Genomic DNA, 72089 nt, shown 5'->3' on the forward strand with positions numbered 1-72089 from the left:
AGAACATCTCATTTCAGTAGGCCTTTAATTTGAAAGACACACACTCTGCCTGACTACTATCATGATGTGTTGTTTTGGGGACATTGATGCATGTTTTGGTACATCTAATCACTTGTACAAGGCTGAACAATTCACGGCTCTGAATGGAACCTTAAGTTCAAGCTGTCTTCCCTAGCCAAAGAACAGTACAAAGGTCTAAATTGTAAAAAGTAGGACATAGTCTCAGTTGTTCATATTTTTAACTTTGGATCATTTTGATTAGTTGCACAACTTTTTGGCAAAATTCCCCTCATGGATGGAGGTAACAACTCAAGTCTCTACCTCCTCTACATTTATTTTTCCTTGGACTGGCTCCCACCCTTGTGAACACTCGTTGACCATGGACTCTTTGACCCATTGGACTTATCGGCTCTTTTACTATAAGGATTTTCCATCGGGGCTTAGTTTCATTGAAGCTTTCTTGTAGAGGCGCGTTTGTTATGCTAACGGTATCAATATATATCGCGATAGATACGTCATCAACAATAAAAATTAGGTTCAATAAAACTTTTGATATATACATAGATAGATACTGTATATATACTGTATATATATATATACATATATATATATATATTTTTTTTTTTTTCTTGGGCGGACGTTGCAAGGCAAGTTTGGTTGCAGGATGTCTTGCGACCGAGCCACGCAGGAACTGATCACTGGTCAGTGGGAGTGACACAATAACAACCAATCAGGTCAATCAATCAATGTTTATTTATATAGCCCTAAATCACAAGTGTCTCAAAGGGCTGCACAAGCCACAACGACATCCTCGGTTCAGAGCCCACATAAGGGCAAGGAAAAACTCACAACCCAGTGGGACGTCAATGTGAATGACTATGAGAAACCTTGGAGAGGACACCCCACCCCTCCCCCGCTAGGGGAAACCGGATGCAATGGACGTCGAGTGGATCTAGCATAATGTGAAAGTCCAGTCCATAGTGGATCTAACATAATAGTGAGAGTCCAATCCATAGTGGATCTAACATAATAGTGAGAGTCCAGTCCATAGTGGATCTAACATAATAGTGTGAGTCCAGTCCATAGTGGATCTAACATAATAGTGAGAGTCCAGTCCATAGTGGATCTAAAATAATAGTGAGAGTCCAGTCCATTGTGGATCTAACATAATAGTGAGAGTCCAGTCCATTGTGCATCCAACATAATAGTGAGAGTCCAGTCCATAGTGGATCTAACATAATAGTGAGAGTCCAGTCCATAGTGGATCTAACATAATAGTGTGAGTCCAGTCCATAGTGGATCCAACATAATATTGTGAAAGCCCAGTCCATAGTGCCATCCATCCATCCATTTTTCTACCGCTTATTCCCTTTTGGTGTCGCGGGGGGCGCTGGCGCCTATCTCAGCTTCAATCAGGCGGAAGGCAGCGTACACCCTGGACAGTCTCCACCTCATTGCAGGGCCAACACAGATAAACAGACAACATTCACACTCACATTCACACACTAGGGACCATTTAGTGTTGCCAATCAACCTATCCCCAGGTGCATGTCTTTGGAGGTGGGAGGAAGCCGGAGTACCCGGAGGGAACCCACGCATTCACGGGGAGAACATGCAAACTCCACACAGAAAGATCCCGAGCCTGGGATTGAACCCCGGACTACTCAGGACCTTCGTATTGTGAGGCAGATGCACTAACCCCTCTGCCACCGTGAAGCCCAGTCCATAGTGGATCTAACATAATAGTGAGAGTCCAGTCCATAGTGGATCTAACATAATAGTGAGAGTCCAGTCCATAGTGGATCTAACATAATAGTGAGAGTCCTTTTTTTTTTTTTTCTTTGTCATGAAAAAGGGAGTTTTTTGTGGTCGGTGCACTAATTGTGTGTATTGTGTTTTTTATGTTGATTTAATAAAAAAAAAATGTAAAAAAGATGTTAGTTTTTTTTGGTTTGTTTGTTTTTTAATAAAAATTAATTAAAAATACTTCTGCGGCCCGGTACCAATCGGGCCGCGGCCCGGTGGTTGGGGACCACTGCTTTAGAGCACAGCAGTAACTTCCTGGCACTAAACCTGCAGAAATTGATTGATATATTGATTGAAACTTGTATTAGTATATTGCACAGTACAGTACATATTCCGTACAATTGACCACTAAATGGTAACACCCCAATTAGTTTTTCAACTTGTTTAAGTCGGGGTCCACGTTAATGAATTCACGGTTTAAAAAATCGTTCTTCTCTGGTTTCTCTGTTTACATTTTCACCTTTTTAGACTGTTCTTGGTAGAGTCTCGATCAAAACCAAATAGATAAAGTATTGTGTTGATTTTCTGTCCACCAATCAGCGCACTGCCTGTAGCTCCGCCCACTCCAGGTACCCTACAACAACAAGAAGGCGTTACAAAGTTGTGCAGAACTCTTAGAAATCCAAAGTGGATTTGAAACTAGTCATTGGTTGTGTTTGAACTTTGGATCCAAGAAGAAGTGACAAAAATAAAAAAAAACTTTGGTTCGCGTTCTTGCGGCGCACACTGTCCAAGCCACGCCCCCCCTGATTCCCGCCCTCCCTCCCTCCGCGGGTTCTGGGCGGTTCTACAGTCCGGAGTTGCTCGTCTCTGCCATTGTTGTTCCTCTCCGGGACGTCGGCGTGCGTGTGTGTGAGCTTCGTCCGCGTCGTGGCGTTGCGAGCGGCGCTCTGTCTGCTATGACGGGCTCCGCTCCGAGGCTGGGGGTCCTGCTGCTGGTGGCGGTGCTCCTGCAGACGGTGGTGGTCACCATCACCGTGCTGCACTTCTCCACCTCGCTCAACGCGGTGAGGACGACACTTCTTCTCGGCTCGTTTCGTCGCCCGAATTCGATCAGGAAGTTTGTTTTCGTGGTGCGCGTGCGCGCGGCCGTGCACGCCGCCCCAGCGGAAAGTTGACGACAAAGTGAAGATGTCCCCGTTCTTGTCCCTTGCAGATGCGAGAGACGTTCGCCAGGAGCAGCGTGTCCTGCCTGAAAGGCTCCGACCTGCACAGCATGTCTGCCGTGCGAGGGGACCCCTGTTGGAAGGTCTCGCAGCAGCTGCACCTCCTCATCGAGAAGGTAAGACGCGCCGGGACCTCACTTAACAGGTCTGGGCTCTTCAAGGCAAGCCAAGTCGCTTCCCTTTTTAACGGGTGGTGTCATTCATTTTTTTTTTTCATTTCATTTATTAATGCATTTATTTCAAGCAATGGCATTAAATAATAATAATAAAAAAAGGTACAAAGTTGACAACCTGAGGTGGGTAGAGTAGCCAGAAATTGTACTCAAGTAAGAGTACTGTTACTTTAGAGCAGTGGTTCTTAACCTGGGTTCGGTGAGTCGGTCTCAGGGGTTCGGCGGAGGTCAAGACACACCCGACTCATCGTGTAAATAAAAACTTCTCCCGATCGGCGTATTACGGATACGGCAACAGCAGAAGTAATTTTTGGTGAGTTTATGCACCGTGTTGGTTTTGTTCTTTGGACGGCGTGGCGGGTGAGTGGCCGTGCGCAACCCGAGGTTCCCCTGGTTCAAATCCCACCTAGTACCAACCTCGTCACGTCCGTTGTGTCCTGAGCAAGACACTTCACCCTTGCTCCTGATGGGTGCTGGTTAGCGCCTTGCATGGCAGCTCCCTCCATCAGTGTGTGAATGTGTGTGTGAATGGGTAAATGTGGAAGTAGTGTCAAAGCGCTTTGAGTACCTTGAAGGTAGAAAAGCGCTATACAAGTACAACCCATTTATTATTTATTTATTATAATGTTCATGCACGGTTCATTTTGTGCACCAGTAAAAAAAACATGGTAACACTTTAGTATGGGGAACATATTGACCATTAAAGGCCTACTGAAATGAGATTTTCTTATTCAAACGGGGATAGCAGGTCCATTCTATGTGTCATACTTGATCATTTCGCGATATTGCCATATTTTTTGCTGAAAGGATTTAGTAGAGAACATCCACGATGAAGTTTGCAACTAAGAGAAATGCCCTGCTTCTACCGGAAGTTGCAGACGATGACGTCACATGTTGATGGCTCCTCACATATTTACATTGATGTTAATGGGAGCCTGCAAAAAACAGTGCTATTCGGACCGAGAAAACGACAATTTCCCCATTAATTTGAGCGAGGATGAAAGATTCGTGTTTGAGGATATTGATAGCGACGGACTAGAAAAAAAAAAAAAAAACGAGTTAAAAAAAACCGCCATTGCATTGGGAAGGATTTCGATGTTTTTAAACACATTTACTAGAATAATTCTTGGAAATCCCTTATCTTTCTATTGTGTTGCTAGTGTTTTAGTAAGTTTAATATTACCTGATAGTCGGAGAAGTGTGTCCACGGGTGTCTTGACGCACAGTGTCTCTGAGGGAAGTCACGAAGCTGCAGCAGGACGGAAGCTCCGCTGATCTCCGATAAGAAGCGACTTTTTAACCACAATTTTCTCAACAAAACCTGCTGGTTGACATTTGGTCTGGATTCATGTCTGCTTGACCGCGCTCTGATCCATAGTAAAGTTTCACCTCCGGGAATTTTAAACAAGTAATCCCCGTGTGTTTGTGTGGCTAAAGGCTAAAGCTTTCCAACTCCATCTTTCTACTGTGACTTCTCCAATATTAATTGAACAAATTGCAAAAGATTCAGCAACACAGATGTCCAAAATACTGTGTAATTATGCCGTTAAAGCAGGCGACTTTTAGCTGAGTGTGTGTTCACACTTCCTAAACCCTGTGACGTTTTGCGTACACGTCATCATTACACGACGTTTCGAAGACGAAACTCCCGGGAAATTTAAAATTGTAATTGGCATGTGTTGCAATGTTAATATTTCATTATGTCCCTACCCAGGAAAATGGGTAGGGACAGTGGGAATCTCATTCATCCATTCATGCGCATCACTAATTAGATGACGAGGCATTTGGCTACCATAAGAGAGTCATAGTTACTCCCGCCGTTTACTATCAGACTGCGTGGTGGGTAGTAGTGGCTTTCACTAGGCCTTTAATTAGTTTCTTATTAACGTGCAAATTAGTAACATATTGGCTCTTGACTATTCATTATTAAGTACGTATTAATGCCTTATTATAACCCTAACTCTCTAACTCTGGGCCTAACCCCCTAACCAAATAACTCTAAGGCTTTGTTACTTAGAATTAGGGCTGCAACAACTAATCGATTAAATCGATTATAAAAATAGTTGGCGATTAATTTAGTCATTCATTCGTTGGATCTATGCTATGCGCATGCGCAGAGGCTACTTTTTCTATTCATTTAAAAAATATATATATATATATACTTTTTTTTAAAATAAACCTTTATTTATAAACTGCAACATTTACATACAGCTGAAAAACAATAATCAAAATAAGTATGGTGCCAGTATGCTGTTTTTCTATAAAATACCAGAAAGGATAGAAATGTATTGTGTCACTTTTACCTGACGATTAATCGACTAATCGAAGTAATAATCGACAGATTAATCGATTATCAAATTAGTTGTTATTTGCAGCCCTACTTAGAATATTTTTCCCTGGTGTCCAAAGAACTCTAAATTAAGTCTTTGTTACTTAGAATATGTTCCCCATACTAAAGTGTTACCCAAAAGCATATACCATATTTTTCAGACTATAAGTCGTTCCGGAGTATAAGTCGCATTCACGGCCAAACTATGAAAAAAACCTCGTCTTATAGTCTGAAAAATATGGTAACTGTGTCTTGAATTTGAAAAAAAAATTTAAATTGTATTTTTCTCAGAAAAAGGGTTCGGTGAATGCGCATATGAAACTGGTGGGGTTCGATACCTCCAACAAGGTTGAGAAACACTGATTTATTACTCAAGTAAAAGTAAGGAGTAGTCACCCAAATATTTACTTGAGTAAAAGTAAAACGTATGTTGTGAAAAAACTACTGAAGTACTGAGTAACTGATGAGTAACCTGTTCGTTTAATGATGACGGCAATAAGAAATGCACAAAAACATAAAAATAGCAATGAACAAATTCAGAGCCAGGAATATCTCTGAAGCAACTAAAACAATAATATATATTATATAATATATATTTGGCTTTACAATATATTGAAAAAAAAAACTGAAAATGAATTTTACCTTTGCAACCTCATTATACTATTGGCTAAGTTCTATATTAATAAATGTACATTTCTCAATCCCTGACCTGTTTTTGTGCCTTTAAAAAAGTATTACAACTCTACATTAAAACACTCTACCTCTAACAACCAAAAAGCTGTGAAAACAATGATGCTGTGTTCCAAATTTAAGTTATTTACTGAGATTGAGTGACTCTATGGCTTTGCACTTTGTTTATTTTATATATATATATATATATATATATATATATATATATATATACATATATATATATATATATATATATATATATATATATATATATATTTTGCATTTTATGTGAGTTTCAATTTACAACCCCCTAGTACTGTTTTGTACAGTTTTTATACTGGTTTGTACTGTTTTTGTACTTACTTTGATTATTATTTTCAACTGTTTGTAGATGTCGAAATTTATAAATATAGGTTAATAAAAAAAATATAAAAGTGTGCAGTTAATCATGTGACCGCCTGGCTCTGTTTGATTGGTGAAACGTAGTCAAACGTCACCAGTGACTGCATTTGATTGGTGAAACGCAGGCATGTGATAGATCCTACTTATAAGGTCTGTCTGACAAAACAAACAAAGCGTGCATCAGCAGATCAATAAAAATCAGTAGCGAGTAGCAAGCTGAATGTAAATAAATGGAGCGGAGTAAAAGTAGCGTTTCTTCTCTATAAATATAATTAAGTAAAATTATGTTGCATCAAAACTACTCTTAGAAGTACAATTTATCCCAAAAGTTACTCAAGTAGATGTAACGGAGTAAATGTAGCGCGTTACTACCCACCTCTGTTGACAACACATAATAATATAAATTAATACACCGTATTTTTCGGACTATAAATCGCAGTTTTTTTTCATAGCTTATGTGTGAAATTATTAACACGTTGCCGTAAAATATCAAATAATATTATTCCGCCCGATTGTAGCTGAGATAGGCGCCAGAGTCCCCCGCGACCCCAAAAGGGAATAAGCGGTAGAAAATGGATGGATGGATTATTTAGCTCATTCACGTAAGAGACTAGACGTATAAAATTTCATGGGATTTAGCGATTAGGAGTGACAGATTGTTTAGTAAACGTATAGCATGTTCTATATGTTATAGTTATTTGAATGACTCTTAACATAATACCGTATTTCCTTGAATTGCCGCCAGGTATATAGAATGCGCTTGCCTGTAATTACAAACTCGTTTCGCAAAATATTATTTTTATTAGCGTATGTCTAGAATTTCCGCCTGGTCAAACTCGTTTCGCAAAATAATTAGCATACAAGTGACACTTCACCTGTCATCATTTTTGAAATGGAGGAGGCTGATATCAATCATTTGAAAACGCATAAAGTGAAGAAGATTCAGTAGGATTTTAGGTCCAAACTATCAATATGCTAAAAATAACAGTAAGCAGCTATGTTTTATCAATATACTGTAGCTGCGTGTGTCAAATATGAGTCATTAAATGACTCCCGCCTCCTGGTGGTAGAGGGCGCTAGTGATCCTTACGACTACTCGGCTGCAGAAGAAGTGACAACAAGCGGAAAGAGTGAGCAGCGTGTGTTTATTTTTTCCTCTCGCTTGCACTTTTAACCTGGAGGATTACATATCTAAAATAAAACTGTTTTCTAAACTGGACTTTCAATCGAAGCAGGAGGTAATAAAGGAAGATCTCCATCGAGACAGAGAGACTTTTAAAACTGAAGAAAGATAAGGGAGACTTCTATAAACAAGTTATCGATGCTTTTGATCAGAAGGAGCTGGCATGGACTTAATTTATAAGTAAAGGTAAGACCATAAAAATGTTTTTTTTTTTAATTAAATGTGCTTTTCATGATGGTATCCCACATCACACTCAAATTCATAAGCCCGGGCCTAAATTTACCGCATGCCTTTGGTAAACGCCGGACTGAGAAGAGGTTTTAAATTATTAGCGCCCCAGCGGCAATTCAAGGAAATACGTTATTTAATCCCACCACCAGTTCTCCATTCAGTGATTATTCACATGAGTTTCACTCTTACTTTGTTCAAGGATTATAATACAAATGTTATATCTTAGTGGCATTACCACGGGTAACAATAATTATTACACTGTAACAATAATTTGTATCCATAATGTAGGAATAATGAATATACCAACAATGGTAATAGACAACTTGGCAATAATGGTAATAGACAACTTGGCAATAATGGTAATGGTAATAGAATACTTACCAAGAATTGTAATAGACAACTTGGCAATAATGGCAATGGTAATAGAATACTTACCAAGAATGGTAATAGACAACTTGGCAATAATGGTAATGGTAATAGAATTCTTACCAAGAATGGTAATAGACAACTTGGCAATAATGGTAATGGTAATAGAATACTTACCTAGAATGGTAATAGACAACTTGGCAATAATGTTAATGGTAATATAATACTTACCAAGAATGGTAATAGACAACTTGGCAATAATGGTAATGGTAATAGAATACTTACCAAGAATGGTAATAGACAACTTGGCAATAATGGTAATGGTAAACATTGAGCACATGATAACACTTTGAGACAGAGTACAACAGCAAGTCAAATTTAAATTAAAGACCCTCATCTCTATATTTGAACCAGACCCCATGTTTGTATAATAGTTTAAATCGATGAATAGTTTGGCATTGCTTGTGTTGTAAGTCCAGTTTGTTACATAGTTTTACCCCGCATACAGACACCATAAATCGTTTACGAGTGGTTTGAGGTTTCGGCAATTAGAAACATCCAAAGCGTCTCAAGTTATGAGCCTGCACTCGTCTTATAAAAATAAGTTGTAGATTAGGCGGCAATAATTTGTTAAATGCTTTATATAAGTTTATTAATGTATTATATTTAACAAGGTCATTAAATTTGAGCAACTTTGATTACATAAACAGATTATGAACCTGTGAACATTTTTTAATTCAAGTACCCCCTAATCAGAACAAAGCATTTTTGGTTGAAAAAAAGAGATAAAGAAGTAAAATACAGCACTATGTCATCAGCTTCTGATTTATTAAATTGTACAACAGTGCAAAATATTGCTCATTTGTAGTAGTCTTTCTTAAACTATTTGGGAAAAAAATATATAAAATTAAGTAAAAACTTGTTGAAAAATAAACAAGTGTTTCACTTATAAATAAAGATTTCAACACATAGAAGTAATTATTAACTTAAAGTGCCCTCTTTGGGGATTGTAATAGAGATCTCTTCATTCTCTAACACAGTGGTTCTCAACCTTTTTTCAGTGATGTACCCCCTGTGAACATTTTTTTAATTCAAGTACCCCCTAATCAGAGCAAAGCATTTTTGGTTGAAAAAAGAGATAAAGAAGTAAAATACAGCACTATGTCATCATGAATTACCATGAATTGATAAACGTGAAAAACTTTTTTGGGTGTTACCATTTAGTGGTCAATTGTACGGACTATGTACTGTACTATTCAATGTACTAATAAAAGTATCAATCAAATCAGTTTCTGATTTTTTAAATTGTATAACAGTGCAAAATTTTGCTCATTTGTAGTAGTCTTTCTTGAACTATTTGGAAAAAAAAGATATAAAATTAAGTAAAAACTTTTTGAAAAATAAACAAGTGTTTCAATTGTAAATAGAGATTTCTACACATAGAAGTAATCATCAACTTAAAGTGCCCTCTTTGGGGATTGTAATAGAGATCCATCTAGATTCATGAACTTCATTCTAAACATTTCTTCACAAAAAAATAAATCTTTAACCTCAATATTTATGGAACATGTCCACAAAAAAATCTAGCTGTCCACACTGAATATTGCATTGTTGCATTTCTTTTCACAGTTTATGAACTTACATTCATTTTTTCTTGACGTATTAGTCAATAAATAAATATATGCGGTCAGGAAAATCTGACTCAGGGAACCGGACGCCCCTGCCATGCATAGTCTGTCTGCCAACAAGGTGACTTTCATAGCTAATTGGGCTTGGGTCTCAAGCTCAGGTCTGATCATCCGGTAGCTGGTTGCCTCTGGAGAGGGTGTATAGCAGGGGTCGGGAACCTTTTTGGCTGAGAGAGCCCATCCATTTTCTACCGCTTATTCCCTTTTCGGGGTCGCGGGGGGCGCTGGCGCCTATCTCAGCTACAATCGGGCGGAAGGCAGGGTACACCCTGGACAAGTCGCCACCTCATCGCAGGGCCAACACAGATAGACAGACAACATTCACACTCACATTCACACACTAGGGCCAATTTAGTGTTGCCAATCAACCTAACCCCCGGTGCATGTCTTTGGAAGTGGGAGGAAGCCGGAGTTCCCGGAGGGAACCCACGAGAGAGCCATGAAAGCTAAATATTTTAAAATGTATATCCGTAAGAGCCATATATGTTTTTTTTCCCTTGGCCTCAGTCTGCACCCCCTCTCCAGGGCCCAGGCTAAGACCGATTTTTTTCATTTTATTTTAATCTTCTATTCCCCCCCCTCCTCTTGTTTACCTGTATCTCATCTTTTTTTGTAAGGGGCGCTGGAAGCCGGCAGACCCGTCAGCGATCCTATTCTGTCTGCCTTTAATGTTTGTCTGATATTGAATGGGATTGTGCTGAAAATTGTAATTTTCCTGACGGAATAAATAAAGTACTATCTAATCTAATCTAATAATATTTCCATCCATCCATCCATCCTTTTTTCTACCGCTTATTCCCTTAGGGGGTTTTGGGGGGCGCTGGCGCCTATCTCAGCTACAATTTTTTAATGCCAAATACAACAAAAGTAAGACCAACATTTCTAAGGTATAATAAGTCTCTTATTCCTTCTAATAAGATTTTTATTCTGAGGTTAACCAATAATAATTAAAATACTTCTTACCATTAATGCAACTTCATGAAGAGGTATGATAGAAAATTATGCATATATTATCACACAACTTTTATGCTTAAGGGCCGTTGCTATAATTATTGTCAATTGTGCTGAAGGGGTATTTTTCTTTGCCTGTGCAAAACTGGCAATCCAAAAGATTGCAAAGTAGTCTGGTATCAGTGTCCAGGAACGGCCTGCTGACTGCCAAGGCCGGACACCGCAGTGACGCAGACAGAGCAGAGAGAAAGGGGGATATCACCAGCGTCAACACATTTGCATTTTTGTATAGTCATATATTGTGTCTAACTGGACTTGTCGGGATTACCCCCTTCCCTCCGCGACAGCTTCAGTGATGTAAACAGGGACCTCCCAAATAAATATAGGAAGCACACAGGCCGGACAATTTGAACTCTGTCTCTGCAGGATTCCTTGCTTCTCGTCTGTTTAATAGATTTCATCAGTGTTTGAACCTGACGGATTACCAGCGGATATAATGTAGAAATGTCAGCTAAGATTTATTTGAGAGCCAGACGCAGTCATCAAAAGAGCCGCATCTGGCTCGAGAGCCATAGGTTCCCTACCCCTGGTGTATAGTGTTAAAGTCCGAAACACCCAATGACCCAGAGGAACACTACTGATGATACGCACCCGTAAATTCTTTTATCCTTCAGGTCTTGCATTCACGTTCACTACAAGGCCACCAAGTGTATGTGCTCGCAAAGGAGGCAAACACCTCATTCTGTGTTTTTCATTAGTTTTAAGAGTCTTTTTACGTGTTTTAGGAGTAATTTATGTTTTAGATGTCACTGTGCAACTCTTAGGAGTCATTTTATGTGTTTTTAGAGTCATTTTTGATGTTTTAGAAGTTGTTTATAGCTCGTTTGGTAGAGCAGCCGTGCCAGCAACTTGAGGGTTGCAGGTTCGATCCCAGCTTCTGCCATCCTAGTCACTGCCGTTGTGTCCTTGGGCAAGACACTTTACCCACCTGCTCCCAGTGGCACCCACACTGGTTTGAATGTAAAAATTAGATATTGGGTTTCACTATGTAAAGCGCTTTGAGTCACTTTGAGAAAAGCGCTATATAAATGTAATTCACTTCGATTCACTTCACTTTGTTTTGTTTTTAAATCTTTTACTTGTCATTTTAATGTGTTGAGTCATTTTATGCAGTTGTGTTTCGCACAAGAGGTAGAACATCTCACTCTGTGTTTTCTGGAATCTTTATAAAGGACTTTTGAATTGTTGCTATTTTTAGAATATTAAAAAAAAATCTCACGTACCCCTTGGCATACCTTCAAGTACGCCAACCCCCATTTGAGAACCACTGACCTAAATTACTCGAATAACTCCTATAACACTCCAAAGCGCAGATTTCAACCTGTGAAATACTCTCTATAGTTCAAGACTTGCGGTCATTTAAAAACAGCACTGCACATCATAATGACGGCTACAGTTTTGATGCAAAAGGTCTAAAAAATGATGTAGAACAGGGGTGTCAAACTCAAATACAGAGTGGGCCAAAATTCTAAACTGAACAAAGCCGCGGGCCAAAGTTGAACAACTTAACCTTTTAATAGGGACCCAAACAAGTTTTGCATTGAATATTGAACAAGCAAGGCTTATATAACTTTATAGTGACATGCAAAATCGAGGTTTGTTGGTAGCGGGGGTGTATATTGTAGTGTCCCGGAAGAGTTAGTGCTGCAAGGGGTTCTGGGTATTTGTTCTGTTGTGTTGATGTTGTGTTACAGTGCGGATGTTCTCCCGAAATGTGTTTGTCATTCTTGTTTGGTGTGGGTTCACAGTGTGGTGCATATTTGTAACAGTGTTAAAGTTGTTTATAAGGCCACCCTCAGTGTGACCTGTATGACTGTTGACCAAGTATGCCTTGCATTCACTTGTGTTGTGTAGAATCCGCATATATTACACGACTGGGCTGGCACGCTGATTGTATGGCGGAAAAGCGGACATGACAACAGGTTATAGAGGACGCTAAAAGCAGTACCTTTAAGAAACGCCGCCGATATTGTTGTCCGAGTGGAAATCGGGAGAAATTTGGGAGAAAGGTTGTCCCGGTAGATTTTCGGGGGGGGGGGGGCACTGAAATTCGGGAGTCTCCTGGGAAAAGTATTAGAATTAGCGGTGAATGCACCGCCGCTGTATAATACTGGCGGGCCAGCTCTAATCTTAATTTAATATTGTCTCAAGGGCCAAAATAAATTACATGGCGGGCCAAATTTGGCCCGCGGGCCAGAGTTTGACACCCATGATGTAGAACGTCTGGCAAGCTGGATTAAAAATCTTAATGGGGCCGTATTTTGCCCAGGTCTTTAACAGGTACACGATACATTCCTAACCCTGTGATGCCTATAAATCAATCGAATGATCATTGAAAAACCTCCAACACTTGTTTTATACTTTTAAAAAAGGCTTCCTTGGCAATGTTGCAATGCTGTGTTCCATTTGTTGAGAGCCATCCAGTATCTATCATGTGTGGATTTTGAAAGTTGTCCAACTTGTCGGCTTGGTGCCACAACCTCCTACAATACATGAGTTATGACCTAGCACTCACCAAGTAACACCCCCCAAAAAAAACCTTGGCTCTCCATGTTGCACCATTGTGGCCAACATTAAAATACAAAAGCACAGTAGGCCTAATAATTTATTTAAAACAAGGCAGATGTTTTATTTAAATAGTAAATTTCCTATTTGTGGCCACTGTCACATTGCACATAATTTGGACAGTAATATTTAATTAAGTGATTCTTTGGCGTACCTCTAAGTGGAGCCCACGTACCACTAATGGTACGTGGACCTCAGTTTGAGAATGACTGACCTAGCACACACTTTTACTAACACCAAAAATAATACAGGAGAAGCAGCTCTTCCTTCTTCTTTATTTCATTTTGAGGTGGGTTGTAATCAACATTATTAGCAGCTCAAGCTAATTAGTAGTTTGCTATCAGGCTACTTTCGAGTGTTATGAAGGAGCATTTTGAGTAAGACTGTGTTTCGCCAGATTGCGCTTCTGCGAGCCTTTCTCTTCTTAAAATCTCTTATTGTAGATCTGCGATATGTTATATTTGTTCCCTACGTGTCAGGTTCAAACACTGATGACATTTATTAAACAGACAAGAAGCAAGGAATCATGCAGAGACATAGTTGAATTTGGCTCAATGAGGAGAGATGTTTGGGCTGAACTCTAGTTACAGATCCAAACTACGCTCTAAAATCCTGCCCACACGCTTCCTCTATTTATTTTGGAGGTCCCAGGTTACATCACGGAGGCTGCCGCTGAGGGAAGGGGGGGTAATCTCAACAGCTCCAGTTAGACACAATATATGACTATAAATGAAATGCAAATGTGTTGACACTCGTGATGTCGCCCTGTCTCTGGTTTGTCTGCGTCTCGGTACTCGATGTTCGTCCTTGGCAGTCGGAAGGCCGATTCTAGAAACAAACACCGATACGAGACGACTGGCTTTGCACGGATAGAAAAAGTACAACTTCAGCACAATTGATAATAACTATAGCAACGGCCCTTAAGCGTAAGAGTTGTGTGATAATGTATACATAATTATTCTAACACTACTGACAGTGGTGTCCTCACTTTTTGACTTGAGGGTCGTATTGGGATAAAACATTTTTTGGCTGTGGGCCAAAAGCATGTAAAGTAACTGTGTATGTGAGGGTGATAAATGTACATTTTATACCAATATAGTAGGTTATTAATAGTATGTGAAAGTTTGACTCATACCTTGTTTACGTCTGTGACGACCTTATAAATTTTGTCATCAATCAGAAATATCAAGCAGCTAGAATGCGCCACACATGGATAAATGTGGAGGGAGTGTTTTACATTTTTCCCATCATGCATTACAGATCTTAATAGTTGTAATTTTGATTTTTTTGTATGGTATTTGAATGTTTTTTATAATATCCACAAAGTTCAGTGACCGTGTGTTGACCTTTGATTTTTTTTTTGCTTTATGACTAGGAGAGGTTGTGCGGATTGTGTCACATAAGTAAATTCTATGTTATGACTGCTAGGTAAATTTCAGGGTAATTGATCTGATGTCCGCAAGATGGTACCAAATGTGTAGCATTCAGGTATTTAAAATTGATATGAATGCTCTCCGTGGTGCGATGCTTAATTGAATTTATGACATCTAGCGGGGCAAATTAAAGACGGCGGGCCATAGTTTGGACACCCCCGGGCCTACGTCATCACAACATCCGGTTTTGTCAGTGCTGCTCAGTCTTTTTCAGCTGACAATTTTTTTTGGGTGCATCGCTTTTGCGCAAATAATAAACTATAAATATCGCCATTCGTACTGTAACAACCTGCTGGTATTGTTACGTTGGTGTATTGTTGTTCATTCTTCCCACGGTCCTGAACACACCATGTTGACATACAATGAGAAAGTGTTGTCTGCCAGTGAAGCATAAAGGAGGGTGTGTGTGCACGGGTGGCATAAGATTGGCATAAGATTGGCAATAAAAGTTAAAAACAAACTTTGTGTGGCTTATTCTAGAGGCCACGTTACACAAGCTGGCTTTAATTTGTTTTCACATAAAAACACACATTTTTAAGGTGTGGCGGCATTTATTTTGGTGTCGCGGTGCGCCACCATCAATTACATTTCGGAGGAACCGTGCCCTCTGTGTTGGCTCTTCAAATAATGATGTCGCTACAGCTTGGTGAATAACCAGGTTGTTTTATTTTTACACTGTTGGATAATTACCTGCAATGTTGGCCGCCTCCTACTAGTAGATGTTCACTATTTAAATGGCACAGCAGGGGGTAAAACATGTTGTCTGACATGATGATTGTGTTTGATGGACATACGGTCCCCATGTTTTCTATTTAAATGCACAGCAAAGAGAGACGGAACTGTGTTTAATGGGCAAAATAACAAATAAAAAGGTTGTAGATGCTACGATAAAGTCTGTTTCTTGAAATAGACAGCTTTTTTGTTCCGGGTGCTGCGGTACCTTGCAAGAATTGTTTGAATCCAGAATCATGTTGAATTCCGAATCGTGTTTGAATCGAGCAAATCGTGTTTGAGTTGGGAATCGTGTTTAAATCGAGGATCGTGTTCGAATCAGGAATTGTGTTTGAACCGCAAATTGTGTTGAATCGTGTTTGAATTGAGAATCGTGTTGAATCGCGAATCCTGTTTGGACCGAGAATCGCGTTTAATCGAGTTGAATCGCGAATACTGTTTGAATCGTGAATCGCGTTTGAATCGAGAATTGCATTTGAATCAAGAATCGTGTTAAATCATGCTTGAATCATGTTGAATCGTGTTTGAATTAAGAATCAAGTTTGGAGTGTCGTGTTGACTCGCGAATCCTGTTTGAATCGAGAATCGCCTTTGAATCGTGAATCACGTTTCAAAGGCTTGAATTGCGAATCATGTTTGAATCAAGAATTGTTTTTAAATTGAGAATTGCGTTTGAATCGAGAATCGTGTTAAATCATGTTTGAATCGTGTTTCAATGGGGAATCGTGTTGTCTCGCGAATCCTGTTTGAATCGAGAATCACGTTAAATCACGTTTGAATCATGTTGAATCGTGTTTGAATTAAGAATCAAGTTTGAATGGAGAATCGTGTTGACTTGCGAATCCTGTTTGAATCGAGAATCGCCTTTGAATCGTGAATCGCGTTTCAACCGAGAATCGTGTTGAATTGCGAATCCTGTTTGAATCGAGAATCGTGTTTAAATCAAGAATTGCGTCCGAATCGAGAATCGCGTTTGAATCGAGAATCACGTTTCAATGGGGAATCCTGTTGTCTCGCGAATCCTGTTTGAATCGAGAATTGCGTTTGAACCGAGAATCGTGTTAAATCATGTTCGAATAATGTTTGAATCGAGAATCGTGTTAAATCATGTTCGAATAATGTTGAATCGTGTTTGAATTAAGAATCGAGTTTTCAATGGAGAATCATGCTGACTCGCGAATCCTGTTTGAATCGAGAATCGCGTTTGCACCGAGTTCAATAGCGAATCCTATTTGAATAGAGTTGAATCGTGTTTGATTCGTGAATCGCGTTTCAATCGAGAATCGTATTGAATTACAATTCCTGTTTGAATCGCGAATCGCTTGTGTTCAATCGCCAATCCTGTTTGAATCGAGAATCGCCTTTGAATCGGGTTGGATCGAATGCACATGAAAGAGAGACAGGATTGTGGACGATGGGCAAAATAACAAAAAAAAGGTTGTAGACGCTACAATAAAGTCTGTTTCTTAAAATAGACAGCTTTATTGTTCCGAGTGCTGCGCTTGTATTTCTTGGAAATGATCAACATTGATATCATGGTAATCACCGTATCGTCCCTCACCGCTCGAGCATGTCTTTGTATTTGTTATCTACAGTAGTCACTTATTTTTCGACCTTTATCCTCCTGACTGGAACCTCGCAACTTGTTCCTGGAACTCTCCGTGATGACATCACTGCTCTACTTTCAGTTTGAAGGTTACACAAGCTGACTACTCCAACGTCACAGGAAAGTCTATGATTGAATAATTGCAGAAATGTGAGGGGCGTGCTTACTTTTTTCAGCTGCTGTAGTTGTCATTGATGGATCGGTATCTCATTGGACGCTGCATTTTAGGCTGCACGATCCGCCTCCTCAAGCCCCAGACCCTGTCTCCCCACCACTAAGCAGAGTACCTCCAGAAGCAACCTGACTTTTATCGCTTCCTTAAGACTCTTCTGTTGTTTGTCAGCACTCTGCCTTCCTGGTGTAGTACAAACCTGTGGTGTTAAAGGTGTGCCATTTGTGGAATGTCAATATGTTATAGACCTGTGGCACATTGAGAAAATATAATTAAAAAAAAAATAATACATAAAAAGTGTAGAAAAAAACTTTCAAAAAGGCATTAAGTAATGAGAAAAAAGATGACATGTTGATACTAATTACTTGGAGTGCACAAAAATATCGATTCATTATTTTCAGCAATTGATTTTAACTTTTTTTTTCATAAGAATCAATTTTCAAAAAGTTGTCTGAAGGCCATCACTAGGCAACAAGAAGGAGCTTTTCTAACCTGAAACCTGTTTTGAAAAAGTTTCATTATAACTATTACACCAAATGATACCTTGTAAGAATCTTGTTTGAATTGATGAACATCGAGTTTGAGTTGAGAATCGTGTTGAAATGTGAATCCTGTTTGAAACGAAAATCGAGTTGAATCCCAAATCGTTTGAATCGTGCATGGCATTTGAATCGAGAATTGTATTGAATCGTGTTTGAATCAATAATCGTGTTTGAATGGAGAATCGTGTTGAAACGTGAATCCTGTTTGAATCGAAAATCGAGTTGAATCGGGTTTGAATCGAGAATCGTATTGAATTGTGAATCGTGTTGAAACGTGAGTCCTGTTTGAATCGAAAATTGAGTTGAATCGTGTTTGAATCGTGAATCGTGTTTGAATCGAGAATCGTTTTTGAATGGAGAATCATGTTGAATCGCAAATTCTGTTTGAATCGAGTTAAATCGTAAATCGGGTTCGAATCGTGAATTGTGTTTGAATCGAGAATTGTGTTGAATCGCAAACCCTGTTTTAATGGAGTTGAATCGCGAATTGTGTTTAAATCGCGAATTGCATTTGAATCGAGAATCGTGTTGCATCGCGAATCCTGCTTAATCGTGTTTGAATCAAGAATCGTGTTTGAATCGAGAATTGTGTTGAACCGCGAATCATGTTTAAATCGTGTTGAATCGTGTTTGAATCAAGAGTCGTGTTGGAAGGGCGAACCGTGTTGAAACGTGAATCCTGTTTGAATCGCGAATCACGTTTGAATCAAGTTGAATCCTCAATCGTGTTTGGATCGCGAATCGTGTTTGAATCAAGAATTGCATTTGAATCGAGAATCATGTTGCATCGCGAATCCTGCTTAATCGTGTTTGAATCAAGAATCGTGTTTGAATCGAGAATTGTGTTGAGCCGCGAATCATGATTAAATCGTGTTGAATCGTGTTTGAATCAAGAGTTGTGTTTGAAGGGCGAATCGTGTTGAAACGTGAATCCTGTGTGAATCGCGAATCACGTTTGAATCAAGTTGAATCCTCAATCGTGTTTGAATCGTGAATCGCGTTTGAATTGCGAATCATGTTTGAATAGAGAATGGTGTTGAATGGAGAATGTGTTTAAATGTAGAGTGGTGTTGAATGGAGAGTCTATTCAGATTGGAATGGTGACCCCAGTAGTCTGATGTAATCGTTAGAGGCCCAAAGATTCACAGCTGTACTATAACCAAGACACTGTAATTGTCATCTTCTATTCATTAAAGTCTCACATTTAAAACCTTACACAAACTTTCACTTTATTTAAAAATCACCATTTAAATTTGTGTTTTTTGTTGCCATCAGCAGCAGTATGGTGTGCACGTGTATCCTAATCTAGACACTCATCGCTGTCTGTATCTGCACCATCGCTGTCGGTATCTGCACTATCGCTATCTGTATCTGCACCATCCCTAAAACAAACATGTACAGTATGTATAAATGTACAATAAGCATGTACAGTATGTATAAAGGTACAATAAGCATGTACAGTATGTATAAAGGTACAATAAGCATGTACATTATGTATAAATGTACAATAAGCATGTACATTATGTATAAATGTACAATAAGCATGTACAGTATGTATAAAGGTACAATAAGCATGTACAGTATGTATAAATGTACAATAAGCATGTACAGTATGTATAAATGTACAATAAGCATGTACATTATGTATAAATGTACAATAAGCATGTACAGTGTGTATAAATGTACAATAAGCATGTACAGTGTGTATAAATGTACAATAAGCATGTACATTATGTATAAATGACAGATCATTGTTCCAAAGGCAGATGTATTTGTCATAGATCAAAGAGAACGTGGCTCCCTCTGAATGTTAGCATGAAGCTACGTTGAAGTGATGCTAATCACAGACGTGCACACAATGAGCTCATTGATGCTTCATGTGTGATGTGATCCTCCTGCTGCGCTCTAGCAACATAGGAATGCACACACACACACACACACACACACACACACACACACACACACACACACACACACAGGTAGCTTCACTTAAATAGGAAGTGGTATGCGGCGTGAAAGTCATCCTCCAATGCACCTTGTACTGAAAGACCTCCTGGCCACTAGGGGGCCCCCTAACTGCAACTATGTTTATGTAACATTGACTCTATACCATTCATAGTCTTGATGCCTTCAGTGACTATCTACAATGTAAATAGTCATGAAAACACATGGAATGAGGAGAAGGTGTGTCCAAACTTTTGACTTGTACTGTGTATATATGTATGTATGTGTGTGCGTGTATATATATCCATCCATCCATTTTCTACCGCTTATTCCCTTTCGGGGTCGTGGGGGGCGCTGGCGCCTATCTCAGCTACAATCGGGCGGAAGGCAGGGTACACCCTGGACAAGTCGCCACCTCATCGCAGGGCCAACACAGATAGACAGACAACATTCACATTCACACACTAGGGACCATTTAGTGTTGCCAATCAACGTTCCCCAGGCGCATGTCTTTGGAAGTGGGAGGAAGCCGGAGTACCCGGAGGGAACCCACGCATTCACGGGGAGAGCATGCAAACTCCACACAGAAAGATCCCGAGCCTGGATTTGAACCCAGGACTGCAGGAACTTCGTATTGTGAGGCAGACGCGCTAACCCCTCTGCCACCGTGAAGCCCTATATATATATATATATATATATATATATATATATATATATATATATATATATATACACACATACACATGTGTATGTGTATATACATACACATACACATACACATGTGTATGTGTATGTATATATATATATATACATATACATACACATGTGTATGTATATGTGTGTTTATATATGTGTGTAAGTGTATATGATGATTGAGGGAACCCCCTCATGAAACAGTTCTGTAGAGATGAAGTAGTCTTGTGATTTTTCCCACACATACATATTGCGCTCTACCACGGTATCGAGCACTATTCTCTGGATAATCCAATCAAGACATATATATATATATATATATGTATATGTATATACATGTATATGGACATACAGTATGTATATATACAAACCCCGTTTCCATATGAGTTGGGAAATTGTGTTAGATGTAAATATAAACGGAATACAATGATTTGCAAATCATTTTCAACCCATATTCAGTTGAATACGCTACAAAGACAACATATTTGATGTTTAAACGGATAAACTTTTTTTTTTTTTTGCAAATAATCATTAACTTTAGAATTTGATGCCAGCAACACGTGACAAAAAAGTTGGGAAAGGTGGCGATAAATACGGATAAATTTGAGAAATGCTCATCAAACAGTTCTTTGGAACATCCCACAGGTGTGCAGGCTAATGATTGGGTATAAAAACAGCTTCCATGAAATGCTAAGTCATTCACAAACAAGGATGGGGTGAGGGTCACCACTTTGTAAGCAAATTGTCGAACAGTTTTAGAACAACATTTCTCAACAAGCTATTGCAAGGAATTTAGGGATTTTACCATCTACAGTCTGTAAAATCATTAAAAGGTTCAGAGAAATCACTGCACATAAGCCATGATATTACGGACCTTTGATCCCTCAGGCGGTACTGCATCAAAAACCGACATCAGTGTGTAAAGGATATCACCACATGGCCTCAGAAACACTTCATAAAACCACTGTCAGTAACTACATCTGTAAGTGCAAGTTAAAACTCTGCTATGCAAAGCAAACCCCATTTATCAACAATACCAAGGAACGCCGCTGGCTTTGCTGGGCCCGAGCTCCTCTAAGATGGACTGATGCAAAGTGGTAAAGTGTTCTGTGGTCTGACGAGTCCACATTTCTAATTATATTTGGAAACTGTGGACGTGGTGTCCTCCGGAACAAAGAGGAAAATAACCATCCGGATTGTTATAGGCGCAAAGTTCAAAATCCAGCATCTGTGATGGTATGGGGGTGTATTAGTGCCCAAGGCATGGGTAACTTACACATCTGTGAAGGCACCATTAATGCTGAATGGTCCATACAAGTTTTGGAGCAACATATGTTGTCATCCAAGCAACGTTATCATGGACGCCCCTGCTTATATCAGCAGGACAATGCCAAGCCATGTGTTACAACGGCGTGGTTTCGTAGTAAAAGAGTGCGATTACTTTCTTGGCCCGCCTGCAGTCCAGACCTGTCTCCCATCAAAAATGTGTGGCTCATTATGAAGCGTAAAATACGACAAGACCCCGGACTGTTGAAAGACTGAAGCTCTACATAAAACAAGAATGGGAAATAATTCCACTTTCAAAGCTTCAACAATTAGTTTCCTCAGTTCCCAAACGTTTATTGAGTGTTGTTAAAAGAAAAGGTGATGTAACACAGTGGTGAACATGTCCTTTCCCAACTACTTTCGCACGTGTTGCAGCCATGAAATTTTTAGTTAATTATTATTTGCAAAAAAAAATAAAGTTTATGAGTTTATACATCAAATATGTTGTCTTTGTAGTGCATTCAATTGAATATGGGTTGAAAAGAATTTGCAGATCATTGTATCCCGTTTATAGTCACATCGAACACAATTTCCCAACTCATATAGAAACAGGGTTTGGTCCGAGTCCTGGTCCAAGTCTTAGTACTAGTCCCAGTCCTGTTCATAGTGCTAGTCCTAGTCAATGTCTCGTAGTAGTAGTTGTAGTCTTAGTCGTAGTCTGTGTCGTAGTTTGAGTCTTAGTTTAACCCCTAGTCATATTCCTAGTTCTAGTCATAGTCGTAGTTCTTGTTGTAGTCGTAGTCTGTGTCGTAGTCTGTCCTTGCCCGAGTCCTAGCCCAAGCCCTAGTTTGACTGCTAGTCCTTGTCTTTCTCCAAGTCCTAGTCTGACTCCTAGTCACAGTCCCAGTTATAGTCGTTGTTTCAGTCCAAGACCTTGTCCAAGTCCTAGTCTGACTCCTAGTCCAAGTCCCAGTTATAGTCGTCGTCTCAGTCCAAGATCTAGTCATAGTCCTAGTAGTAGTCCTAGTCGTAGTCGTCATCTCAGTCCTAGTCTTAGTCGTAGTCCGAGTCCTGGCTTTAAGCTGGCTCACACACCAGCACCTGACCCCGGTCTGGATCCCACGCCAGCACCGGACCCTAGGCTGGATCTCATTCCAGCATCCGACCTCTGGCTGGATCACATTCAAGCACCTGCTCCAAAGCGGGAGCCCACACCGGCACCTGCTCCAAAGCTGGAGCCCACACCGGCGCCTGCTCCAAGGATGGAGCCCACACCGGCGCCTGCTCTAAGGCTGGAGCCCACGCGCGCACCTGCGTCTGCTCCTCGGCCGGCAGCAGCGTCTGCTCCTCGGTCGTCTCCTGCATCAATGCCTGCTTAGGCTGCAGCCCCCGCACTTTTGTCTGCTGCTGCCAGGTCAGCTCCGACGCATCCACCTCCTCGCCTGCCACGGGTGTGGCCGTACCCTGGACGTCCTCCTCGTCGGGCGCATCCACCTCCTCGCCTGCCACGGGTGTGGCCGTACTCTGGGCGTCCTCCTCGTCGGGCGCATCCACCTCCTCGTCTGCCACGGGTGTGGCCGTACTCTGGGCGTCCTCCTCGTCGGGCGCATCCACCTCCTCGTCTGCCACGGGTGTGGCCGTACTCTGGGCGTCCTCCTCGTTGTGCGCATCCACCTCCCCGTCGGTCATGGGTGTGGCCGTACCCCGGGTGTCCTCCTCACATGACGCACCCATCTCCTCGTCGGCCACGTAGATGGGGTGGTCATGTTGTGATCCGGTTCCCGGATCACATCGTTAGTCTGTCATTTGAGTCCTTTTTGGTGGTCTGATTATTTTTGGACTCTTCCGATCCCTTAGTTTGTGTGTGCACTTCCTGTTTTGGTTACCATGGTTTCTTATTTGTCCCAACTGCTATGTTTTTCACGCACGCCTGATGGCAATTATTGTTTGAGTATTTAAGCCTGCATTCTACCTCAGTTCATTCTTGGTTCGTCACTTGCAATATGCAACACGCACGTTTTAGTTATCCTGCTAGCTTTGTAGCTGTGCTAAGTTATGTCTTAACTTCTCATGCGGACGGCACGTCTTTTGGACTTTGACTTAGTGCTAAATGTTAGCCTTGCTCCCCGTGCGTCCGGCACACTTTTCGTTTGTCCTTTTTGTACCAGTTTTTATTTTTATTTCGTTTGTCCTTTTTGTACCAGTTTTTGTTTTTATTTTTGTATTAAAACCAGCTCCTACCTGCAATTCCTGCTTGTCCTTGGTCCTCGTGCATCCAGGGGTGACACAACACGCACAAGATGTGTTCCAAATGTGACATATGTGTATATAAGTATGTATGTGTGTGTATATATATTTATATATATATATATATATATATATATATATATATATATATATATATATATATATATATATGTATGTGTATATATATGTATCTATATAAGTACTTATATGTGTGTGTGTGTGTGTGTATGTATGTATGTGTGTATATATATATATACATGTATGTATATGTATACACATGTATATGTATGTATGTGTATATATATGTATCTATATAAGTACTTATATGTGTGTGTGTGTGTGTGTGTGTGTGTGTGTGTATGTATGTATGTGTGTATATATATATATACATGTATGTATATGTATACACATGTATATGTATGTATATGTATACACATGTATATGTATGTATATGTATATACATGTATATGTATATGTATGTACATGTATATGTATATACATGTGTGTATATGTATATACATGTGTGTATATGTATATACATGTATATGTACGTAATGATATATACATGTATGTATGTATATATATACATGTGTGTATATGTATATACATGTATGTATATATACATTTGTGTTTATGCATGTATATATACACATGTATGTACACATGTATGTATGAATATATACATGTATATTTATGTATGTGTAGATATACATGTATATATATGTATGTATGTATGTATATATACATGTATGTATGTATGTATATATACATGTGTGTATAAGTATGTATGTATACATACCTGTGTGTATATGTATGTATATATACACATCTATGTATGTATGTATGTATGTATGTATACATGTGTATATATATATGTATGTGTGTGTATGTATATATATGTATGTGTATATACTATATATGTATGTATGTGTATATACATGTATGTATGTATGTATGTATGTATGTATATAAAGTTGATTTGATTTGATATGTGTGTGTATATATATTTGTATGTATGTATATATATGTATGTATGTATAAGTGTATGTATATATAAAAGTATATATATGTCTATATAAGTATATGTATATATAAAAGTATATATACATATACATATATAAGTATGTGTATATATATGTATGTATGTATGTATATGTGTGTGTGTGTGTGTGTGTGTGTGTATATATATATATGTATATATATATATTTAGATATACAGGACTGTCTCAGAAAATTTGAATATTGTGAAAAAGTCCTTTTTTTTCTGTAATGAAACTAAAAACATGGAAATGTCATACATTCTGGATGCACTACACATCAACTGAAATATTGCAAGCCTTTTATTGTTTTAATATTGCTGATTATGGCAAACAGCTTAAGAAAACTCAAAAATCTTATCTCAAAAAATTAGAATATTTCCTCAGACCAAGTAAAAAAAAAGATTTATAACAGCAAAACAAAATTAAACATTTGAAAATGTCAATTAATGCACTAAGTACTTGGTTGGGAATCATTTCGCATGGATTACTGCATCAATGCAGCGTGACATGGAGGCAATCGGCCTGTGGCATTGCTGAGGTGTTATGGATGCCCAGGATGGTTCAATAGCATATAACTTAAGCTCATTTGCATTATTGGGTCTGGTGTCTTTCAGGTTCTTCTTCACAATACATGTGTGTATATGTATGTATGTATGTATATATACACATGTGTGTATATGTATGTTTGTATTTCAAAATGTGTGTATATGTATGTATGTATACATGTGTGTATATGTATGTATATATACACATGTATGTGTATATATGTGTATACAAATACATGTGTATGTATATATATGTATATGTGTGTATATATATATGTATGTTTATATGTATGCATGTTTATATGTATGCATATATATGTATGTTTTTAAATGTATATTTGAATATACATGTATATATGTATGTTTATATGTATGTATATATATGTGTATATATATATATATATATATATATATATATATATATGTGTATATATATGTATGTACAAACCCCGTTTCCATATGAGTTGTGAAATTATGTTAGATGTAAATATAAACGGATGTATATATATGTATATATACATATATATTTATATATATATGTATATATAAGTATGTATATGTATGTATATAAGTATGTATATGTGTGTTTGTGTGTGTTTATATATATTTATATAAATATGTACGTGTATATATGTATGTATATATATATATATATGTATGTAAGTATGTATGTGTGTATATATATTTATATGTATGTGTATATATATTTATATGTATGTGTATATATATTTATATGTATGTGTATATATATGTATGTGTATGTATATATGTGTATATGTATGTATATATACATATGTATGTATGTATATATTTATGTTTATATATATATACATGTATGTATATACATGTATATGCACATATGTGTATATACATGTATGTATGTATTTATGTATATATACATGTGTGTATATGTATGTATGTGTGTATATATATTTATATGTATGTGTATGTATATATGTGTATATGTATGTATATATACATATGTATGTATGTATATACATGTATATGCACATATGTATATATAGATGTATGTATGTATGTATGTATTTGTGTATATATACATGTGTGTATGTGTATGTATATATACACATGTATGTATGTATGAATGTATGTATGTACACATGTGTATGTATGTATGTACAGTATGTATGTATATATACGTGTTTGTATACATGTATATGTATGTGTGTATATTTACATGTATATGTATGTGTGTGTATATATACATGTGTATACATGTACGTATGTATATATACATGTATATATACACATGTATGTATGTACTCCTGTATGTGTAAGTATATATACATGTGTATATATGTATATATACATTTATATATTTGTATGTATGTAGGTATGTGTGTTTGTGTGTAGATATATACACATACATGTATGTATATGTACGTATGTATGTATATGTATTTATGTATGTATATACATGAGTGTATATGTATGTACACATGTATGTGTATGTATGTATGTATATACATGTATGTATATATGTGTGTGTGTGTATATATATGTGTATATACTTTATGTATTTATGTGTATATATATTTATGTGTATATTTATATGTATATATATGTATGTGTATATATATATATATGTATGTATATATATATATAAATAAAGTTGATTTGATTTGATATGTGTGTATATATGTATGTATAATATATGTATGTATATATATGTATGTATGTATATATGTATGTTTATATATATTCATATATAAGTGTATATATATGAAAGTATATGTGTATTTATAAAAGTGTGTATATTTATATGTATATATGTATATATCTATATAAGTATGTATATATGTGTGTGTATATTTATATGTATATATATATATGTATGTATACATGTGTGTGTATATATATGTATATATATAAATAAAGATTTTATTTGATATGTATATATGTATGTATAATATATGTATGTATATATGTATGTATGTGTATGTATATATGTATATGTATAAGTGTATATATATGAAAGTATATGTGTATATATATATATAAAAGTATATATATAAAAGCATATATATGTATGTATGTATGTATAAGTATATATCTAAAATTGATATATATATAAGTATGTATATATATGTATATATCTATATAAGTATATATATATGTGTGTGTGCGCGTATATATATGTATATAAGTATGTATGTGTAGGTATATATGTATGTATATGTGTATATAGATATGTATGTAAATATTTTTATATTACATATGTATATGTATATGCATGTATATATGAATGTTTATATGTATATATGTATTTAAATGTATATATGAATATACATGTATATATGTATGTGTATATGTATGTATTTATATATTTATGTATGTATATATATATATATGTATATAAATATACATATATGTACATACCCCGTTTCCTTATGAGGTGGGAAATTATGTCAGATGTAAATTTAAACTGAATACAATGATTTGCAAATCCTTTTCAACCCATATTCAATTGAATGCACTACAAAGACAACATTTTTTTTGTTGCAAATAATAACTTAGAATTTCATTGCTGCAACACGTGCCATGTATATATATGTATATATATATATATATATATATATATATATATATATATATATATATATATATATATGTATCTATATAAATATATGTATACATATGTATGTATTTTTATGTATGTATGTGTGTTTGTGTGTGTGTATATCCCGCGACCCCAAAAGGGAATAAGCGGTAGAAAATGGATGGATGGATGGATGTGTATATATGTATGTATATAAGTATGTATGTGTGTATATATATTTATATGTATGTGTATGTATATATGTGTATATGTATGTATATACATATGTAAGTATGTATCTATGTATATCTATATATATGCATTATGTATACACATATATAAACACACGGGCGGTATAGCTCGTTTGGTAGAGTGGCCGTGCCAGCAACTTGAGGGTTGCAGGTTCGATTCCCGCTTACGCCATCCTAGTCACTGCCGTTGTGTCCTTGGGCAAGACACTTTACCCACCTGCTCCCAGTGCCACCCACACTGGTTTAAATGTAACTTAGATATTGGGTTTCACTATGTAAGGCGCTTTGAGTCACTAGAGAAAAGCGCTATATAAATACAATTCACTTCACTTTATATTCACATATGTATATATAAATGTATATATGTATGTATGTATGTATGTATATATACATGTGTGAATATGTATGTATATATTCATGTGTGTATATGTATATACATGTATATGTACGTATGACTATATACTTGTATATATGTATGCATGTATATAAATGTGTGTATATGTATATATACACACATACATGCATGTGTATGTATATAGACGTCTTTGTATACATGTATATGTATGTGTGTATATATACATGTATGTATATATACACATGTATGTATGTATGTACACCTGTATGTGTATGTATATATACATATATATAGATGTATATATATATTTATATATATCAATCAATCAATCAATTATATATATCAATCAATCAACATATATATATATATATATATGTGTGTGTGTGTGTAAGTAGGTATGTGTGTGTGTGTGTGTGTGTGTATATATATACACACATACATGTATGTATATGTACATATGTATATGTATGTATGTGTGTCTGTATATATACATGTATGTATATGTACATATGTATATGTATGTGTGTATATATACATGTGTATATATGTACGTATGTATATATACGTGTATATATACACATATATGTATGTATGTACACCTGTATTTGTATGTATATATACATATACGTGTATATATATATGTTTATATACATTTATATATCTATCAATCAATCAATCAATCGATGTTTACTTATATAGCCCGAAATCACTAGTGTCTCAAAGGGCTGCACAAACCACTACGACATCCTCGGTAGGCCCACAGAAGGGCATATATATATATATTTATATATATATATATTTGTGTGTGTGTGTGTGTGTGTGTGTGTGTGTGTGTGTGTGTGTGTGTGTGTGTAAGTAGGTATGTCTGTGTGTATATATATACACACATACATGTATGTATGTATGTATGTATATATACTTTTGTGTATATGAATGTATGTATGTATATACATGTATGTATATACATGTATATATATTTATGTACATATGTATATGTGTCTGTATATATATATATATATGTATGTGTATATACTCTATATATTTATGTGTATTTATATGTATATATATATGTATATATATGTACATACATATATATGTGTATATATATATTTATATATATATATAAATAAAGTTGATTTGAAATGTGTATATCTGTATGTGTATATATATGTATGTATATAAATAAATGTATATATGGTTATATATAAAAGTATATACATAAAAGTATATATATATAAGTATGTATATATACATGTGTATTTAAAATGTATATATGAGTATGTATATTTATGTATATGTATATATCTATATAAGTATGTATATATGTGTGTATATATGTATGTGTATATATATATTTATATAAGTATGTTTTTATATATACATGTGTTTGTATGTATATATACATATGTATATACATGTATATGTATGTATGTATATATACATGTATGTATGTATGTATATATACATGTATTAATGCATATATACATGTGTATATGTATGAATATATACATGTCTGTGTATATATACACATTCATGTATGTATATATACATGTATGTATGTATATATACATGTTTATATTTATGTATATATATATGTATGTGTCTGTATATATACACATGTATGTATGTATATATAAAAGTATATATATATATAAAAGTATGTATATATGTATATATCCATATTAGTATGTATGCATTTAAGTCTGTGTGTGTGTGTGTCTATATATACATATATATATATACTTATATATATACATATATATATATGTATATATATACAAATATACATATATGTATATATATACATGTATTTATATGTGTTTGTGTATATATATATGTATATATGTGTATGTATATAAGTATGTATGTGTGTATGTATATTTATATATATGTATGTATATATACATGTGTATGTACGTATGTATATATATATGTATATACATGTATATGTACGTATATGTTTGTATGTATATGTATATATAAATATTTATTTGTAGTTTTTTTACTTGCGTATATGTATGTATATATACATGTGTGTATATGTCTGTATATATACACATGTATGTATGTATACATGTGTCTATGTATGTATACATACATGTCTGTATATGTCTGTGTATATATACACATTTATGTATGTATATATACATGTATGTATGTATGTATGTATATGTATGTATATATTACATGTGTATATATGTGTGTATATATGTGTATATATGTGTATATATATATGTATATAAGTATGTATGTGTGTATATATATTTATATATATGTATGCATATATACATGTGTATGTATATATATGTATGTATATATACATGTGTATGTATAAATATATACGTGTGTGTATGTATGTATGTATGTATATGATTATACATATATGTACATAAATGTATTTATTTATGTATGTATGTATATGTATATATAAATGTGTATTTGTATGTTTTTTACATGTGTATATGTATGTATATATACATGTGTGTATATGTATGTATATATACACATGTATACATACATGAATTTATGTATATGTATGTATACATGTGTATCTATGTATGTACACATGTATGTGTATGTATGTATATATATATGTATGTATGTATGTATGTGTATATGTGTATATGTGTTTGTATACATGTATGTATATGTACGTATGTATGTATATATACATGTGTATATGTATATATATTCACATGTATGTATATATGTACACATGTATGTATACATACATGCGTAGATATACATGTATATATGCATTTATATATAAGTATGTATGTATATATGTATAGAAATATACATACATGTATGTTTATATATATACATGTATATGTACATTATGTATATGGACATGTATTTATGTGTATGTATTTATATATACATGTGTTTATATGTATGTATGTATTTATACATGTATATATGTGTATGTATACACATCTATGTATGTTTGTATGTACACGTATGTATGTAGGTATGTTTATATACATGTATATGTGCATATATACATGTATATGTATGTATGTATATATACATGTGTATATATGTACGTATGCATATATACATGAATGTATTTATGTATATATACATGTTTGTTTATAATTTTGTATATATACACGTATGTATGTAAACATGTATGTGTATGTAAGTATGTACTCCTGTATGTCTATTTATTTATATACATTTATATATATGTATGTATGTGTATATTTACATACATATGCAAATATATGTACATATGTATGTACTGTATATGTATGTATAGATTCATGTGTGTAAATGTATGTCTGTATACACGTGTGTATATGTATGTATGTATATATACATTTGTATTTGTATGTGTATACAAACATGTATGTACACATGTCTGTGTGTTATGCATGTATGTATATATACATGTATATATGTATGTCTATATGTGTGTTTATATATGTGTATGTGTATATACTGTATATATTTGTATATATGTAAGTATATATATAAATGTATATATATGTGTGTGTATGTATGTGTATATATATATATATATATATATATATATATATATATATATATGTATACATATATAAATAAAGTTGATTTGATTTGATATGTGTGCATATATATAAGTATGTATATATAAATAAAAGTATATATATGTATGTATAATATGTATATACATAAAAGTATTATATAAGTATGTATATGTGTATGTATATGTACATATATATGTATGTGTATACATATGTATATAAGTATTTGTGTGTGTATATATATTTATATGTATGTATGTGTATCATATATGTATGTAAGTATGTATATGTATGCATGTATACATGTGTATGTGTATACACATGTGTATATGTATGTATATATACATGTTTGTATATGTATGTGTACATACACATATATGTATGTATGTATGTATGTATGTATATATACATGTGTATATATACATGTATATGTATGTATATATGTATATGTACATTTGTATATTTACATATGTACATATACGTATGTATATATACATGTATGCATATGTATATACATCTATATGTACATATGTATATATACATGTATGTATGTCCATATACATATATGTATGTATATGTATGTATATGTATGTATATATACATGTGTATATATGTATATATACATGTAAGTATATGTATATAAATCTATATGTACGTATGTATTTATATATGTAGTTATGTATATATGCATGTGTGTCTATGGATGTATATATACACATGTATGTATGTATGTATATAAACATACATGTATGTATGTATATGTACGTATGTATATATACATTTATGTATTTATGTATGTATATATACATGTGTTTACATGTTTACATGTATTTTTACATGTGTGTATATGTATGTATATATACACATGTATTTATGTATGTATATACACATGCATGTGTATGTATATATACATGTGTATATTTACATGTATATGTATGTATATATACATTTATATGTATGTATATATGTATATATATACATACATACATGTATGTTTATACTTGTATATGCACGTATGTATATATAAATATATGTATGTATGTATATATACATATGTGTATACTGTATGTATGTATGTATTTATACATATGTGTATATCTATGTATGTATGTATGTATGTACACATGAATGTGTATGTATGTATATATGTATATATATACATGTATATATGTGTATGTATATATATCTATTTGTGTGTATATATGTATGTATATATGTATGTATATGTACACATGTGTATGTATGTATGTACACATGAATGTGTATGTATGTATATATGTACATGTATATATGTGTATGTATATATATCTATTTGTGTGTATATATATATGTACGTATATATGTATGTTTATGTATGTATATGTATACATGCATTTAAATGTAAATATGAATATACATGTATATATGTATTTATATATGTATATATATATATATGTATGTTTATATATATGTATGTACATACCCTGTTTCCATATGAGTTGGGAAATTGTGTTAGATGTAAATATAAACAGATTACAATGATTAGCAAATCCTTTTCAACCCATATTCAATTGAATGCACTACAAAGACAACATATTTGATGTTCAAACTCATAAGCTTTATTTTTTTTTTGCAAATAATAATTAACTTAGAATTTCATGGCTGCAACACGTGCCATGTGTGTGTGTATATATATATATATATATATATATATATATATATATATATATATATATATTTAAAGTATGTATGTTGTGACGGACTTCCTGCCATCCGTGTGTGGGTTGCAGTGATGACTGACACATGACGCATCATAGCAGGTTTTACTCTTATTTATTGTTCCAATAAACCTCTTGTCTGGCCAGTCTGTCGCACCACTTTCTGGCTTGCTGGCTCTTCCTGCTGGTCAAGGCACACCTTTTGCTGTACGCCGGCTGCATCTGGTGCGGGGACTCATCCTTGGTCTGGTGTCTCTCGTCGCTCTCGTGGTCGTTCTTGTCGCGTGTTCCTTCTCCTACTTCTAACACAATCGTTCCTCCCTCGCACTTTTTATGTTGCAGCAGAAGATGCAGGGATTGAGCACAGGTGTGTTGTGTACGCACCTGACTCTGATGGCTGTAGTGTCGCTCCAGCCGTGCCCCGCCTCTCCGATCTGCTGCATGCTCCACCTCATGGCCTCCATCTTGGGCCAGACCATCATTGTGTGTATATGTATGTATGTGTATATATATATAAGTATGTATTTATGTGTATGTATATATATATATATATATATATATATATGTTTGCGTGTGTATGTATATAAATATGTTTATGTGTGTGTGTGTATATATATATTTATATATATATGTATGTGTATATATATATGTATATAGGTTTGTATGTGTGTGTATATATATTTATATGTATGTGTACATATATATGTATATAAGTATGTATATGTGTGTACATGTATATATGCATGTATATATACATATGTATATGTATATATATACATGTATGTATGTATGTATGTATATGTATATACATGTATATGAACATATGTATATATATACATGTATGTATGTATGTATGTATATATACATGTGTGTATGTATATGTACGTATGTATATATACATCTATGTATGTATATGTATGTATGTATGTATACATGTGTGTGTATATGTATGTATGTATATATACACATGTATGTGTGTATGTACACACGTATGTGAGGCGGCCAAAAACCTGAGGGTTGCAGGTTCGCTGCAGGTTCGCTTCCCACCTATTGACATCCAAAAAATCGCTGCCGTTGTGTCCTTGGGCAGGACACTTCACCCTTTGCCCCCGGTTCCACCCACACTGGTGATTGAATGATGAATGTATGATAGGTGGTGGTCGGAGGGGCTGTAGGCGCAAACTGGCAGCCACGCTTCAGTCAGTCTACCCCAGGGCAGCTGTGGCTACTGATGTAGCTTACCACCACCAGGTGTGAAAGAATGAGTCCCACTTCTCTGTGAGCGCTTTGAGTGTTTAAAAAAGCGCATTATAAATCTAAGTTATTAGTTATTATTATTATTATTATTATTATTATTTGTAGTATTATGTGTATGTATGTATGTATATATACATACATGTGTTTGTATACATGGATATGTATGTGTGTATATATACATGTATATGTATCTATGTATATAAAAGTGTATATATGTAGGTATGTATATATACATGTATATATACACATGTATGTATGTACACTTAAATGTGTATGTATGTATATATACATTTATATATATGTATGTATGTAGGTATGTGTATATATGTATGTATGTATACACATGTATGTATGTACATATACATTTATATATATGTATGTATGTGTGTATATGTATGTATGTATACATGTATATGTATTTATATATGTTCATGTATGTATATATTTATATATGTATGTGTATGTATGTATATAAATATGTCTATATGTATGTATGTATAGACGTGTGTATATGTATGTATATATATACGTGCGTACATGTATGTTTATATACACATGTATGTATATACATGTATATATGTGTTTGTTTGTATATATATATGTTCATATAGTATATATATATATATATATATATGAATATATATGTTTAAGTGTGTATATACAGTATAGATTTGTATGTGTATATATATATGTATGTGTGTATATATATATATGTATATATACGTATGTGTACATGTATGTGTATATATGTATATAAATAAAGTTGATTTGATATGTGTGTGTATATATATGTATGTGTATATACATATATATATGTATACATATATATATATATATACATATATGTATGTATATATACACGTGTATATATACATGTGTATATATACATGTATATGTATGTGTGTATATATATGTATATATACGTATGTGTACATGTATGTGTATATATGTATATAAATAAAGTTGATTTGATATGTGTGTGTATATATATGTATGTGTATACATATATATATGTATACATATATGTATGTATATATACACGTGTATATATACATGTGTATACATACATGTATATGTATGTGTGTATATATACATGTATATGTATGTGTGTATATATACATGTATATGTATGTGTGTATATATGCATATGTATGTATATATACATTTATATATATGTATATATACATACATACATACATGTATGTATATATACATATATATGTACCTATGTATATGTACATGTATGTATGTATATATACATGTGTATATGTATGTATATATATATATATACATATGTGTATATGTGTGTATTTATACACATGTATGTATGTATGTATATATACATGTGTGTGTATATGTATGTATGTATATACACATGTTTTATATGTGTGTATATATACACATGTATGTATGTATATATACATGTTTATATATACATGTATATGTATGCATACATTTATGTACATGTGTGTATATACACATACATGTAGTATTTGTATATACATGTATATGTACGTATGTATATATACATGTATGTATGTACATGTAAATAGGTATGTATATATACATGCGTGGATATGTATGTATTTATGTTTGTATGTATTTATACATGTGTATATGTATGTATGTATATATATATATACATATATGTATATGTATGTATGTATACATGTGTGTATATGTATGTATATATACAAATGTATGTATGTATGTATATACTGTATACATGTGTGTATATGTATTTATACATACACATGTATGTATGTACCCATGTATGTGTATGTATGTATATATATATATACATGCATGTATGTGTATGTATTTAGGGATGTATATATACATGCGTGGATATGTATGTATGTATATATACATATGTGTATATGTATTTATTTATACATGTGTGTATATGTATGTATATATACACGTGTGTATATGTATGTATATATACATATATATAAATATATATATGTATATATATAGGTATGTAAGTATATAGGTGTATGTGTGTATATATATATATATATAAATTTATGTATATATGTAAATGTCTGTATATATGTGTATATACTGTGTGTATATATATAAATGTGTATGTAAATGTATATGTATATATATCAACGTGTGTGTGTGTATATATATATATATATATATATATATATATATATAAATGTGTATATATATACGTATGTATATATGTATGTGTATATATACGTTTCTGTACATGTATTTGTATATATATAAATAAAGTTGATTTGATATATGTATGTATAATATATGTATGTATATATATATATATGTATGTATGTATATATACAGTTGTATGAGTATATATGTATCTGTATACATGTTTGTATATATATGTATGTGTATATATATGTATGTATATATTTATATATATGTATGCATACATATATATGTATGTATGTATATATATGTATAAATAAATATAAGTGTGTATATATACATATATAAATATATAAATGTATATATAAATTAAAGTATATATATAAGTATGTATATATATAAATATATATAAAAGTATATATAAATAAATATGTATATATATAGGTATGTACGTATATAAATGTATGTGTGTATATATATACATTTCTATATATATATATGTATGTGTATATTTATATGTATATAAGTATGTATGTGTGTATATATATTTATATAAAAATGTATGTGTATACATATGTGTGTATATAAGTATGTTTATGTATATGTATGTATATATACATTTCTATATATGTATATATACATACGCACATGTTTGTATATGTATATACATGTATATGTACGTACGTATGTATATGTATGTAATTATATATACATGTGTTTAAATGTATGTATAAATGTGTGTATTTGTATGTATATATACGTGTGTGTATACGTATGTGTATATATACACATGTATGTATGTATACATACATGTGTGTGTATATGTATGTATGTTTATATATATGTGTTTATATGTATGTATATATACACATCTATGTATGTATGTATATATGTACACATGTATGTTCATGTATGTATGTCTATGTATGTATGTATATATATGTATGTACATGTGTATATATATACACATACATATATGTATTTGTTTATACTTCTATATGTACGTATGTATATATACATGTATGTATGTATATGTATGTATATATACGTGTGTACATGTATGTTTGTATACACATGTATGTATATACATGTATATATGTGTTTATGTGTATATATATGTTCATATACTATATATATATATGAATATATATGTTTAAGTGTGTATATACAGTATATATTTGTATGTGTATATATATATATGTATATATACGTATGTGTACATGTATGTGTATATTTGTATATAAATCAAGTTGATTTGATGTGTGTGTATATATATGTATGTATATATATGTATATGTATATATATATGTACACATATATGTGTATACATTTATATGAATGTATGTATATATATTTATCTATGTATGTTTATTTATATGTATATATATAAAGTATATTTGTGTATATAAATAAAAGTATATATATATAAGTATGTATATATAAGTACATATATATATAAAAGTTTATATACATAAGTATGTATATATATAGTTATGTAAGTATATAGGTGTATGTGTGTATATATATAAATGTATCTATATATGTATGTGTATTTTCAAATGTTTGATTATGTTTTGCTTTTATAAATTTTTTTTTTTTACTTGGTCTGAAGAAATATTCAAATTTTTTGAGATAGGATTTTTGAGTTTTCTTAAACTGTTTGCCATAATCCGCAATATTAAAATAATAAAAGGCTTGCAATATTTCAGTTGTGTAATGAATCCAGAATGTATGACATTTTCATGTTTTTAGTTGCATTACAGAAAATAAAGGACTTTATCACAATATTCTAATTTTCTGATACAGTCCTGTGTGTTTGGGTATATATATATATACATATATATATATATATATATATATATATATGTGTGTGTTTGTGTCTCTCTGACTGTTACTTTACATACAATCGACTTTCGGCCCAGAGCAAAAAAATGTATCCCAATGCGGCCCCCAAGTCAAAAAGTTTACATTAGGAAGGGGATTCATATCAGCACATTCCTTGATTCATTGCGCTTAACTTGACACATGAAACGTGACATGGGTTAGCTCTCGAGCGTTAATTTTTAAAAAAAAATTTGTGGTAATTCCAACTTTGACCGGTTTTTATGTCGAGTGGCGCTTTTCTATCATTTTCAGCAGACTGCATTGCAAAATAATTCACCCAGAATCACTTCCCTACTCTAGTAGCATTGTTTGCATGATTGTTAGTGTGCTTGTACTCATGTGTGCTTCTGGTCCTGCTGCAGTCCTTGTCCCAGCGCTACCAGAAGCAGATCTCTTCGGCAGTCCGAGGTAAGACCCCTCAACACGTTTTTAACCTCAACCTTGGGACTCACCGTCCACTTCCTGTCCAGACGAAGTGTCCCGGGTCCTGCCTTCGCTGGCGGCAGAGGACAGGACATCACCTCGGCCTCAAGTCGCCGCCCACGTCACGGGGAGCTTTGTCCCCGAGCTGGAGTCAGGAGGTGAGGTCCAGATGCTCATTTCTTCTTCTGCTATATTTTATCTCAGGGGTCACCAACCTTTTTGAACGCAAGAGCTGCTTCTTGGGTACGAAGGGCTACCAGTTTGATACACACTTAAATACATTGCCAGAAATAGCCAATTTGCTCAGTTTACCTTTAATAAGTAAATCTATATGTATATAAAAATGGTTATTTCTGTCCGTCATTCCGTCGTAAATTTTTTTTCCTTTTACGGAAGGTTTTTTGTAGAGAATAAATGATGAAAAAAAACACTTAATTGAACGGTTTAAAAGAGGAGAAAACAGGAAAAAAATTAAAATTAACTTTTGAAACATAGTTTATCTTCAATTTCGACTCTTTAAAATTCAAAATTCAACCGATAAAAAGAACAGAAAAACTAGCTCATTTGAATCTTTTTGAAAAAATTTAAAAAAGTTAGTCATTTTTCCTGATTAAGATTAATTTTAGAATTTTGATGACATGTTTTAAATAGGTTAAAATCCAATCTGCACTTTGTTAGAATATATAACAAACTGGACCAAGCTATATTTCTAACAAAGACAAATTATTATTTCTTCTAGATTTTCCTGAACAAATTTTTTTTAAAGAAATTCAAAATACTTTAAAATAAGATTTAAATTTGATTTTACAGATTTTCTAGATTTTACAGAATGTTTTTTTTTTGTTTTAATTATGATAATTTTTGAAGAAATATTTCACAAACATTCTTTGTCAAAAAAACAGAAGCTAAAATGAAGAATTAAATTAAAATGTATTTTATTATTCTTTACAATAAAACAAACAAATTTACTTGAACATTGATTTAAATTGTCAGGAAAGAAGAGGAAGGAATTTAAAAGGTAAAACGTATGTGTTTAAAAATCCATCCATTTCCATCCATTTTCTACCGCTTATTCCCTTTTTGGGGTCGCGGGGGGCGCTGGCGCCTATCTCAGCTACCATCGGGCGGAAGGCGGGGTCATTTTTAAGGTTGTATTTTTTCTCTAAAATTGTCTTTCTGAAAGTTATAAGAAGCAAAGTAAAATAATAAATTAATTTATTTAAACAAGTGAGGACTAAATCTTTAAAATATTTTTTGGATTTTCAAATTCTATTTGAGTTTTGTCTCTCTTAGAATTAAAAATGTCCAGCAAAGCGAGACCAGCTTGCTAGTAAATAAATTAAATTAAAAAAATAGAGGCAGCTCACTGGTAAGTGCTGCTATTTGAGCTATTTTTAGAACAGGCCAGCGGGCGGCTCATCTGGTCCTTACGGGCGACCTGGTGCCCGCGTTGGTGACCCCTGCTCTGTCTTCTTCTACACTACACTTGATGTAAAACTGCAGGATGTCTACCTGCGTTGGCTCATTAGCGCCCCTTGTGGAGCCAAGTGGTTGTTGACATGTTTCCTGGCAGCTGCAAGCACGGCCGGCCGGCGACTTCAAGGGCAGAAGATCACCTGGTGGGAAGGTCAGAAGGGGCTGGCCTTCCTCCAGGACGTCCAGCTGGTGGACGGCGAGCTTGTGGTCCCGCGTCCCGGCCTCTACTACGTCTACGCCCAGACCTACTTCCGACACACCCAGGACTCGGAGGACGACTCGGCGGAGGAGGCGGGGCGCCCCCTGCTGCAGTACATCTATAAAAAGGTGAGGGCGCTCTCTCTCCCGTCCTGTTCGTCCGCACGCCCACGCCTGACCGCCGTCTTCTCAGGTGAGCACCTACCCGGTTCCCATCCTGCTGATGAAGACCAGCCGCACCTCCTGCTGGTCCCGGGAGTCCCAGTTCTCGCTGCACTCGGCCCACCAGGGGGGGCTCTTCCCGCTCAGCCCCGGGGACCGCCTCTTCGTCTCGGTGACCAACGCCTCCGCGGTGGACATGGACGAGAAAAGCAGCTTCTTCGGGGCCTTCCTCATCAGCTAAGACGCCCAAAGACCACAAGGGGGCGCTGTCGGGACTTTTACCAGGACCTGGAAAACATGGAAGCGAGGTATGAGCGCACTGTCACATACTTGTAGTATTCAGCTCCGCCGCTAGGGGGCGTGCATCCATAGCAGCAAACACCACTCACCTTTTTGAGGATTTTATAAATCAATACAATAGTTTTTTAATTCTAAGGCTTACCTCAGGTTTGGTGCCAGGCAACCCGGAAGGGTCTCAGTCTTAATGGTAAAAAATAATCATATATCATTTTTTAATCAACACCTAAATCTCCACATCAACTTCAGGCCTACCGTATTTCCTTGAATTGCCGCCGGGGCGCGAATTAATTTAAAACCTCTTCTCACAAAAGGCATGCGGTAAATTTAGGCCTGCGCTTATAAATGTAAGTGTGATGTAAGGATACCATCATGAAAAGCACATTTAATTAAAAAAACTTTATTATGGTCTCACCTTTACTTATAAATGAAGTCCATGTGCAGCTCCTTCTGATCAAAAGCATCGATAACTTGTTTATAGAAGTCTTCCTTATCTTTCTTCAGTTTTAAAAGTCTCGATGGAGATCTTCCTTTATTACCTCCTGCTTCGATTGAAAGTCCAGTTTAGAAAACGGTTTTATTTTAGATGTGTAATCCTCCAGGTTAAAAGTGCAAGCGAGAGGAAAAAATAAACGATCGCTGCTTGTTGTCACTTCTTCTGCAGCCGAGTAGTCGCAAGAAGGATCACTAGCGCCCTCTACCACCAGGAGGCGGGACTCATTTAATGACTCATATTTGACACACGCAGCTACGGTATATTAATAAAACATAGTTGCTTACTGTTCTTTTTAGCATATTCAATAGCTTGGACCTTAAATCCTACTGAATAGCTCTTAATCTTCTTCCCTTTATGAGATTTTAAATGATTGAAATCAGCCTCCTCCATTTCGAAATGATGACAGGTGAAGTGTCACTCGTGACATGACGAGTTTGACCCTGTGGAAATTCTAGACATTCGCTGATATAAATAATATTTTGACCCGGCGTTAATCCTGAGCCGGCGGTAATGCTAAGCATGCGCTAATTATTTTGCAAAACAAGTTTGACCCGGCAGTAATTCTAGCCAGGTGCATACTATATACCTGGCGGCAATTCAAGGAAATACGGTATTTGTTGATATACATTTTTAAAAATGTTTTATGCCCGTTTTGTCCAACAAAACCCTCATCCATATGGCAAAAACTCAAAATATCTCTAAAATATGGTCGAAGTGGATTATTTGATGTAAAGTAATTTGACTCCTAATTAGGTCAATAATTTGTAATTATCTGTTTGAGTTTAAAAAATATATATAAAAATATATATTTGTGAACCCAAAAGTGCCCACTCTAAGTGTTCAAAGTAAGTCTTACTTTTTAAGAAAGGTCATTCTCTCCATACAAAGTTAACATGTTTTATGTCCATTTTTTGAGAAAACATTTTTTTAAGTATAAACACAAAATATACAATATTTTCCCCCCAAATAATTATCAAAGTGGAATATTTGATGTGAAGTAATTAGAGCCCTAAATCGGTCAAGAATTCATCAATTGATTTTGTCTTTTTTTTTTTGAGCAAAGCGTTTAAAAAAAAATGTCACTATAATTCTTGGGGTTCCAAAAATAAATTAAAAATAAAAACATGATAGATCTGAAAGTTAGTAAGACTTTAGTGTTGAGTTTGTTGTTGTTTTTTAAGTTTTCTTAGATAAAAAAGATGTAAAACGTAAGTTTTTTTATGTGGCAAACACAAAATATGCAATATTTTCCCCCAAATAATTATCAAAGTGGAATATTTGATGTGAAGTAATTAGAGCCCTAAATAGGTCAAGAATTCATCAATTGATTTTATCTTTTTTTTTTTTAGCAAAGCGTTTAAAAAAATCTCACTATAATTTTTGGGGTTCCAAAAATAGATTAAAAATAAAAACATGATAGATCTGAAAGTTAGTAAGACTTTAGTGTTGTTTGTTGTTGTTTTTTTAAGTTTTCTTAGATTAAAAAGATGTAAAACATACGTTTTTTATGTGGCAAACACAAAATATACAATATTTTCCCCCCAAATAATTATCAAAGTGGAATATTTGATGTGAAGTAATTAAAGCCCTAAATGGGTCAAGAATTCATCAATTGATTTTATCATTTTTTTTGAGCAAAGCGTTTAAAAAAAATCTCTATAATTTTTGGGGTTTCAAAAATAAATTCAAAATAAAAACATGATAGATCTGAAAGTTAGTAAGACTTTAGTGTTAAATTTGTTGGTTTTTTTTTTAAGTTTTCTTGGATAAAAAAGATGTAAAACGTAAGTTTTTTTATGCGGCCAACACAAAATATACAATATTATCCCCAAAATAATTATCAAAGTGGAATACTTGATGTGAAGTAATTAGAGCCCTAAATAGGTCAAGAATTCATCAATTGATTTTATCATTTTTGGGAGCAAAGGGAAAAAAAAAAAATCTCACTAAAATTCTTGGGGTTCCCAAAATAAAAAAATGCATGACTTAACAGATAGATCTGAAGTTAGTAAGACTTTAGTGTTGAGTTTGTTGTTAGTTTTTAAGTTTTCTTAGACTAAAAATATGTAAAACATAAGTTTTTTTATGTGGCAAACACAAAATATGCAATATTTGCCCCCCAAAACATTTAAAAGTGGAAATATTTATGTAAAATAACCGGAACCTTGAATAAGTCAATCATTAAAAATATTGATTTTGTTGTTTTCGTGTAATTAGATTCAATATCGTTTCACTGCTTTGATCTTTTATTCCACTTTGTTTTGTAAAGTATTTTTAGAAGGTGTCTAGGACCGTGAAATAACTAAAAAGATGTGAAGCAGGCACACATCCTGAAATAAAGCTACACTTTGCTTACTAACGTACATTTTGCAATTCCTACAAATCTTTTCTCAGACCCTGAAGTTGCCTCATCAATGGATGCAAATATGTCAATAATCAGCAATTTTATCAAACACTGGCTATGAATGATGTAAACATTAATTTGTAACAGCTCACGTAAAACTGTAGCTTTATGCTCCCGACATTAAAACGTCCCATGCTCATGAATGCAGCCTTGTAGCATTTACTTTAAAGGCCTACTGAAATGAGATGTTCTTATTTAAACGGGGACAGCAGGTCCATTCTATGTGTCATACTTCATCATTTCGCGATATTGCCATATTTTTGCTGAAAGGATTTAGTAGAGAACATCGACGATAAACTTTGCAACTTTTGGTCGCTAATAAAAAAGCCTTGCCTGTACAGGAAGTAGCAGACGATGTGCGCGTGACGTCACGGGTTGTAGGGCTCCTCACATCTGAACATTGTTTATAATCATGGCCACCAGCAGCTAGAAAGCGACAATTTCCCCATTAATTTGAGCGAGGGTGAAAGATTCGTGGATGAGGAAAGTGAGAGTGAAGGACTACAAAAAACAAAAAACTATACAGTGAGAGCGATTCAGATATTAGACACATTTACTAGGATAATTCTGGAAAATCCCATATCTGCTTATTGTGTTACTAGTGTTTTAGTGAGATTATATGGTCGTACCTGTACAACCTGAAGGTCGGCCCTGCACCTTTCTTCAGCACCAGTTGACGGGTGGTGGTGATGCATATCTCTGCCCTTCGCAGGGGACCCTCTTTGAAACACGATCTTTCGAAATAATCGCTGCATAATACACTGTACTTTGTGTGTGTGGTCCAATCCAACCGTGTTCACTAGACCGCTCTGTTCCATAGTAAAGTTTGACTGTCATCTTTCGGGAATGTAAACAATGAAACACCGGCTGTGTTTGTGTTGCTAAAGCTAGCCGCAGTACACCGCTTTCCACCTACAGCTTTCTTCTTTGACGTCTCCATTATTCTTTGAACAAATTGCAAAAGATTCAGCAACGCAGATGTCCAGAATACTGTGGAATTATGCGATGTAAACAGACGACTTATAGCTGGGAACGACGCTGGAACAAAATGTCCTCTACAATCCGTGACGTCACGCGCACGCATCATCTTACCGCAATGTTTCAGTAGGATACTTTAGCGCGAAATTTAAAAACGCAGTTTAGTAAACTAAAGCGGCCATATTGGCATGTGTTGCAATGTTAATATTTCATCATTGATATATAAACTATCAGACTAGTTGTGGCTTTCAGTAGGCCTTTAAAACATCATTTTAGCTTCCGGCATTGAACGTGGGGTTAAAAGGAAACATGTTAAATTGAAGTGGGTCAAGTTGTGAATGAAATGTGAATGTAAATAAGTGTTATCTGTAAAAATGTGTGCAATAAATGTTCCCTGTCCTGTTGTACAACACCTGCTGTGCTGCCATCTTGTGCCCACTTGAAGAACTGCATCTTGAGGGGGGGAGAAAAAAAAGAAGCCCACAGGCAAACTTTTTTGAACGGTTTGATTTTCCTCCTTTTTGTGGAAACATGAAAGTTATATGACATGTAAGGGGGGGTGGGGGGGTGGGAGACACAAGATAACGCTAAGACACGACCGCAACGTTGCTCCAATAAATAGTCAAGTGTGGCGGATGTACTTAATAGTGAGTCTCTTCTGGTCTTTTAGCAGCGAGTTGAGGGGTCAAAGGTCACGGGGAGCTGCCGGAGTCACTTCTTTAACGTCAAAAGCTGCTCTGTTTCGTTTTTCCTGTCCTGTAAAAAATAGATCATAAAATGTTCCTGATGAAGTCATGTAGAAAAAGTTCAAGAAATGACTCCCCTGGCGGTGAAGATGACGATGACGAAGCCCAGGACCACCTCAGCAGTCAAAGCGCATGTCCAGTGAGTCGTCAAACCCCCGGCTGTCATGCCCCGCCCCCGACAGGAAGGCGGCGGGGACCGGCGTTCCAGTGGCAGTGCTGACGTTGAGGATGGTGTTGCCGGGCGAGACGCCCGCCGGAGCTCGCAGGGCGGCGGCGGCGATACTGCTGAGGTTGATGCCCAGCGTGAGGCGCGTCTGCTCCAAGGCCTTCTCCGGCACGGCGAAGGCCTCCAGCTTCTTCTCGCCGTTGGCCATGTAGGAGTTCTGGCAGCCCCGGCAGATGCAGTCCTGACACGCCTGGGACATAAACACCTGCTTTACTTTCTTGCTTTTTCACCCAACTTGAAACTCTTTTAATGCCATCGTTATTCTACATTGTTTACTTTTGTGTCTATATTATAGAGGACTAGTTATCTGGAATATTACAGCACCACAATGTCCAACATAGTAGGTTTAAGTATTCATTAAATGTTATATTTAACAAGTATATTTAATGTTTGGCCACTAAAAAAAAAGTACCATTTTTCCTTGAATTCCCCCCGAAGCACCAATTATTTTAAAACCTTCTCACTCTGGCACTTACCAAAGTCACGTGTCTTTATTACTCAACCTTTTTTCACACTGAATTTATGTACCTCAATATTTTGCATTTGAATTTTGTGAACTAATTGTTTTGGCAACAAATTATGCTGACCATTTCATTTTTTCATTTTCCATCCATCCATCATCTTCCGCTTATCCGAGGTCGGGTCGCGGGGGCAACAGCCTAAGCAGGGGAACCCAGACTTCCCTCTCCCCAGCCACTTCGTCTAGCTCTTCCCGGGGGATCCCGAGGCGTTCCCAGGCCAGCCGGGAGACATAGTCTTCTCAACGTGTCCTGGGTCTTCTACCGGTTGGACGTGCCCTAAACACCTCCCTAGGGAGGCGTTCAGGTGACATCCAGACCAGATGCCTGAACCACCTCATCTGGCTCCTCTCCATGTGGATTTTTAAATTTTAAACTAGTAAAAAAAATGCTTTTTGAAATTGTAATAATGTACAATAAGTGAGTGTTTCTTAAGTGTCATGTGACTACAACCTTGACACCTCATTGGCTGTTTCTCAAACTGTCAGTCTTCATTAACTGGAGTTGAGTCTTGCTCGTTTACGCTGAATTTTAAAAATGTTTAATTTTGAAACTCATTTTGCTAACATTTTTTTTCACTTAAATTGTCACTAAACGTATAATTTCATGGGATAAAAAAAAGGGGGGTTTGCAAAATTCTAACAAAGAATGTCATCCATCTATCCATTGGGGGAGTGCTGGAGCCTATCCCAGCTGCATTGAGGCAGAAGGTGGGGTACACCCTGGACAAAAACTCCGTTAAATGGTAAATGGGTTAAACTTGTATAGTGCATTTCTACCTTTTTTTAAGGAACTCCAAGCGCTTTGACCCAATTTCCACATTCACACACACACACACAAATGCAAGGCCCTAACCAGCATCAGGAGCAAAGGTGAAGTGTCTTGCTCAAGGACACAACGGATGTGACAAGGTTGGTAGAAAGTGGGGGGATTGAACCAGGAACCCTCAGGTTGCTGGCACAGCCACTCTTCCAACTCCACCACGCCACTTACATAAATTCAGTGTCAAAAGAAGCTTTAGTACTAAGAACACCAATGAAACCGTGACAGTGTGAGACTTGGTCAGTTGCAGGCGGGCACAGAGCAGGAAGACCTGAGTGCAGTCTGGTCATGTGACCTAGTGCCCGCCTTCATGTGAGATGTGTGAACTTACTCTTGTGTTGGTGCTGAGTGAGAAGACCTTACCTTGCGGTTGGAGTAGCAAGGACAACGCTGCCCCCTGCAGGTCAGCACTGAGGGGTTCTGGGTGGCTCGCCCGCACTTGCAGCCTTTCTTCTCCACGGGCTTCTTGTACAGCGGCTTGGAGGGGCTGGGCGGGTGGGATGGCACCCGAGGCTGTGAGCGGGGTTTGGGGGCCCCTTGCCGGGCTTTGGCGTGAGCCTTCTTGGCGCCGGCGTGGTGCTCGGCCGTCTTTTTCAGCGGCTTCACCAGCGCCGTCTTGCCCGTCTTGAGGGAGCCGCCGTTAGGCACCGGCGCCAGGTGGTGTGGCGCGGCGGCGTGGAACCTGGGCTCCGGTCTGGTTGGGGTGCCCAGGGTGAGGTAAAGGGGGGCGCTGTTGGGGGAGGCGGCCTGCAGGAGGCTGGAAATGGAGAGGGGCTGCACCTTCTCGCTGTCGCTCTCAGAGCGGGAACGTTTGCGGCGGCAGCGAGGGGGGGCGACGGCGGAGGCCTGGAGGGGGTGGCGGATGCTCTCTAGGGGCAGGGGGCGGGGCTCAGCGGGGCAGCAAGGACCGTTGAGGTTAGATGGCGGTATAAGAGGGTCATCTAGCTGCTGGGTGGGCTCAGTGTCCGTTTCCAAGGTCCGAAGCACCTCCTCCACGCTCAACAACAGCGGACCCCCGCCGTGTTTCAAGTCCTCTCCGAAAGTGCCGATGTCACAAAGTCCCGCCTCCGCCGCGACGCACACCGGGAGTGCCTCCGAAAAGGCCTCCTGCTTGGCGACCAGCCCGTTACAATCGTGCAGCCCATTAAGGCCGCCATCCTCCCCTTTCACCTCACTGGGGGGCGGGGCTTGGTCAGGCCAGGGCTCCCGCAAGGCGGGGGCAGTCTGAGGGGGGCTCTCGGCGTCCGAAGCGTCCTCGTGCTCGCTCTCGGCCAACTTGAGGCCCTCGCTGAGGACGGCCTGCAGGTCGGGCGAGTCGTCGGCGGCGCTGGCGATGTGCGGGGCGAGCGGCGACTGCGTGATGTAGAGGCAGAGCTTCCTGTAGCAGCGCACCAGCAAGGACAGCTGGCGGTTCTCCTGGAAGCGGGAGTAGTCTTTGCACCAGCTGCACGACGGCTTCAGCTGCATCCTCTGACCTTTGCAGGCGCGACACACGTAATGCTGACACGAGGAGTCGGTGGGCGCGATGGGGTCCTGCAGCAGGTTGCCTAGGAAACGCATGAAAACACGTCTCAATAAAGTCATCTTTATCTTCTCAAATCAGCAAACATCCTTTCATCTGCTCACAGCTGGATGTTTCTTTACATTCCGCTCCCTCGCTACACAACAAGCGCCTTTTCATTCTTTCGGTGCAGCTTCCTTAGCAACGGCCGGTTGCTAAGGCCTGCAGCTGCAGACAGGAAAAAGGATGAAGGCCCATTGATAAGAGAACACTTAAGTGCTCCTGGAGCCCGCACACACACACACACGCTCTATAAACACACACTCATCTATTATTCAGGCAGTGTTGATAAAACTGCTGCAGGTGAGCATTGAGGTATCAATCAATCAATCAATGTTTATTTATATAGCCCCAAATCACAAATGTCTCAAAGGGCTGCACAAATCATTACGACTACGACATCCTCGGAAGAACCCACAAAAGGGCAAGGAAAACTCACACCCAGTGGGACGCCAGTGACAATGCTGACTATGAGAAACCTTGGAGAGGACCTCAGATGTGGGCATCCCCCCCTCCCCCCTCTAGGTAAATAAAATACAGCATTTTAAAATATCAAATGACAATATGATAAAACGTGAATATAACATATGTTACACCAGGGGTGTCCAAAGCACGGCCCGCAGCTCGGTTTTTATCGGCCCGCGACACATTCTACAGACAAACTAAACAGGTGCCAAATTAGAACAAAAAACGATGAATAATTAAACGGGACCAAATCCCCCCAAAATGGGACCTGAAAACCAAATCGGTGGACAACATGAGCATCTTACTGTTTGATGGATGATTTCTGTGTGTCCTGTTTTGATGAAAAAGTGTGCAACTGTCTTAAATGGGTTGTACTTGTATATCGCGTTTCTACCTTCAAGGTACTCAAAGCGCTTTGACACTACTTCCACATTTACCCATTCACACACACATTCACACACTGATGGAGGGAGCTGCCATGCAAGGCGCCAACCAGCACCCATCAGGAGCAAGGGTGAAGTGTCTTGCTCAGGACACAACGGACGTGACGAGGTTGGTTCTAGGTGGGATTTGAACCAGGGGCCACTCTACCACTGCGCCACGTCGTCCCTAATTTAATGTCTCGTGAGACATTAAATGTTTTGCAGTGTACTAAAGCCCTCAAAAGCGTTTCAGCTGACCGTATAATAATAGCAATTAGGGCTGGGCGATATATCGATACATCACGGGTTTGTCTCTGTGTGATATAGAAAATGACTGTATCGTGATATTGGAGTATACGTTCTCACGCAGTTGCTTTTAGCTGCGGGCATTAGACTACAGGCTCTTCTCACTCTTTCCCGTCTATCCTCACAGACAAGCAGGCGCACATTCTTACACACGTCACATACGTGTACACACTCGCCCAGCAGAGAGGTAGCAGACTGGGTAACGTTAGCTGTGATGCTAACGTAGCCGTACGAGTCGTCGTAATACGAGAGAAAGAAGGTGCGAATCTGGTAACAAATGAAGGAAGACTTCATTCCCAATAAAAACACAGTATCATGTTAGACCCGCTCAACATCCATTGCTTTCGGTCCCCTAGAGGGGGGGGGTTGCCCACATCTGAGGTCCTCTCCAAGGTTTCTCATAGTCAGCATTGTCACTGGCGTCCCACTGGGTGTGTTTTCTCCTTGCCCTTTTGTGGGTTCTTCCGAGGATGTTGTAGTCGTAATGATTTGTGCAGTCCTTTGAGACATTTGTGATTTGGGGCTATATAAATAAACATTGATTGATTGAAAAACATCAGGGTTTCCATCGTCTGGCGGTGGTTCGGCTTCAAGTGGGAATATGTCAAACAGACAACCGTAATTTGTCAAGTGTGGGGCCAAAGCGTTGCTATAAAAAGTAGCATTACTGCTAATATGTAGCATCATTTGAAAAGTCACTCGCTAGAGAATGAAGAGAACTTAATAACGTCTTTAGTAACTTACCACATAGTGAAGGACGAATACTATTTGATTTCCTATTATGCAGCTCCCGAAAATCTCCCGAAGACTCCTCAAAGATAGACACTTTTGACCTCCCTTTTTGTCAACAACATCTGTAGCCTCAGCCATACAAAAACACTTCACCTCTCCCGAGTTGGGCATACGCACACACATGACCCCCACCCTTAAATCAACACCCTCACCAACGTTCATATCCTCTGGGGTTGTGAAATGGCTGAGCAGTGCTACAGAGCGAACAGCGGGCCTGTGCAAACCCACCCCTCCCTCTGTTGCAGGTTGGTGTGATGTATGTATGTTTAATGTGTGCCATGCTATGTGAGGTTTTTTCCTTGGACTCAGACTAGACCTCTGCTGAGGGTCTAGCCTTGGACTGATATTTTTTTACCCCCCCCCCCTTTCCTAATGTCACCCTTTTCTTATCTTTTTAAGGAGCGCTGTAACCCCCCCCCCCCTGTAACGTGTCTGCTCTTAGCGGGACTGTGCCGGAAATGTAATTTCAGTTCTGATGTGTCTTGTACATGTTGGAACGGACAAATAAAAATGATTGTGATTCTGATTTTTGACACTTAAAATGTCTGACAATCTTGCACTTTCTGTTTTGAAAATGACTTGAATGTTTGTGCCACTGCTTAATAACTGTGTAATAAATACACTTTTGGTCAATTGACTTAGTTGTGATTTCCCTCTCTGCATGAAAGTTTAAAAGTAGCATATATTAATGCTACATAAAGAAGAATGTTTTAATGTAGACACATAGAATCATCATACTGCTGTGATTATATGCATCAAGTGTTCATTCAAGGCTAAGGCAAAATATCGTAATATACATCGTATATCACGATATGGCATAAAAATATCAAGATATTTAAAAAAGGCCATTCCCTAATAGCAATATTAGTAAATATTAGCTTACTTTCCAGCACAGTTAACATAAATACAAATAAAATCATTATTATAATAATTTTCATGAATTATTACATTGCTTTGTTATCCAAACACAAAGCTAAGATGTAGAAGTGTTTTATTAAATGTTAGCATATGTTCACCTACATTGTTTTGGTTTAAGTATTTTTCATATACAAAATGTATAAAAGTGGCCCTCGCATCCTTCAATTTTTCTGTATGTGGCCCTCACTAGAAAATGTTTGGACACCTCTGTTTTACACATTTCCGCCTTTTTTCTAAAAAAAAATTGGTTATTTTGCTTGCATAACTTGAATATAAATCATGCCACTAAAGTAGCATAAAAAGGGGGTGTGACACGGTAATCCACGCGCTTTGTCTCGTTTCCACAACAAAATCACGCTTATTTCACAAAAAAACGTATTAAATATAAATGCAAATGGGCATAAAATGCATCGTGTTTCTATATAGCGTCATTGTGGTGAAATTGTATCGCGTTTGCCAACCATCACTCGTTTATCCGACAGCAAGTGAAGGCAGCATTGTTGTGACGCAACGTCCAAAGCGCATATTAATATGAACAGTAAACCATGGCTATTAATAAGAACACATGAATGGTAACATGGATAATAAAGTATCGTTCCTACTTTTTTTTAAATTGTGTTATTTTGCTTGCATAACTGTTAAATATAAATCGTGTCACTAAAGTAGCATTCAAAATGGGGTGTGTCACGGTAACTATGGCTGCGTTCAGGAACCCCCAAAAACACAAACGCACGCGCAATGTTTCGTTTCCAAAACAAAACCACGCTTATTTCACCAAAAAAAGCATTAGATATTCATGCAAATCATCATAAGAATGCATCATGTTTCTATATAGCGTCATTGTGATGAAATTGTATCGCGTTTGCCAACTGTTGTCTCGTTTTTCCGACAGCAAGTGAAGGCAGCACTGTTGTGAAGCAACGTCCAAAGCGCAAATTAATATGAAGCATGGTTGTTAATAAGAACTAAATACATGCATTTTAACATAGGTAATAAAGTATATTTCCTGGGTTTCTTTAATTGCGCTATACGGCTTTCATAACTGTTAAATATAAATCATGCCACTAAAGTAGAATAAAAAGGGGGTGTGTCACGGTAACTATGGCTGCGTTCAGGAACTCCAAAAAACAAACCATACGCATAGCTATGTTCGTTTCCACAACAAAACCACGCTTATTTCACAATAAACCTTAATAAATATACATGCAAATGTGCAGAATAACGCATTGTGTTGCTATGTAGCGTCATTGTGAGGAAATTGTATCGCGTTCGCCAGCCGCCACTCGTTTTTCCGACAGCAAGTGAAGGTAGCATTTTTTAATACAGCATTGACAACATTGTTAAGAAGCAACGGCCAATCTTGCCACTAAAGTAGCATAAAAAAGGGTGTGTGTCACGGCAACTATGGCTGCGTTCAGGAACTCCAAAAAACACAAAACAAACGCGCTATGTCTCGTTTGCACCACAAAACCACGCTTAACCACAATAAGCCGCATTAAATATACATGCAAATGCACAGAATAACGCACAGTGTTGCTATGTAGCGTCATTGTGATGAAATTGCATCGCGTTTGCCAACTGTCACTCGTTTTTCCGACAGCAAGTGAAGGCAGTATTGTTTAATACGTTTTTGTGAAGCAACGTCCAAAGCGCACATTAATATGTACCGTAAAACATGGTTATTGATAGAACAAAGTACATGAATGTTAACATGGATAATAAAGTAAATTTCCTACGTTTTTTTAATTGCGCTATTTGGCTTTCATAACTGTTAAATATAAATCGTGCCTGCCGCTAAAGTAGCATAAAAAGGGGGTGTGTCACGGTAACTATGGCTGCGTTCAGGAACTCCGAAAAACACAAAACACACGCGCTAAGTCTCGTTTCCACAACAGAACCACGCATTTTTCACTATAAACCGCATTAAAAATACATGCAAATGTGCAGAATAACGCAGTGTTGCTATGTAGCGTCATTGTGATGAAATTGCATCGCGTTTGCCAACCGTCACTCGTTTTTCCGACAGCAAGTCAAGGTACCATTGTTTAATACAGCATTGATAACATTGTCGAGAAGCGCACATTAATATAAAACGTGCCGCTAAAGTAGCATAAAAAGGGGGGTGTGTCACGGGAACTATGGCTGCGTTCAGGAACTCCGAAAAGCACAAAACACACCCGCTATGTCTCGTTTCCACAACAAAACCACGCTTATTTACCAAAATTAAATATACATGCAAATGAGCATTAGATGCATCGTGTTTCTATATTGCGTCATTGTGATTAAATTGTATCGCGTTTGCCAACTGTCATCTCATTTTTACGACAGCAAGTGAAGGCAGCATTGTTGTGAAGCAACGTCCAAAGCGCACATAAAACAAGGTTATTGATAAAAACCAAATAAATGCATGTGAACATGGATAATAAAGTAATGTTTACGGGCACTTACCGCACACCAGGCAGGACAAGGACTGTCGGAAGAAGGGCAGTAGCCTGCAGAGCTCGGCCAGGGCTCGGGGGTCTCCGGGGTCGCACTGCAGCACGGAGCGGCTCGCCGACACGTACAGCGACGTCGCGTTCACCGGGTTCATCTCCGCGGCCTGGCCCGGGGAGCCCCGGTCCGCTCGGTCCCGATGTCTCAAAAATGTGTCACACGAACACCACAGATGAACAAATGGACTCCGGGGGCTTTAAAGACAACATCTGGTCCAAAAAAAACAAACAAAAAAAAACACGTCCTCGGTTCCGTTAAGTTACATTCAATCCATCCTCGGTGTCGAGTCAGTTCGCAAGCGGGCCTTGCAGTGCTTCAACGCGGGCTGAGGTTCGACAGAGCATGGTGTGTGTGGAGCGGAGCATAGACGTCACACAGCCGCCTTAAAGCAACGGCGGCCCGGGCTCTCTGAAGGGAAAATGATCCGCTTGGTTCCATGATGGTTGCATAGTCAGAAGTCGCCGCCGTGCTGGTGTTTTGCTCCGTGGAAGGCCTCTCTCTCTCCCGCGGGGGCTCGTCACGGTTCTTGTTATTGTTCACTGAGATTCATGGCGGCCCACAACAAACCAGGAGGCCAGAAGCGTCCTTTCGCCAAGTAGCGCGTCCACACGCCCGTTTAAAATGAAACAATAAGCCCGGGAGAAGTTAAGGTGCAGACGGGAAAAAATTCAGAGATCCACTGGTTCGTTCTTTGCAGAAAATCACGAACCACCAGAAGCCTCGGGCTCGAGTGACAGCGCTGGCCGCCTGAGCTGCACCGAAAAGCGGGTACACAGCAAGGAGCAGGCACCCGGCCTAGTCGGGTCTAGCGGGGCTTCCTTTACGCGCTGCGCGGTCACGGCTTACGAAAGAGGGATTACACTCCGAATAATGTCCTTGCGGAGCTTTTGGTGGCGTTTGTGGGGAAAGGAAGTGGGTTTAGTCCGTGTTTGTGTTCGATGCTATAGCTAGCAGCGGCGTACTTCCCATACCGTCCGTCGCCTTTCCCGCCCACGTCCACGCGAGGGCGCTGTGATCCCAAATCTCGCGATGACCTTTGTGACGTGTCGAAAACAATGGACGTCACGAAGAAGGTGACGTAATCCATTTGATTAATTTAAAATGTGTTTTGTAAGCCGTCCATTATTATACAAACTGTTTTTGGATGTACCTTCCTTTTGGTTCCATTTTGTTTTAATGATCATTACTAAGAACAGTTGGTGATGTTTATTCTTAACAAGTCTTTCATTTCCCTTCTCTCACGCATGGTAAATGAACGTGTGACCATTTATGGGCATAATGGTGACAACTTCCGACCTCCCTTCCTCCTATTTGTCGATATTTACAATTGCAAAGAGGTATAAATGGCTAAAAATACTTTATTTTTGTGTGTCTGTTCTTTAACATTCAAAGCACAGTTCCATCATATAAAGCAGTGGTTCTCAACCTTTTTTCAGTGATGTACCCCCTGTGAACATTTTTTTAATTCAAGTACCCCCTAATCAGAGCAAATCATTTTTGGTTGAAAAAAAAAAGAGAGATAAAGAAGTAAAATACAGCACTATGTCATCAGTTTCTGATTGATTAAATTGTATAACAGTGCAAAATATTGCTCATTTGTAGTGGTCTTTCTTGAACTATTTGGAAAAAAAGATATAAAAAAACTAAATTTTTTTTTTAAAATAAACAAGTGATTCCATTATAAATAAATACTTCTACACATAGAAGTAATCATCAACTTAAAGTGTCTTCTTTGGGGATTGTAATAGAGATCCATCTGGATTCATCAACTTAATTCTAAACATTTCTTCACAAAAAAGAAATCTTTAACATCAATATTTATGGAACATGTCCACAAAAAATCGAGCAGTCAACACTGAATATTGCATTGTTGCATTTCTTTCCAAAAATTTCTGAACTTACATTCATATTTTGTTGAAGTTTTATTCAATAAATATATTTATAAAGGATTTTTGAATTGTGGCTATTATTAGAATATTTAAAAAAATATCTCATATATTTATCATCAAGTACCCCCATTTGAGAACCACTGATATAAAGGATCTTTGACTGGCATTTTTTCGTAGGTCCTTAAAAAAAGAAAATAGATCTTTGTCACAAGTAGAGGATCTTTGACCAGCATTTTTTGCAATGGATTGTTCAAACCTGAAGAGTGCTCCTGTTATCTTCAGGATCTTTGACCAACTTTTATTTTGCACTCGGTCCTAAAAATAGAAATATGCTCCTGAACGTAAAGGATCTTTGACCAGCATATTGGCAGGATGTCCTTCATAAGTGAAAAGCGTATTTGTCGTATGAACAATCTTTGGAAAAGTGCTGCTCCTGTCATATAAATGATCTTTGACTAGCATTTTTGTAGCAATTCCTTCAAAGGTGAATACCAGTCCTGTCACAGAAGATTTTAACTTTTTTATTGTTTTTGCAGCATTTGCCTCAAAACCAGAGAACTCCTGTTTCATATAGACAATCTATGACCAGCAGTTTTGCAGTAGCTCCCTAAACAGTGCAGCGGTCGACTGTCAAAGAGAGGATCTCTGACTTGCAAATTTGCAGTATTCTATAAAAGAGATCAGTTGTTGCTGTAGGTCGGTAACGTTGTGCAACTTACTACCACTAGGGGTGTACTACTTAGAACAGTGGTTCTCAAATGGGGGTACGCATACCCCTGGGGGTACTTGAAGGCATGCCAAGGGGTACGTGAGATTTTTTTTTTAAATATTCTAAAAATAGCAACAATTTAAAAATTATTTACAAATATACTTATTGAATAATTCTTCAACAAAATACGAATGTAATGTAAAAAGAAATACAACAATGCAATATTCAGTGTTGACAGCTAGATTTTTTGTGGACATGTTCCATAAATATTGATGTTAAAGATTTATTTTTTGGTGAAGAAATGTTTAGAATGAAGTTGATGGATCTCTATTACAATCCCCAAAGAGGGCACTTTAAGTTGATGATTACTTCTATGTGTAGAAATCTTTATTTATAATTGAATCACTTGTTTATTTTTCAACAAGTTTTTAGTTATTTTTATATCTTTTTTCCAAATAGTTCAAGAAAGACCACTACAAATGAGCAATATTTGGCACTGTTATACAATTTAACAAATCAGAAACTGATGACATAGTGCTGTATTTTACTTCTTTATCTCCTTTTTTCAATCAAATTTTTTTTTGCTCTGATTAGGGGGTACTTGAATTTAAAAAATGTTCACAGGGGGTACATCACCTAAAAAAGGTTGAGAACCACTGACTTAGAATATTGCTATGACATTCTATACACATGACGCAGTCCTTTGACTCACTCAACCAGAGGGTCCGGCGTGTTACGGTGCAGTCTCTCAGCTGACATATTTGAAATAAATCTGACCAGTACCATCAAGACGCCAATTGTTCTAAAGGAAAAAAAAGAAAAAGATTACACCTTTTTATATGCGAAAAATTAGAAGATTATGAGGACTCATGTTACAACAATTTCTTTGCACAAATTCATAGTGGTGCACAACCTATGGTTGAAAAAAAACTAACTAAAAAAAAAAAAAAAAACACACACAAAAAAAGTCCCCGGGGTTCCTTTTAGGACTTCCCATAAATATTTCCTGACAAAAAAAAAACTCCTGTGTTGCTATCTCTTTTTCTTGCTTGTTGCTAATTCTGTGCCTCAACCCCACAGACACAGAAACATGTTTCTTTTTTAAGCACCCAGGCTTGAAGTAAGAAAAGGTCAAAACTTACATTGTCAAAAGTTTTACACACACACACACACTTATGTTTGTACAGTATACACACATACATATTCACACACACATGTATTCACAAAACCAGTGAAGTTGGCACGTTGTGTAAATGGTGAAAAAAAAACAGAATACAATGATTTGCAAATTATTTTTAACTTATATTTAATTGAATACACTGCAAAGACAAGATATTTAAAGTTTGAACTGGAAAACATTGTCTATATGCCAAACCACATTCTGCACGTTTTACAACAGCGTGGCTCCGTAATAAAAGAGTGCAGGTACTAGACTGGCCTGCCTGTAGTCCAGACCTGTCTCCCATTGAAAATGTGTGGTGCATTAATTAAGAAGCCTAAAATACCACAATGGAGACCCAGGACTTTTGAACAACTTAAGCTGTACATCAAGCAAGAATGGGAAAGAATTCCACCCGAAAAGCTTCAATAATTGGTCTCCTCAGTTCCCAAACGTTTACCGAGTGTTGTTAAAAGGAAAAGGTCACGTGACAACTTTTTTGCAATGTTTTGCTGCCGTTAAATTTTAAGTTAATGATTATTTGCAAAAAAAAAAAAGTTTCTCAGTTGGAAGATTAAATATCTTGTCTTTGTAGTCTATTCAATTGTATTACGTTTTTATTTACCATTTACACAACGTGCCAACTTCACTGGTTTTGTATATACAGTATATATATATACACACACGTGTACGTATGTATATACGTATGTATATACACATATATACACATATATATACACATATATATACACACACACACATGCATACACTTATATGCATGTATATACACACACACGTATTATACACACGTATATATTTTCAAATATATACATAAACACGTATACACACACATACATGTATATATATATATACATACATACATATATACACATACATAAATATGTATATATATATATATATATATATACACATACATACATATATACACATACATAAATGTGTATATATATATATACATACATACATATATACAGTATATGTACGCATATATACTTACAATATATTAGGATATTGTTGCAATGTGTGTATATACATACACACATACATACATATATATACATACACATACATACATACATATATATATACACATACATATATAGATACATACATATATACACATACATACACATATATATATTTACATACATATATATACACATACATATATACATACATACATATATATACATACACATATATATACACATACATATATACATACATACATATATACACATACATACACATATATATATATATATATATATATATACACACACATACATATATACATACATACATATATATACATACACATACATACATATATATACATACACATACATACATATATATATACATACATACATACATACATACATACATACATATATACATACATACATACATATATATACATACATACATACATACATATATATATATACATACATACATATATATATATATATATATATATACACATACATATATACATACATACATATATATACATACATACATACACACACACACACACACATATATATATACACACATACATACATACATATATATACACTCATACATACATAAACACACACACACATATATATACACACACACACACACACACACACACACACACACACACACACACACACACACACACACACACACACACACACACACACACACACACACGTTTCTGTAAACTTCTTATTAAAGTTAAGAAGCAAGTTAGATATATTTTTATCTGACTTGATTGATTACAGATATATTACACATTGAACATTTGCAAACATTTAGATATTAAACACCAATTTTTTCTTAGAGAGGACCTACGATTATTGGCTGTCAGACTATTGATTTATTAAATCACATTTTGTTCATAGTTAACTTGTAATATATATCAGGATTACTTGCAAATATATATATTTTTTTATCTGTAATAAGTATATCTTATACAAATAATTTTCAAGTGTTTAATACTGCAAACATGGCACTCGACATGTTTTCTTTATGCAAATTCTTATTAAACATGTTGCTCTTTAAAACTGCTGGGAAAAAAATGGACATAACCATTTTTTGACAAACACAAACAGGACCCTCATGTTGGACTTAGTCAGCATATTTCCCTAATATATATTATATAAATACATTTTCTACAGCTTGTCCCTCTCAGTGTCACGGGGGGTGCTGGAGCCTATCCCAGCTGCATATTGTTTTAAATTTAGAACAATTTATGTTGCTTCAAATTGTAGATTTATTTGAACATGAGTTAAAGTGAAAATTAAGAAATGAAAGTTTCCCTCGACTCAACCGCACTTGCATTGTAAAAATGATCTTCTGTAAGGGTTTAACACATTTGATTGCTGCTGGAATAAATATTTTTTCTGTTACCACATGTTAAGGGTTAGGAGAGTTCGTATATTTGAAGTCCAGCGGGCTGCTTAAAGTGTTGGTGACATGTCAAGTGTTGGCAGACAAGTTGGAATGCTAACAACACAAAAGAAAAGCCGATGAAGCAGCGAGGAAGGAAAACCTCGCATGACGCAACATTGCAGAAGAACACACTTTTACTGACTTCTTCAAAGTTGTAAACAAACTCTGCTCTGTTTAGGAGCTCTTTATATTTGTCTTATTACCAAAATCATGCACCTGGGGATAGGTTGACTGGCAACACTAAAATGGACCCTAGTGTGTGAATGTTGTCTGTTTATCTGTGTTGGCCCTGTGATGAGGTGGCCACTTGTCCAGGGTGTACACAGCCTTCTGCCCGAATGCAGCTGAGATAAGCTCCAGCACCCCCCGTCACCCCAAAGGGGGAAAAGCGGTAGAAAATATATGGATGGAAGTCTCTGTTTTTCCCAGTTTACAACAACTTACTTTATCCACACTGACGACCCGGTGAACTATAGCCTGTCTCAGGTGTCGGGAACCTTTTTGGCTGAGAGCCAAAAAGCCAAATATCTCAAAAAGTATTTCCGTAAGAGCCATACAATATTTTTCTCAACACTGAACACAACTAAACGTGTGCATTTTTAAGTAAGTCTAACATTTCTAGGGTGTAAGAGGTCTCTTATTCTTTATAATAACATTGGTATTCTGAAGCTAACTGTGGAGGGGGCGTGGCCTGCGGGCCTGCAGCGAACTGGGGTGTGCCAGGACAGGCCTCGAAATCAGCGACAGGTTTTGATTGATTGATTGATACTTTTATTAGTAGATTGCACAGTTCAGTACATATTCCGTACAATTGACCACTAAATGGTAACACCCCAATAAGTTTTTCAACTTGTTTAAGTCGGGGTCCACGTTAATCAATTCATGGTGGGTGCGTAGATGGTCCACCTGGGCGTTGATATCTAATCACCTGTCGCTCTGTTATAAGCAGCAGCCAGTAGGAGAGACGGGGTTGGGGCTGGAGCCAGAGCGCGAGCGAGAACAAAAGACAAAAATACAATTGCTGGACACCAACTGAGAGACTTATTGAAAAATAAAACAATATTGTGAACCTGAAACAGGCTCTCATGTCGGTGCTTGGTGGTCTGAAGAACCCCCAGAGGGTAAGCCCCACACTAACCAATAATAAATAAATAACTTCTTACCATTACGCAACCTTTTGAACAGGTGCGGTAGAAAACGGATGGATGGAATAAAAATGCATGAGAATGTTTTATATTTTGAACGTTATTTTTAACACTGTGATTACAAGTGGAATCACTCATTACTTATCATATTAAGCAATGTCAGCTAAGATTTATCCGAGAGCCAGATGCAGTCCTCAAAAGAGCCACATCTGGCTCGCGAGCCTTGGGTTCCCTACCCCTGGCCTATCTGCTCATTATTGGCCCTATTTATTTTTCATTATTTTAACATAAAAGTCAGCCCTAGTTATTTTTTTATTCTGTTTTGCCATCTTGGAAATTGTAAAATTACAAAAATTAAAGTTTTTATGCACCAAAAAGCCGATGAAGGCCTTGATTTAGCTGTGGTTGTTTCTGCTTGTAGTACTACTTTGCTCCGCTTGGGGACGCCAAAGTGCACTTTTCAAGAACTGTTTCTGAACGTCATAGATGGAGTTGTTGTATTACAGAGAAAAACATGGCACATATCTACAAATGTTAATATTATTAACTATTAGTTACATCATTCTACCGCATTGCTGTTAGTTATAGGCGCTATTGGCAAATAAAAAATAGACAAACCCTCTTTGGTAGTCAATCCAAACTGTTGCCTCATACTGATGTTCATATCGCTGGGAATTGCCCTGTAATGAGGTGGCTACTTGTCCACGGTGTACCCCGCCTTCCGCCCGATTGTAGCTGAGATAGGCACCAGCGCCCCCCGCGACCCCACTGGTAATAAGCGGATGGATGGATGGATCGCTGGAAATTACTTTAAGGGTTTACATTGTTTCTAAATAGCAACATATATATTCCAGTTACTGAAAAAAACGAGAACTTTTAAATGTTTAAGTTCATTTTGAATATCCAATACATATTTTAATTTCTCCTGACATGTTCGAAATGGAGTATGAAGAAGCAAAGTTTATTCAATCTTTCCCCTTTTCATATCACAGCAATTACCACATGTAACACAATTACGTCAAAGGCTTTTAAATGCAACAGTTTTCTTGAGTAAGAAACCTGCCAAACAGGCTTTTAGGGATGAATCTGGGTTTTTCCAATAGTTTTGAGTCCCATAATGAGGTCATTAATATTGCATTTTCAATAAAGTTCAAGATTTCTATCACCATCATTTTTTATTTGTACTTTGCAAAAACTGAGTTTGAACAGTCTCTAAAAGTCAATCTTATAAGTACGTTGTTTTAATTCTTGGCGTAATGCATTCCATGACTTATTCTACGTACTGATCACTGTTGTTGTATGTGCATACAATGTTTTTAATTAGATTTTCTTTAGGGTGATAGTTCTCCTCTTTTAATGAGAACAAATGTACTTTTTGGAGGTTGCAGGTTCTAGTGCTTTGTACCGTATTTCTCGGACTATAAATCGCAGTTTTTTTTCATAGTTTAGCCAGGGGTGCGACATACTCAGGAGCGACTTATGTGTGAAATTAACACATTACCGTAAAATATCAAATAATATTATTTAGCTCATTCACGTAAGAGACTAGACGTATAAGATTTCATGGGATTTATGGATTAGGAGTGACAGATTGTTTGGTAAAGGTATAGCATGTTCTATATGTTATAGTTATTTAAATGACTCTTACCATAATATGTTACGTTAACATACCAGGCACCTTCTCAGTTGTTATTTATGCCTCATATAACGTACACTTATTCAGCCTGTTGTTCACTATTCTTTATTTATTTTAAATTGCCTTTCAAATGTCTATTCTTGGTGTTGGATTTTATCAAATAAATTTCCCCCAAAAATGCGACTTGTACTCCAGTGCGACTTATACACGTTTCTTTCCTTCTTTATTATGTATTTTCGGAAGGTGCGATGTATACTCCGAAAAATACGGTACGTAATACACATCATCATTGAATTTCAATATTTTTGATTCAATAAATGAAGGTTTTGAATGTTCTCTATATCCAACATTATGCATCATTCTAACATACTTCTTTTGTAACAAAGTTAATTGCAGTTATTTCTTTATATTTCAATAACAGATATGGTAACCCTAGCAACCAGTCATTCAATGTTGGTTTCCGGCCATGCCGCTTATGTGGAGTGATTTCTCCAGATTCTCTGAACCTTTTGGTGATATTATGGATCGTAGATGGAATAGAATAGAATAGAATGAACTTTATTGTCCTTATATTTGCATATAACGAAATTAAAGACTCCAATTTAAGGTGCGGTGGTGGGAACAAATATGGGGTGAAATAAATGACATAAGAGGTAAAAAGGAAAAACTAACAATTGAAATAAACAGACTACTATCCAATAAAAATAATAAGCAATCCAGTACAATATACAAAACACTATAGAAGTACAAAATACAAAATACTGTACAATATACGGAGCAAGACAGGAGTACCGAAGTAATAAATAACAATCAGATGTTGAAATCCCTAAATTTCTTGCAATTGCACTTTGAAAAACGTGGTTCTCAAACTGTTTGACTATTTGCTCACGCAGTTGTGGACAAAGGGGTGTACCTCGCCCCATCCTTTCTTGTGAAAGACTGAGCATTTTTTGGGAAGCTGTTTTTATACCCAATCATGGCACCCACCTGTTCCCAATTAGCCTGCACACCTGTGGGATGTTCCAAATAAGTGTTTGATGAGCATTCCTCAACGTTATCAGTATTTATTGCCACCTTTCCCAACTTCTTTGTCACGTGTTGCTGGCATCAAATTCTAAAGTTAATGATTATTTGCAAAAAAAAACATGTATATCAGTTTGAACATCAAATATGTTGTCTTTGTAGCATATTCAACTGAATATGGGTTGAAAAGGATTTGCAAATCATTGTATTCTGTTTATATTTACATCTAACACAATTTCCCAACTCATATGGAAACGGGGTTTGTGCAAACAAACAAGTCACAGCTGAGGATTGGAACTTTGATTAGCCATTCAAACCCTTTTGTGTTACCTTTTGTGCATGTTAACAGATCAAAGTCACTGGGGTATGTAAACTTTGGTCAGGGTCATTTGGGTACTTTCTTTTGTCATTTTTATTAGCTCGGTTGGTAGAGTGGCCATGCCAGCAACTTGACGGGTTGCAGGTTCGATTCCCGCTTCCGCCATCCTAGTCACTGCCGTTGTGTCCTTGGGCAAGACACTTTACCCACCTGCTCCCACTGCCACCCACACTGGTTTAAATGTAACTTAGATATTGGGTTTCACGATGTAAAGCACTTTGAGTCACTAGAGAAAAGCGCTATATAAATATAATTCACAATTCACAAAAACGAGTAAACACAGTTTGCCACAAAAATAGCTTCACACAACCATTAAACATGAGTGGAAGAAAGGTTTTTGTGTTATCATTCATATTCTCTGAAGAATGGCCAAGAAATCATAAATTCTCCCAGGGTATGTAAACTTATGCACACAACTGTGTACTGTATGTAGCCTTGTAGCTTTACTATTATTGCTTCCCGTTGGTTAAGTAGTTCCTTATCTAGTTCAAGACCAACACTCTGATGCCATACCGTTCTAATTTGTTTATTAAGATATCATGATTAATTAATTGTAAATTTATCCCAAATAATGACACAGGCTTACAAAAAATACTTATTATTTAATGGTGAGGTTTGTCATACTGGAGGCTTCAAGCAACAATCTCAAAGTCTGAATCGGCATTATTTTGGTGACTAAGGTGTTATAGTGTAACACTGTCATGCGCACACACACACACACACATTAGTGATGACGCTGATGACTGGCATACATCCTTCCTCTTCTTGTGCTTTGGTGTGTGAGAGTTTGGCAGACACGCGCCGGAAGGAATCACGGAAGTGTTAGGAAATAAGAACATGACATACTTTTTCCCCCCCAACGTCCATGACTTGATAGTGACAACTAAGTATAACTCGTACAGATGTCAAAACACCTTACAATGTCAAACTTCCTGCGTAGGTGACTAACGACGCATTTTTTCCTTGCGACTCATGTCAACACGTCATGAAATAAATGATAAGATAAAGCGAGGCACACATATTTTTAGCTTTCTCAGTCCAAGAAGACGTTTTTGTCTATTTTGTCTTGAACCAAAGGTGATAGTGTAAATTATAGAGATGTTTGATAATATCGTCCATCTTCTTCCGCTTATCCGAGGTCAGGTCGCGGGGGCAGCAGCCTAAGCAGGGAAACCCAGACTTCCCTCTCCCCAGCTACTTCGTCTAGCTCTTTCCGGGGGTTCCCGAGGCGTTCCCAGGCCAGCCGGGAGACATAGTCTTCCCAACGTGTCCTGGGTCTTCCCCGTGGCCTCCTACCGGTTGGACCGGTAGGGAGGCGTTCGGGTGGCATCCTGACCAGATGCCCGAACCACCTCATCTGGCTCCTCTCCATGTGAAGGAGCAGCGGCTTTACTTTGAGTTCCTCCCGGATGGCAGAGCTTCTCACCCTATCTCTAAGGGCGGAGGAAAGTCATTTGGGCCGCTTGTACCCGTGATCTTATCCTTTCGGTCATGACCCCAAGCTCATGACCATAGGTGAGGATGGGAACGTAGATCGACCGGTAAATTGAGAGCTTTGCCTTCCGGCTCAGCTCCTTCTTCACCACAATGGATTGGTACAACGTCCGCATTACTGAAGACGCCGCACCGATCCGCCTGTCGATCTCACGATCCACTCTTCCCTCACTGGTGAACAAGACTCCTAGGTGCTTGAACTCCTCCACTTGGGGCAGGGTCTCCTCCCCAACCCTTTTCCGGGCGAGAACCATGGACTCGGACTTGGAGGTGCTGATTCTCATCCCAGTCGCTTCACACTCGGCTGCGAACCGATCCAGTGAGAGCTGAAGATCCCGGCCAGATGAAGCCATCAGGACCACATCATCTGCAAAAAGCAGAGACCTAATCCTGCGGTCACCAAACCAGAACCCCTCAACGCCTTGACTGCGCCTAGAAATTCTGTCCATAAAAGTTATAAACAGAATCGGTGAAAAAGGGCAGCCTTGGCGGAGTCCAACCCTCACTGGAAATGTGTCCGACTTACTGACTTACAATGCGGACCAAGCTCTGGCACTGATCATACAGGGAGCGGACCGCCACAATCAGCCAGTCCGATACCCCATACTCTCTGAGCACTCCCCACAGGACTTCCCGAGGGACACGGTCGAAAGCCTTCTCCAAGTCCACAAAGCACATGTAGACTGGTTGGGCAAACTCCCATGCACCCTCAAGGACCCTGTCCAGAGTATAGAGCTGGTCCACAGTTCCACGACCAGGACGAAAACCACACTGTTCCTCCTGAATCCGAGGTTCGACTGTGGAAGTTGTAACAATTTTTAATAGGTAATAGGTGTTACAGAAAAGCAGGAATTGGTCATTAAAGCGACTGATGTTTCACATTAGTTCCAGCTGCAACAACGATTCAGTCGGCGTTGTACACAGGAAGCTAACGAGAGTCGTGGTTGTGCTGCCCCTGGAGTTTTTGCAGAAAATTGCAAGTCACGACGCAGTCAGCCCTCGCCCTCGGTGTAACAGGATTAAGATGCCGTTGTAACAAAAATGCTAGCAGCCTACGTTAAATTAAAGTAGCAATGATTGTCTCACACACACTAGGTGTGGTGAAATGTGTCCTCTGCATTTGACCCATCCCCGTGTTCACCCCCTGGGAAGTGAGGGGAGCAGTGGGCAGCAGCGGTGCCACGCCCGGGAATCATTTATGTTGATTTAACCCCCAATTCCAACCCTTGATGCTTAGTGCCAAGCAGGGAGGCAAAGGCTCCCATTTTTTTTAATAGTCTTTGGTATGACTCGGCTGGGGCTTGAACTCCCAACCTACCGATCTCAGGGCGGACACTCTAACCCAGGGGTGTCAAACTCAAATACAGAGTGGGCCAAAATTTTAAACGGAACAAAGCCAAGGTTGAACAAATGAACCTTTTAATAGGGACCCAAACAAGTTTTGCGTTAAATATTGAACAAGCAAAGCTTTTATAACTTTAGTGACATGCAAAATCCAGTTTCAAATAATAATAATAATTTAAAAAATATCAATGGCATATCAAATAAAATTTAAATAAAAATGTTATGCCTTTTTTTCTATTTGCAATCTTCTGAGGTAAATATCAAATTTTTTACACAGGCTAATAATACATTTGAAAATAAAATAACAATAATGAATTAACCAAACATTCAAGCTTTGAAGTAGCAAGAGAAAATGCATGAATAAAACGTTAATTATTGGTCAGTTTGCTGGAAGTTTCCCGGAAGAGTTAGTGCTGCAAGGGGTTCTGGGTATTTGTTCTGTTGTGTTACGGTGCGGATGTTCACCCGAAATGTGTTTGTCATTCTTGTTTGGTGTGGGTTCACAGTGTGGCGCATATTTGTAACAGTGCTAAAGTTGTTTATACGGCCACCCTCAGTGTGACCTGTATGGCTGTTGACCAAGTATGCCTTGCATTCACTTGTGTGTGTGTGTGTGTGTGTGTGTGTAAAAGCCACAAATATCATGTGACACGCTGTTAGTATGGAGGAAAAGCGGACGTGACGACAGGTTGTAGAGAACGCTAAAGGCAGTGCCTTAAATGCACGCCCCCAATATAGTTGTCCAGGTGGAAATAGGTAGAAATTCGTGAGAATGGTTTCCCCGGGAGATTTTCAGGAGGGGCACTGAACTTCGGGAGTCTACCGGGAAAATTAGGAGGGTTGGCAAGTATGAGTAATTGCGGTGAATGCGGTGTCACAGCGGCACAGACGCTGTATAACACCGGCGGGCCAGCTCTAATGCTAAATTGATATTGCCTCAAGGGCCAGAGTTTGACACCCATGCTCTAACCACTAGGCCACTGAGTAGGTACGTGTCGCCTTTATCCTAGCTGGCTAGCACTCTAGCATCAAAAGTCCACGGCGTTAAATGACAAACACATTTTGTGTTTTTCCTTAATTTGGTTTACTCGTCAGTTGATTAATAAAGTTAAAGGCCTACTGAAATGAGATTTTCTTATTCAAACGGGGATAGCAGGTCCATTCTATCTGTCATACTTCATCATTTCGCGATATTGCCATATTTTTGCTGAAAGCATTTAGTAGAGAACATCGACGATAAAGTTTGCAACTTTTGGTCGCTAATAAAAAACCCTTGCCTTTACCGGAAGTAGCAGACGATGTGCGCGTGACGTCACGGGTTGTGGAGCTCCTCACATTGTTTACAATCATGGCCACCAGCAGCTAGAGCGATTTTTAAAGAGAGAGCGACAATTAATTTGAGCGAGGATGATAGGATAGTGAGAGTAAAGGACTAGAGAAAAAAAGTTTAAAAAAGGGCAAGGGCAGTGGTAGCGTTTCAGACGTTATTAGACACATTTACTAGGATAACTCTGGAAAATCCCTTATCTGCTTATTGTGTTACTAGTGGTTTAGTGAGATTATATGGTACCTGAAAGTCGGAGGCGTGTGGCCACTGGTGTGGTGACCGCCAGTGTCTCTGAGGGAAGCCACGCAGCTGCAGGAGGACGCAAGCTCCGCTTATGTCTACGGAAAGAGCCAACTTATTACCACAATTTTCTTACCGAAACCTGCCGTTTGACCGCTCTGTTCCATAGTAAAGCTTCACCTTCGGGAATTTCAAACAAGGAAACACCGACTGTATTTGTGTTGCTAAAGGCAGCTGCAATACACCGCTTCCCACCTCCATCTTTCTACTTTGACTTCTCCATTATTAATTGAACAAATTACAAAAGGTTCAGCAACACAGATGTCCAGAATACTGTGTAATTATGCGATTAAAGCAGACTACTTATAGTTTGGATCGGGCTGGGAAAAAAATGTCCGCTACAACCGGTGACGTCAAACGCATACCGCGACGTTTTCAACAGGATACATCACGCGAAATTTAAAATTGCAATTTAGTAAACTAAAAAAGGCCGTATTGGCATGTGTTGCAATGTTAATATTTCATCATTGATATATAAACTATCAGACTGCGTGGTCGCTAGTAGTGGCTTTCAGTAGGCCTTTAAACGACAAACACATTTTGGGTTTTTCCTTCATTTTTTTTTTTACTCATCAGTTGATTAATGAAGTTAAAAAAAGACACCTGACCTCCGCTTGGAGTCTCCCCCAATGCTGGTCATTTTGAGTAATTCCCAGCAAACCAGTGTGTCACTGCTTCAGAAGAATCGAGGGGAGAGGATGGAAAGAGAAAACGAGTGTGAGGATGACTAACCGGAAGGCGACTTCTGCTTTTTGACGCCTTAAAGCGTCCTTCTGAGCCCTATCACTTCACACGCTTCTGAGACATCTCCAGAGAAACCGACAATTCTCCCCAGTCATATTTATCACTCTCGTCCTGAAAATGCTGAAGGTTGTGAGTCTGCAGAAGAGTTTGCTGATGGTGGCCATGCTGGTGGCACTGGTCAAGTGTGGACAAGGTGGTAAGTTGAAGAAAAGTTGTGTTGTTCTGTACTTTTAACCCCCAACCAGCTTACTCAAGTGTTCTGTGGGTTCTGTCTCGGTCCAGTGATCAAGCCCGTTGAATGCTGCACCGAAGTGAGCAACAAGGAAATAACGGAGGAGATTTTGGGGATCAGCTTGAGGAGGGCCGTCAAACCATGCTTGCAAGCTGCCGTGTGAGTAGAAGACACTGAAAAACTGACCGAGTTTGACATTGCTTTGGTAGTTGCCATGATTCAGTTAGCATGGTCCAGTCTGCAGGATTTGTATATCACAGAACAAGAAATACTTTGTGGGGTGCTTGAACCCAGCAGTTACTATTAGGAGTTTTAACATTAAAAAGACTAACATTTACTTTTGCAAAATGCTGATACAGTTTGCAATATTATGATAGAAGATTTAAAAACACCTACTTAGTCGGTCGGGGTGCACAAAAAAAATCCAATCACAGCCGAATCAATATTTTTATTCACTCCGATTCTAAATCAATCCAATAACCCTTTATGTTGATTTGATTTTATATTTATTATATATATATATCCATCTATTTTCTACCGCTTATTCCCTTTGGGGTCGCGGGGGGCGCTGGTGCCTATCTCAGTTGCAATCGGGCGGAAGGCGGCGTACAGCCTGGACAAGTCGCCATCTCACCGCAAATATATATATGACTATATAGACACAGATATTTATGTGTACACATATTCACATATATTTACACATTCATATGTATGCATACATACTGTGTATATATATATACATACACATGCATATATACACACACACATATATACATACATACATACATATAAACACACATACAAATACATAAACATACATACAGTATATATTAAGGGTGTAACGCTACACAAAAATTTCGGTTTGGTACGTACCTCGGTTCAGAGGTCACGGTTCGGTTCGTTTTCGGTACAGTAAGAAAACAACAAAATATACATTTTTTGGTTATTTATTTACCAAATTTGCAAACTCTTCCCCAAAAAATATTTTTCTTAGTGGAATATATGATGTGAAGTAATCGGAAACTTGGATAGGTCGATAATTCATAAAAACATTGATTTTGATTCAATATTATGTTTTGAGCAATGA

General features: G+C 36.9%; 2 protein-coding genes across 3 annotated transcripts; one reads left to right on the forward strand and one right to left on the reverse strand.

Annotated features, from left to right (window-relative positions):
* The first annotated feature begins 2601 nt into the window (after window positions 1–2601).
* Window positions 2602–47930, forward strand: tnfsf10 (TNF superfamily member 10). Of its 2 annotated transcripts, XR_009809765.1 has the most exons (7): window positions 2603–2813; window positions 2963–3088; window positions 39812–39857; window positions 39920–40030; window positions 41446–41675; window positions 41740–42016; window positions 46653–47930. XR_009809765.1 is itself a non-coding variant. In XM_061921325.1 (6 exons), the coding sequence occupies exons 1-6, from the start codon at window positions 2706–2708 to the stop codon at window positions 41947–41949; spliced, it is 831 nt and encodes a 276-aa protein (XP_061777309.1). In that variant the 5' UTR covers window positions 2602–2705; the 3' UTR covers window positions 41950–46295. The 2 variants fall into 2 exon arrangements, 1 of the variants encoding a protein (XP_061777309.1); XM_061921325.1 differs by lacking the exon at window positions 46653–47930 and having other exon boundaries at window positions 2602–2813; window positions 41740–46295.
* msl2b (MSL complex subunit 2b) lies at window positions 44308–56381 on the reverse strand. The gene is made up of 3 exons (XM_061921324.1): window positions 55108–56381; window positions 48559–49742; window positions 44308–47045 (listed from the first exon to the last, which is right to left on the reverse strand). Exons 1-3 carry the CDS (start codon window positions 55247–55249, stop codon window positions 46746–46748), a joined length of 1626 nt encoding a protein of 541 aa, XP_061777308.1. The 5' UTR covers window positions 55250–56381; the 3' UTR covers window positions 44308–46745.
* Between the last annotated feature and the right edge of the window lie 15708 nt (window positions 56382–72089).

Source organism: Nerophis ophidion, linkage group LG15 (genome assembly GCF_033978795.1).
Source record: "Nerophis ophidion isolate RoL-2023_Sa linkage group LG15, RoL_Noph_v1.0, whole genome shotgun sequence".
Taxonomy (NCBI): domain Eukaryota; kingdom Metazoa; phylum Chordata; class Actinopteri; order Syngnathiformes; family Syngnathidae; genus Nerophis; species Nerophis ophidion.

Coding starts and splice junctions, on each gene's coding strand:
- msl2b (XM_061921324.1), bottom strand. CDS start 55,249: ATGAACCCGGTGAACGCGACGTCGCTGTACGTGTCGGCGAGCCGCTCC. Junction 49,743..55,107: donor CTTGTCCTGCCTGGTGTGCG/GTAAGTGCCCGT, acceptor TGCGTTTCCTAG/GCAACCTGCTGCAGGACCCC. Junction 47,046..48,558: donor CTTGCTACTCCAACCGCAAG/GTAAGGTCTTCT, acceptor TTTATGTCCCAG/GCGTGTCAGGACTGCATCTG.
- tnfsf10 (XM_061921325.1), top strand. CDS start 2,706: ATGACGGGCTCCGCTCCGAGGCTGGGGGTCCTGCTGCTGGTGGCGGTG. Junction 2,814..2,962: donor TCTCCACCTCGCTCAACGCG/GTGAGGACGACA, acceptor TGTCCCTTGCAG/ATGCGAGAGACGTTCGCCAG. Junction 41,676..41,739: donor TGCAGTACATCTATAAAAAG/GTGAGGGCGCTC, acceptor CCGTCTTCTCAG/GTGAGCACCTACCCGGTTCC.